The sequence below is a fragment of the Loxodonta africana genome, chromosome 7, assembly GCF_030014295.1.
Source record: "Loxodonta africana isolate mLoxAfr1 chromosome 7, mLoxAfr1.hap2, whole genome shotgun sequence".
NCBI classification, from domain to species: domain Eukaryota; kingdom Metazoa; phylum Chordata; class Mammalia; order Proboscidea; family Elephantidae; genus Loxodonta; species Loxodonta africana.
This window is the reverse complement of record NC_087348.1, coordinates 95,844,342-95,905,634: the sequence shown is the minus strand read 5'-3', so window position 1 is coordinate 95,905,634 and position 61,293 is coordinate 95,844,342. Positions and strand designations below refer to the sequence as shown.

General features: G+C 40.2%; 2 protein-coding genes across 7 annotated transcripts; both read left to right on the top strand.

The window, feature by feature from the left end:
- The first annotated feature begins 1,751 nt into the window (after positions 1 to 1,751).
- ALG8 (ALG8 alpha-1,3-glucosyltransferase) lies at positions 1,752 to 39,173 on the top strand. Of its 6 annotated transcripts, none has more exons than XM_064288747.1 (13): positions 1,753 to 1,893; positions 9,618 to 9,696; positions 14,544 to 14,737; positions 16,855 to 16,964; positions 17,930 to 17,997; positions 20,080 to 20,206; positions 20,477 to 20,580; positions 26,750 to 26,870; positions 30,581 to 30,679; positions 32,450 to 32,555; positions 35,256 to 35,353; positions 35,667 to 35,739; positions 36,485 to 39,164. In XM_064288747.1, the coding sequence occupies exons 1-13, from the start codon at positions 1,799 to 1,801 to the stop codon at positions 36,714 to 36,716; spliced, it is 1,506 nt and encodes a 501-aa protein (XP_064144817.1). In that variant the 5' UTR covers positions 1,753 to 1,798; the 3' UTR covers positions 36,717 to 39,164. The 6 variants fall into 6 exon arrangements, with proteins under 6 accessions (XP_064144815.1, XP_064144818.1, XP_064144817.1 ...); XM_023558507.2 differs by having other exon boundaries at positions 1,753 to 1,976; positions 30,540 to 30,679; positions 32,416 to 32,555; positions 36,485 to 39,151; XM_003418526.4 differs by having other exon boundaries at positions 1,755 to 1,893; positions 30,540 to 30,679; positions 32,416 to 32,555; positions 36,485 to 39,148.
- Positions 39,174 to 51,141: 11,968 nt separating this feature from the next.
- NDUFC2 (NADH:ubiquinone oxidoreductase subunit C2) lies at positions 51,142 to 59,071 on the top strand. The gene is made up of 3 exons (XM_003418523.4): positions 51,142 to 51,439; positions 56,738 to 56,881; positions 58,896 to 59,071. The coding sequence occupies exons 1-3, from the start codon at positions 51,271 to 51,273 to the stop codon at positions 58,943 to 58,945; spliced, it is 363 nt and encodes a 120-aa protein (XP_003418571.2). The 5' UTR covers positions 51,142 to 51,270; the 3' UTR covers positions 58,946 to 59,071.
- Positions 59,072 to 61,293: the final 2,222 nt, after the last annotated feature.

Below are 61,293 nucleotides of genomic sequence, written 5' to 3'. Positions count from 1 at the left end.
ACTCACCGTGGTAGCCGCCAGTTGCCATCCATCCCCTGGGGAGCATGTCTTCAGGCAGCCCAAGGAAAGGCCTATGTAACAAGGAATTGAGGCCTCCTGCTGATAGTCATGTCAGTGAATTATCTTGCAAGCAGATCCTTCAAGCCTTCAGTTGACTATATGAAATTTCTAGAATACGAAAATGCATAGAGACAAAAGTAGACTAGTGGTTGTTGTTAGGTGCCATCAAGTCGGTTCTGACTCATAGCAACCCTATGTATTGTGTGATTGTACATCATTTTGTCATCTGATGTGATTTTCCTATGTGTTGTAAATCATATCTCTCTGATGTTAATAAGGTGCAATTTACGGCAGTTACGTTAGTAAGGCAGGACGCAGTCTACAATATTACATCGTTCTTAAGTCAATCTCTTTTGAGACATAAAAGAGAGAAGTGAACAGAGAGACATGGGGGAAACTCATACCACCAAGAAAAAAGAGACAGGGGAATAGCATGTCTTTTGGGCCTGGAGTCCCTGCACTGAGAAGCTCCTTGACCAGGAAAGATTGATGACAAGGGTCTTCCCCCAGAGCTGACAGAGAAAGCCTTCTTCTGGAGCTGGGACCCCGAATTCAGGCTTACAGCCTCCTAGACCATAAGAGAATAAATTTCTCTTTGTTAAAGCCATCCACTTATGGTATTTCTGTTACAGCAGCACTATATGACTAAGACAATTGTATATTCGATATTCTTTGCCAACATCATAATTCAAAGGCATCAAATGTTCTTTGGTCTTCCTTACTCATTGTCCAGCTTTTGCATTCATATGAGGTGATTGAAAATATCATGGCTTGGGTCAGGCACACCTTAGACCTCAAAGTGACGCCTTTGCTTGTTAACACTTTAAAGAGGTCTTTTAGCAGCAGATTTGCCCAATGCAGTATGTCATTTGATTTCCTGACTGCTGCTTCCATGAGCGTTGATTGTGAATCCAAGTAAAATTAAATCCTTGACAACGTCAATCTTTTCTCCATTTATCACAGTGTTGCTTATTGACCAGGTAGCTGTCTTCCAAATTACTTGGCATAGATGAGTGAGCACCTCTAGTGCTGCATCCATTTGTCTTACATGGTCGTTTTGAGTCGGAATCAACTGGACAGCAACGGGTTTTTTATTTCTGTATCTTTTTTTAATACCCCAGTTCAGGCTTCCTCCTGAACCGAGGGTTAGGCGCCTCCGCAGTTCTCTCAAGTAATTTTAGCTATAGTAGCTCTCGGATTCCTATTCTGTCTCCTCCATTGGCTTGTGAACGTCTCTAGGGCAAGATACAGTTCTTTTTTGCCTAGGTATCCCTAACGCAAGGCAAGTGCAAACGCAAGGCAGACGTCCAGCCATTGAAGTATGAACTAGCAAAAGAAACTGAAAACCAAAAACCAAATCCACTGGACTCACAGCGACCCTACAGGACAGAGCAGAACCGCCCCGTAGAGTTCCGAAGGCTGTAAATCTTTCTCCCGCTGAGAAGGCTGGTTGGTTCGAACACTCAACCTTTTGCTTAGCAGCCCAGCGCTTTGACCACCGGCACCGGGTCTCAGGTCAAGAACCTGCGCAGGTGCAGCAAAGCCCTCCTAAACCGGGGAATGAGGCAGGGCAAGAAAGGACAGTGAGCGGGAGATTTAAATTGCCGAGCTCTTTCCCTGGCTGGCTCAGCAGCAGGGCGCACGCGCGCAGCTCAAGGGCCCGCCTCAGAGGCCCTTCCCCGCATGCGCGGGAGCCCGGATGTGACTCTTGGCTGGTTGAAAGCTCCGGTCTGCGGCAATGGCGGCCCTCGGGTTTGCGACAGGTGGTGGCAGTTGGTTTTCGGCTTTGGCGCTCGGAGTGACTCTCCTCAAATGCCTTCTCATCCCCACCTAGTAAGGGACCCGCACGACCAGGGGCTGGGCGGGGATGCCCCGCGGTCGGTTAAGGTGGGGGTGAGAACCTTGGATGCACCTGGGTAAGAAGAGGAGGGGGATTTCAAGCCGTGTGGCCGCCACCCCGTCTTTGCTAAGCTCCCCGCTCCACTGATTGTTTCTTCACCTAAGGACATAGTCCTGGTACCTGGTTTCAGGCCTGGCGCTGTCTGACTTAGGTCAAGTCGCATTAACGTTTCTGAGCCTCAGGATCCCCATCTTTAGCATGCACATTAAGAACACTCGCCTCCATCATTCATTCATTCTTTACCAACTGCCTACCGTATCAGGCGCTGTTCTTAGTCCGGGAGATAAAGTGGCGAGCAAGACGGCTCCGGTTCTTGCCCTCATGGCGTTGGTAGGGGCAGATAGGCAAACACGAGAGATTAAAATTGTGATAAGGACTGTAAAGGAAATAGTGGCTAATTAGCAGGGTTTTCTCCTCTCTTAGGAGGCGATGTTTGAGTTAAAATCTGAGGGATTGAAAAGAGTCAGATGGTGAAAAGCAGTTCAGGGAAGAAAAGAACAAGTTCAAAGTCCCTGTAGTAGGAAAGAACTCAGCATTCCAGGAACAGAAGGAGGCCATTGTGGCTGAAGAGCAGTAAGGAGTCATTGTTAGACTGCTGTAAGAAAAATGAATACAGAGCCAAGGCTGAAAGTATGGAAACTAGTTAGTAAGCAGCCACTCACTGCTGGAGGGTGTACAGTGGGTGCTGAATATTAATATTAGTTTCCGCCCTCCCTTCATCCTTCGTAACTCTTCTTCTTTCTTGAGCTTTCCTTTTTGTTCCCCATCCCTTTTTTCCCTCCTCACTCCAGTTTAGGGTTTGGCTTATTGGTGTCTTTTGATTCAAGCTCTTGGTGACCCTTGTTATGCATGAGAGTTGTATGTAAACAATGTATGTCGGTACTGATGTGTATGTTTAATTATATAAACAATGGAATGTGTATGTAGGCTCAGCAATATGATATGTGGGGACTTGAGAAAGGAAGAGGTTGGTCATTTTAACTTTCTGCATAACTGAAAGCAAATAGGAAATGTCCATTTTAAAAGCAAATTGGAAAATTCTAAAATGTAAAATTCCTTTCAATTTATAGTGAATGGGGAAAAAAAGATTTTTAACTAGGTCTTGCTTTAGTTACTTCAGCCTGAAAGTGTATTTTCAGGTTTATTTTTTTGGATACTCCCCTTGGTCCAGGGTTAAGAGTATAAAGTAGGTTGAATATAATGTTCTGCTTCCCAAAATGGAAACCCCTGTGATGTGAGAGTGAAGTTACAGGATAAATGTAAATTTATTCAACAAAATGTTTACTAGCTGCTTTATTATGTACCAAGCACTGTGGCTAGGCACTAGAGGAGAGGACAAAATGGATATGATCCCTAACCCTATGAAGTGTGAAATTTAATAATGATTTGTTAAGCAAATTGACACAAATGTATAATTAAGTAACTACAACTTGTGTAAAGTGTTATGAAGGAAAAGAACAGGCTTCTGTAAGGGGGACTAACAAGGAGGACTTTCTTTAGAGTGGGTGCCATGAAAGATCCCTGAGGAGCTGACACATAATTGGAGACCTGAAGAATGAATGAGAGTGGGCCAGTTGTGCAGTGTGTGTGGAATATAACTGAAAGTACTGTATGAGCCAAGGCCCCGTGGTAGGAAAAACCTGGCATATTTGGGCAACTAGAATGGGACAGTGTAGTTGGAATGTAATAAGAAACAGAGGGTAACATGCATAATGAACTTGGAAAGATAAGCAGCGACCAAATCATGCAGGAGCTCATAAAGCCAGGGTGAGAAGTTTGGATTTTATTCTTAAGTTCAGTGGCAATGGTTTGCATTTGTGAAATATTTTTCTGGCTGCTATATAAATGATTGGAGGAAGCAGAAGTAGAACCTAGGAGGCTATTGAAGAATCCAAGTGAGATGATGGTGACTTGGACTAGAGTGGTGGCAGTGGAGATAGAAAGTAGTAGACAGATCGAAGATGTGTTTTGGAGGTAGGTATCAGAATACTATCTTAAGGTCAGGAAGGATTTCCAGAGAAAATGACAGCTAAATAGTCACTTGGTAGCTTAAGATACGGCTCTGGAGTCAGAATAAACCTGCCGTGGAGTAGAACTGCCCCATAGGGTTTCCAAGGCTCTAAATCTTTATGGAAATAGTCTTCCACATCTTTCTCTCACAGAGTTGATGGGTCTGAACTGTTGACCATTTGGTTAGCAGCCAAGTGCTTTAACCACTTCACAGTCAGGGCTCTCTGGAGTCAGAATACGTGGGTTGAAATCTGGCTCTGCCACTTACTAGCTGTGCGATTTAGGGCAAGCTTCTTAACATCTCTGACCTTTACTTCTCATCCGTAAATGGTAAAAGTTACAGTACCACCTCTTAGTGTTCCAGGTAGAGGGAAAAGGATGGCTGGAGCATAGAAGGAGCCCTGGTGACACAATGGTTAAGCTATGGCTGCTAACCAAAAGGTCGGCAGTTCGAATCCACCAGCTGCACCTTGGAAACCCTTTGGGGCAGTTCTCCTCTGTCCTGTAGGGTCACTATGAGTCAAAATCCACTAGACTGCAGTGGGTTTGAAGCATAGAAGGCAAGGTGAGGTGGGAGGATAGTGAGAAGTGGCCTGGAAAGGTGAATGGGCAAGATGAAGAAGGATCTTGTAAGCTGTGTTAAGGAATTTGGATTTTATCCAGAGGGCTGAGGCCAGTTGAAAAGTTTTCCTAGGGGAATGTGACATCACATTTGTATTTTGGGAAGATTACTTTGACTGTGTACATAGATGGAGGGCAACAGTGTTAAAAGGGAGTTCAGCTAGGAAGCTATCATAGGACAGGTAAGAGATGATTTCTTTTTTTTTAATGCAATTTTTTTTAAAAAAGGAAACAGTTGATATTTGGCATTATGTTACTAGCCCTTCTCAGGTTTACACTTTTTCAAATACAGTTTTAGCAAGTTATTTTTACTCTTCTTAGTTAATTCAGTAATCAGAAAAAAAGAACTGCTGATACTACAAGGCCAAAATTCTTTCCCTTTGGTTTGGATTTTTGTAAATGTCATTATGAACACGTTTATAACACCTCATTTTTGTATCAGCATTGACAGAGGAAGTATTCTATAAGGAATACATCAGGTAATTTAAGCTTAAGGGATTTTAACCATTTTTCTAAACATCTTTCAAAATTTTGTTATAAACTTCCTTGCCTTAAACTATAGATTGAATGAAACTTAACCCTTTTTGGAGATGCTTGATGATTATTGTAAACCAGATGTCTTTTTAATCTAATACTAGGCTATCATTTTCTTCCTCGTACCACCTACTACCTTCTAGTCGTAGTGAAATACAAAGAGTGCCTCAAACCTTCTAAATGCTACCTTCAGAAAGTTTTTTTTTTTAAATATTGTATCCATAAAATAAGAACCAAACCAACCCAAAATAAATCCATTGCTGTCGAGTTGATTCTGACTTGTAGCAACCCTATACAGCTGCTATGAAAAAGAAACAATCAGAATAAAAATGGTACTTAAAAATAGAAAATGTAATTGCAAAAACTAAAAGGTGAAGTGAGTAAATCCTCCAAAAATAGTAAGAAAAAGGAGACAGAAAACATAGGTGAGGAGATTAACAAATAAATAATAAAATTTCACCAAGCTGAGGGACACTTCAGTGCCCAGACTAATGAATAAAAAAGACATAATTTGCTATGAAATTTCAGAGTAGGGATAAAAAGAAAAATAAACTTCCAGATAGGAGGGGAAAATCACAAAGGAATAAGACTTCTGAACGTAAACATTGTGTACTACAAACCAATGAGCAGCCCTTCAGAATTCTGAGGAAAGTAATTTTTAACCTGGAATTCTATACCCAGTCAAGTATAAGACATCAGAAGCACAAATCCTAAGTGTGCAGCTCAGTGAATTTTTACAAAGTGAATATATCTTTGTAACTAGCACCTATATCAATAAGCAGAATAGTATGAAATAATGCAGAGTACCAGAAGTTCCTCAAGCCTCCTTCCAGTCACTACCCACTCCCAAGGATAAAGTGACTTCTAACTCCATCAGATTAGTTTTGTCTATTTTAGTTTTACATAAATTGAATCGTGTAGCATGTTCTCTTTTGTGTTTGGCTTCCTTCATTCAACATTAAGTTTGTATGTTAGTGCACGTAATTATTATAATTACACTAATTGTCACTACGTAGCAGCAGTTCTCAAACTTTTTGGTTAGAATTTCCTTCTCTCTTAAAAATTAGTATATTCATAGAGGACACAGTTATAGATACTTCTCAGACAAAGCCAACCACTTTGTGAGCATGGTTTTCTGAGTTTGAAGGCTTAGGACCTTAGTCTCGTGGGACAGCTCAGTTGGCATCACAGAGTTCGTGTTCTGCATCCTAGTGAGGTGTTTAGCATCCGGGGTCTTAAAAGCTTGCAAGCAGCCATCAGAGATACAACTATTGGTCTCTGCTCATCAGGAACAAGAGAAAAGGAAACCAAAGTCTCAAAGAAGCTAGTATACAGGGCTAATAGACTGCATGAGCCACGGCCTTATCTACCTCAAGAGCCAAAGAACTAGATGCCGCCTGGCTACCACTACCAAACGGGAGAAAAATGAGGAACAGAACTCAAATTCTTTTTTTTTTTTTTTTTAATTTAGATGAAGGTTTATGGAACAAACTAGTTTCTCATCAAACAGTATACACATTGTTGTATGACACTGGTTAACAATCCCATGATATGTCAACATTCTCCCTTCTCAACCCTGGGTTCCCTATTATCAGCTTTCCTGTCTCTCCTGCCTTCCAGTCCCTGCCCCAGGGCCAGTGCGCCCTTTTAGTCTTGTTTTATCCCGTGGCCCTTTTCAGTCTTTGGCTGAGAGGTAAACGTCAAAAGTGACCTCATTATTGAGCTGAAAGGGTGTCCAGGGGCCACACTCTCAGGGTTTCTCCAGTCTCTGTCAGGCCAACAAGTCTGATCTTTCTTTTTGAGTTGGAATTTTGTTCTACATTTTTCTCAAGTTCCGTCCAGGACCCTCTATTGTGATCCCTGTCAGAGCAGTCAGTGGTGGTAGCCAGGCACCATCTGGTTGTACTGGACTCAGTCTGGTGGAGGCTGTGGTAGAAGTGGTCCATTAGCCCTTTGGACTAATCTTTCCCTTGTGTCTTTAGTTTTCTTCAATCTTCCTTGCTCCTGAAAGGATGAGACCAGTGGACTATCCTAGATGGCCACTAGTAGGCTTTTGAGACCCGAGACGCTACTCACCAAAGTAGAATGTAGAACATTTTCTTTATAAACCATGTTATGCCATTTGAGCTAGATAGATCTCAAATTCTTAAAAAGTCCAGACTTACTGGACTAGTTGAGACTAGAGGACTCCTGGAGGCATTCACCCTGAGATACTCTTTAAACCTTGATCTGAAACTATTCCCTGAGGTAATCTGCTAAATAACAAATTGAAACACAAAATAAAGGATGTTATCCGTGAGTACAGTGCTCCTTTAAAAAACCATCTATATGAGACCAAAAAGTCAACAATTACTTTAAAGCTGAGAAGATAAAGGAGCAGGAAAACGCTCCTTTAAAAAACCATCTATATGAGACCAAAAAGTCAACAATTACTTTAAAGCTGAGAAGATAAAGGAGCAGGAAAACTAGAGTACTGGAATGGTACAACAAGAATGCAATTAAAGAGAATGGTGACACATTGTGAAAAATGTAACTAATGTCACTGAACAATTTGTACAGAAGTTGTCAAATGAGAACTTAATTTGCTGTGTTAACTTTCACTGAAAACATTGTAAGATATTATTTAAAAAATATTTAGTGAGGACCCCAAAGAGCTATATGTTTATGTGCTACATATTTACCATTTTAGAAATTAAAAGTGAGAAATTGTTAAAGCACAAGAATACTGAAACACACATTCCATTAGTCATCAAAGTGATGACATCGTCACATGTGTAGCTTCTGGAAACACCACTGTATGCTGTCGAGAGAATGAGTGAAAAAAGGCAAATTACATTTTATTATTATAAAAATAGCTTTGGCCTCACAGACTCCTGCAAGAGTCTCCCTGGGAATCCCTGAATTATACTTGGAGAACTGCTGTCTTGTAGAATTTCTGTTGTATGAATATACCACTACTTAGCCATTCTACTATTGATACTTGGATTGCTTCCACTTTTTTTTTTTTCCAAATGATTTTTATTGTGCTTTAAGTGAAAGTTTACAAATCAAGTCAATCTCTTACACAAAAACTTATATATACCTTGCTACTTTACATACTCCCAATTACTCTCCTCTCCATGAGACAGCCCACTCCCTCCTCCACTCTCTCTTTTCGTGTCCATTTTGGATTGCTTCCACTTTTTGACTACATTTCAAAGAGTGCTGCTTTGAACGTACTTATACAGTACATGTCTTTAGTGAACGTGTATGTATTTTTGTTGGGTATATACCTAGAAATGGAATTGCTAGGTCATCAGTTCATTTTTGAATGGTGATTTAGAGGAATCTAGGAAACTCAGGTGAGACCATCAGCAGGCAGTTGAAAATATGTGTCACTGTTGCTGTTAGGTGCGGTGGAGTCTGTCTCAACTCATGGCAACCCTGTGTGACTGAGTAGAACCGCTCATAGGGTTTTTAGGCCCTAGTCTTTACAGGAGCAGATCACCAGGTCTTTCTCCTATGGAGCTGCTGGGTGAGCTTGAACCACCAACCTTTTGGTTAGCAGCCAGTTGCCTAACCATTGCACCACCAGGGCTCCTATGTCCCTAGAACTCAGGAAAGGGATCAAGATTGCATATTGAGACTTAGGAGTCATCGTTATACAGTTGATAGTAGAAGCAATAAGTGTGAACAGGATTGTCCAGAGCAGAGTAAGTTGCATTAAGAAGGGACCAAGAGCAGAGGCTAGGAGAACATCAGGGTTTACCTGATGAATATTGGAAGACAAAGCCATGAAAGAGCCTAAGAAAGGTTGGCTAGGAACTCAGGATAAAGTTGTCATTATGGAAAGGTCATGTAGTACTACATTTGAAGGTATAAATTTGGTTAGGCTAGGGAACTCGTTGCTGACTTTGGTGAGCGTAGTTAATTCGGTGAGAACGTATTGAGGCCATCCATGTGTCAGGTACTATTTTAGACACGGAGGGGAGGTACAGCAGTGGGCAAAGTTTTTACTAAAGATGGGAGATGCTTGAATATAGTAAAGGGAGGAAAACAGACACGGAGAATTTGGAGACATGGGAAACGCAGCACAGGGGCCTTTTTCCTGTTCTGTCTGGTGAACCCGCATGCTTCCTTGACGATCCAGCTTGTCTCTGAGGCCTCTTCTGGATAATGAATCCTGATAGAACTGTGTGTGAACAAGAGTAAGTCACCTCCGAGCAAAGGCCTGAGGCCCTCCCCCAAGAAAAAGCATGGGGTTTTTGTCAGCCCTTTGGATACTGCAAAGACCCTTTTCACTTATTTGTAGATCCCCGACAATTTTTCAGAAGGATCCCTGACCTGCAGTGAAGTGTGTTTCAGGATTATGTGATACCTGTTATGTGTCTTTATAAGACAGTGAGCTGTGACTGGTTAGGGGGCATGAGTCCATTTAAAAGTATAATTATGGAAATGTGAAATTGATAAATATTACAAAATCTCATTTTACTCACCTAATTGTTTTGGGTAGCCATTCCACAGATTTTGAAGTACACCGAAATTGGCTTGCTATCACTCACAGTTTGCCAGTATCACAGTGGTATTATGAGGTAAGTTTTAATTTTCACCTTTTTTTTTTTTTTTTTTTAGTGATATATAAAACCACACACATGTTACTGATAAAACGATTTTCCATGTAATCATAGAAAACTATTCTCTCTGCAGTACTGTACTCTGGCACTTTTAGGGAATTGCTTTACTTCAGAATAAGTTTCCTGGTTTGTAAATTGGAAATTATATTAATCTGCGATATCCTTTTTGAAAGGACACTGGACTGAGAGAAAAATTGGATTCCTCACCTGGCCCTGCCACAAACTAGTCATCTCTCTGGGCCATGGTTTCTCATCTAGTAGATAAGGATTTTGAGTAGATTATTTCTAAGATCTTGTCTGTCCCTCAATATTTTATGATTTTATGAGGAAAGAAACAACCAAGTGTGATGTATAGGTGTCAGGTAATGTACAAACCATTCTCTCCTATTATTTCTAAAAACCATATTTGTACTTTTCTCTGGCATGAATTACTGAATTACATGTGATACTTAATGAGAAACAAACATCAGCTGAGTAATGCCTTTATCCAAAGGAGAGCGCTCTGCTGTGAGGGAGGCTTTTTTTGAGGCATCAAGTAAAGTTTCTTGTTGCTTTTTTGAGATTTTTTTTTTTTGAAGAGGGACAGGTCGTAATAGTTCTTCCTACTGAAAAAGCTTAAAACAATTGACCTAAGTGACTGAGTTCTTTTTCACATTATAATACTAAAAGTATTTTACAGGAAAATTAATTACTTTAGTGTAAGGTATTTCAGTTTGCATGTATGCATTTCAGCTTGGGAAACGTTATGTGTAGTCAAGAGCTTGGGCTATAGTTTCAAACTGTCTGGGTTTGACTTTTCAGCTCTGCCACTTAATGACAGTGCTGGGTACCGCAAGCAAGGTGTTTGACCTCTCGAAACGCCAATGTCCCCAACGATTAAAGGATAATAATTGTTAGGATGAAATTAATATAACACACCTGAAGCACTTAGCACAGTGGTTGGAGCTAAAGTACTCAACATTATTAAGGGTCGTTAATAATTAGCATTGTTAATGTAATAACCCCAGCCTATAAATGAAAAGGCAGTCCTTTTGTCTTGCCATTCCTCCTTTTTCTCTGACCATTCTTTATCTGCACCCCCCTTAAAAGCTGATACTTTCTGGGATTCAATTCATGGCCCTTTTCTAATTCTGTAATTCTTTTTAGGTGTTCTATAACTTTTACTATTATTATTTTAGGACTTCTAAACTGTATTTAAGGAGTCCTGGTGGCGCAAATGGTTAAGCACTTGACTGGTAACTGGAAGGTTGAAAATTAGAACCCACCCAGCCATTCCACAGGAGAAAGACCTGGCGATCTACTTCCATAAAGATAACAGCCAAGAAAACCCTATGGGGCAGCTCGACCCTGTCATATAGGGTCGCTATGTGTTGAAAATGACTTGACGGCACCTAACAACAACAACAAATTAGTTAGGTCAGAGCTGTTTCTTAAGTCATTTTATTTTACATAGAAGAGGTTTATATAAAAGGGATTCTAGTAATGGTCAACTCCTGTGTTCTCCTGCCCTTCCCACCAATAGCACGAACAACAGTAGAAACCAACAAGGAGCAAAACTAAATCGTGTAGTGAGGCTTAACTATGCAGAAAGAGAAGACTCAGAGTAGGAGGTAAGGAGATGTGCAGTTAGGTCAGGAAGTCTTTAGGCAATACTAAAGAAAGTAGACTTACAAGGAGTGAGTTGCATTGCAGAGCCCCTTTAGCCGTGATTTCTAACCTGCCTTTCTATGGCTTCAAATTGGCTGGGAAAGGCTCCAAAAAGACCCTTAACAAATATTTATTGAATGAACACAATTGTTATGAATCTTCATATGTAGGGGTTGAATATTTCTATATTTGAAGAAATAGCCCTTTTATAGTTTCCTGAGTTAATGATTGAGAGTCCCAGCTCTACCACCTAACAGTTGCTGTCATTTAATAGTTGGGGACATTGGGGTTTTGAGAGGTCAAGCAGCTTGTCCATGGTCACCCAACATGGTCATTAAGTGACTTAACTGTTCACTTTGAGGGAAATCGCTTATAACTTCACAGCTTCCCAAAAGCTGCTGAGTAAGAAGATGGCCCCAGATGGAGATCCTTGAGGTCAAGAAGGCCTTTTGGGCCTGTCTTGGGATGTCTTTTGGAGGGAAGTATTTTTTTTTTTTATACATACAGTCTCTGGAGTGTGGGATTGGGGATAGCAAAAGAAGAACAAGGATGCTTTGTTTTGGAAAAATGACCATCTCTCAGGCAGCACCTGCCCCTCCACCCCCCAATTCTTTTAATGCTTCGTATTCCCTGTTTATAAACACATCAATAAAAAAAGTAGGAAAAACTTTTAGATTTCCAATAAAATAAATGTCTCTTTAAGGGTAGAGTGAGCTCTGGCATTGAAATCGGGAAACTACAGATGTTAATAAAGTCAAAATCTGTGTTGAATTTTTTGGAATTGCATGGAATAGGATCTCTGATCTCTTTTTTTAATTGTCTGTACCCTAGCAAGTTTCCTTGGAAACTCTATGGGGTAGTTCTACTCTGTCCTGTAGGGTCGCTATGAGTCGGAATCGACTCGACGGCACTGGGTTTTTTGTTTTTTTTTTTTACCCTAGCAAGAAAACAATTTGAGCATTCACCACCCAGTATGTGTTTATAAATTATAAAAATACTGTTATATTAATATATACAAAGTGAAAAAAGATGAGATAAAAAATAGAACTCTGATTCCACCTGTATAAAATATCTACAACAGGCAAGTCCGTAGTGACAGGTTTATCTGTAGGTACCCAGGGATGATGGGAGGAGACAATGAGGAATTATTGCTTATGGGGTACTGAGTTTCTGTTTGGGGTAATGAAAAGTTGTTAGACATGGATAGTGGTGACAGTTACACAGCATGGTGGTTGAAATGACAAATTTTTGTGATATATATTTTACCACAGTTTAAAACTTCTCACAGTTCAGTGTCTCATCTTGTTTACACCCACGTTGGAGACTAGGAATTGGAGAAGGAGCTTTTCATAAGGTAGAACTTATGGGTGGGTTCATAGCCTGAGTGCCCTAGACAAAGTGCCTCTGCGGTTGCCTCAGGCCTGAGGCTTCTGCGTTTTATACTTTTAAACCCAAAAAATCCAGTGCCATCGAGTTGATTCCGACTCATAGCGACCCTACAGGACAGAGTAGAACTGCCTGATAGAGTTTCCAAGGAGCGCCTGGTGGATTTGAACTGCCGACCCTTTGGTTAGCAGCTGTAGCACTTAACCACTATGCCACCAGGGTATAAAAAGACTGCTTCTAATGATCTACGGTTGTCTTTCATTCCCATCTTAAGCAGACAGCTAACACATAGTTTGTGTGAGCCTCTTTTGCCACGTTTTATACCACAGAGAGACCCTAAACAGTAGTCTCTTTGGACAGCCAGTTAGTACCCAGTGAACCTTTAGTGTACTTCCAGGTAGACAGGAGCTTTCCATTGAAAATAGCAACAAATGCAGAGAAGAGAAATTATTATTACTGTCTTAGCCCTCTAGGGTCAAGAGTCTAGGTTTAGTTAGTCTTCTGTTTGTCCTTCTCACCACCTGAAAAATGGGGGGACCCCAGTGGTGAGTGGTTAAGAGCTACGGTTGCTAACCAAAAGGTCGGCAGTTCAAATCCTCCAGGCACTCCTTGGAAACCCTGTGGGGCAGTTCTCCGGTGTCCTGTAGGGTCTCTATGAGTTGAAATCAACGGAGGTGGGTTTTGGTTAAGGTGATAATAAGAAGCTGTGGTGGCACAGTGGTTAAATGCTTGGCTGCTAACCAAAAGGTTGGCAGTTTGAACCCACCTGCTGCTCCACAGGAGAAAGATATGGCTGTCTCCTTGCGTAAGGGTTTACAGCCTTGAAAACCCTTTGCCCTACTTGGTCCTATAGGGTCGGTATAAGTCGGAATTTTTTCAATGGCAGCTTTTGTTTTTTTAAGGTGATGATGATAAAAAAAACTTTTAAATGATGATAATATTTATTGATACTTAGTTTGTGCCTGGTTCAATTCAATGCTGTGTGTGTATATATATATATATATAGTTATATATGCATGTATGTATACACACATGCACGTATCTGTATAGAGTGAATGTGTATAGTGTGTAATGCAGTAACCCACTTAAGGTAGGTACTACCATCCCTGTGTATATAGATACATGAGGAAACTGAGACTTAAAGAAATCTAACAAAATATAGTACCCTAAAGCTTGTATTTTTTTTGTAGATCTGTATTTTCTTTTACTTACTCATTGGTAAGTTTTCATCCATTTAACTAATGATTATTTAATGCTTAACAGTATGATAGGCACTTACTAAATGTTCAGGATACAGAAATGACAGTGGGTGGTTCCTGCTCTCAAGGACGTTATAACCTAGTAAAACAAAAGACAAGTAGCATTTGCGTAGCATTTTGTTGTTTATAAATATATTTCATATGTATTGTCTCATTCAGTCTTCACAGTGCCTTACTTTACAAAAGGGAAGATTGAGTCTCTGAGATAGAACTTGAACCGAAGCTAATGAATCATTTGTTACACCATAGCTCTCCCGGGTTCAGATGAATTTCCTGTGAAGCATAGCTCACTCTGTTTAAGGACATGGATGATCGCATTAATAGGGTAGAACATAGGTTTTAGTGTTCTGCTCAGTCTTTACATAGGAGTTGCTCTAATAATTTAGGGCACATTTTAAAGACAACTTCACTATGCTTTTTTAAAGACAAAAAAGATGAAGAGTTTAAAGTTTTCGCACCCTTTATTGTCCATGCATTGGCCTGGAATGTGTCTAACCTTTGGCTCTATGACAGGCAACTTCGGAGTGGACCTTGGATTACCCCCCGTTTTTTGCGTGGTTTGAGTATGTCCTGTCACATGTTGCCAAATATTTTGATCAAGAGATGCTGAATATCCATAACCTGAATTACTGCAGCTCAAGGACCTTACTTTTCCAGAGGTTTTCCGTCATCTTCACAGATGCCCTCTTTGTGTATGCCGTCCATGAGTAAGTCTGCGGAATGTCATTGTGTGCAGAGGTGCTGAGGAAATGTTAGGATGTTAAATGGTATTAACTTGTTCCTGATATGGGGGGAACTCAGTTCATATTATAGCAAATGCTAAAACAACCCAAAACTGTCTTATGCTTTAAACTGTACCGGGAGTAACTATAGTAAGCAGTCTTGCTAAATCTTATGGAAGAAAATTAGGATAAAGTGGGGTTACAAGGCAGAGGTAGGGCAAGAGATTGTGCATGCTGAGAAAAGAAGTAGTCCAAGCAGAGTTCTGGGGACACTTCTCCTGCCTTCCTTGCTGCAAGCGCCCGGTGGCCGCCATGACCTACCCTGTTCTTTGGGGTACACACGCCACATGAACCTTTGTGCACGTAAGCGTGTGCTAACCGCCAAAGTCGCTGGTTTTATGGAGCATACATTCTAGTAAGCTCAAGAAATCTTACTGAGTATGATTCCTTGTTTCTGAACTCTTTCCTTCATGAATCTCTTCGTTAATTTTAAGTTATGTTTATATTTTTTATTTTGCATCTTTTACTTATAAACTAATTTTAAATAATTGAATACATACATATCGCATCTCTTGCATGGTGACTTCCAAGTAGTAAGTTCTCAGTGGATGTTGATTTCCATTCTGTTCTAATCCTTAAGCCTGCTGGTGTGATCGTGACAGACAGTAACTGGTAATCTGTTCAGTGACCCTTGTCATCAGTGGATGTTTCTATTTGTGAGGTCCCTCCAGACTGAACCTTTGCCCCATTTGGGAAAGAGTCCTTTGGGAGTCTTTTAACCCTTGCTCATTCTCATTAAGTAACTGTTTGATGCCGTAATCTTCAGTTTGTTTTATAACCTGGCAAGATTTTGAAGGGAAAGTCATTCGTGATACACCCCTTTTAACCCAATTTTTTTTTTTTAATTCAAGCTTCCACCAGAGTATGTACCAACAGAAAGGGAGAGGGAGCAGAACCTTTTCCCATCTGCAATATAGAGGGAACAGTTAAGCAAGATATAAATTATTGAAAATCTATGGACCAGTTCCCAGAACCAGGCCCTATGTGTAGATTAGATTTTCAATTACTCTGTATGGTTGCTATCTCTTAAAGGAGAAACCAAGGCTGAGTTGGGGAGAAGCATGGTGCCTTTTGCTGCCCATAAAGCCCATTGCCATCAAGCTGATTCCGACTCATAGCGACCCTATAGGACAGAGTAAAACTTCCCCATAGGGTTTCCAGGGAGCAGCAGCTGATGGATTTGAACTGCTGACATTTTGGTTAGCAGCTGAGCCCTTAACCATTGTGGCACCAGTGCTCCACACCTTTTGCTAGTCCTCTTTAATTGCATCTTTATTGTGGCTATTATTTGTTTTAGATTTTCTTGTTTTCATAATTTGTTAGTATTCAGATGAAACATTTTTTTAAAAAATCTTTATAAAATGGTACATCCTCGTTGTCAGAATTTTGGAAAACATAGAAAAGCACACACCCACAAAAAGTAAAAATGACCGATACTGCCCCACCTATAGCTATGACGGTAAGCATTCTGGTGCATATGATTTTAGCCTTTTTTCAGTGTGTGTGAGAATATACTTTTTACAAAATAAAAGTGGTATCATATTGTTTTGTTACCTGCTATTGTCAATAATGTATTTTGACCTTTAAACGACATGCATTGCTACATAAGGATTTTTTCTGTTATTTGAACAGTAAGGAGCACAAATTCTCAATTCTTCTTAATCTGGCTGATATGATGGTATACACTTAAGAGCACTATGTCACCCTACGTTTTTCACTCCTCAGGACTGAAACAGTGCACAAGCTCTGAATTTTCAAAATTCTTCCTTTTTAATTTTCATTGGTTGTTTTTTAAGTTTTAGTTTTATTAAATGAAGACTTTTTTTGGAAATCAGTGTAGCTGAGAAAGAGAAGTAAGACTGGCCCTGAGGTCTTTGTTTCTGCTGCCTCCTTTTGAAGAACCCACATGTTTGGTCGATTGAGAATGGCATGGACGTTTGTTCAGGAATGGTGAATAAAATGTATCATAGTGTTCTCTGCAGAAGTATTGATCTAATGAAGAACAAAGTTGTTTCTGATTCTTTCCTGATGTTTTAATATAGGTGCTGTAAATGCATTGATGGAAAAAAATCCAGTAAAGAACTTACAGAGAAGCCAAAGTTTATTCTATCGGTGTTACTGCTGTGGAACTTTGGACTCTTAATTGTGGACCGTATCCTTGACATTTTATATACTTTTACCTTACTTCTTCTTCTGATAAAAAAAAAAAAAATTCTGATACATAACAAGTATAAGATTAATTGTTTCTATAATGATGATTGTGAAATGTGAGCTGCTTTTGAAAATGGGTAGAGGGTGGGATGATGGATTCTCAAAACCGTGGTCTCTACCCAGCTTTACTGGGCTCTGGTTGGTAGAGCACTTTGTCCTGGAAAATTAGTGGTGATATGTGTGAACCAGCTAAACTGTCAGTAAAGCAATATGTGGGGATTAATTTAATACATAGGCTGTACCTTATAGTAGTTTTATAACACCTTTTTATAGGAAAGGGTGTATCACAGTGTATCTTATGGAAACAAGCAGGCCTTCATGCTTTTTCACCATCTCAGCTTAGTGTATATTAACACGCAAAGATCTTAAATCCAGTGAGCCTGAATACAGCTAAAATCCTAATGATAGAAAGCTGATAGTTTTGGTTTTCATGGAGGCAGTTTGGTATGGGGGGAAACACTCAGAGTTTGGTTAAAGACTGACCTGGACTCAAATCTTAGTTACGTCACAGTAGCTTTAGGACTATGAGATTAATGTCCCTGAGCCCTAGTTTACTTATTTATAAAGCGAGGATGTTAATTCATTGTGAGGGCTAACATGGAGGGCTTTGAAAAAAAGCAGAAGACTTCTCGCCTTTTAAAAAAGGGCAAAATGCGTTATTTCTGGATCTTTAAGGTAGAAAAAAAAGGTTTTTTTTCTTCATAAACAGAATTTTTAATTAAAGAGTTTGTCCAGGATTTGACTCTGTTTATAGAAAACACATTTATGAGAAACTCAAATTGATAGTAATGTTTTTGTCTTTAATTTACCTATGAAGAAGGCATCTGTAATTTCTGTACTTGATCTGCTGGCACGGTTCACTGTGCATTTAGTGGCCTGCTTTCACTTTCCTTGACCTAAGTCCAGATATTCATTTCCAGTACAATGGCTTTTTATTTGGATTAATGCTGCTTTCCATTGCACGATTATTTCAGGTAAACACAAAATTGGTAAATTAGATTTTTTTCTCCCTTAAATGTGGTCTTTAGCTTGTAAAGGCAGCACTGTAATGGATAATGGATAAATTTCGTTGACCAACTATTTCAAGTTGCCAAGTGCTGTAGACACTTTTATTGGATATTTTTCACAAATTCCATCTTCTCTTTTGACAATTTTCTTCATTTTCCAGATGAGAAAATTATGCTCTAAAAACTGGTCATACTGAGAGAGGCTTGAATTAAACATGAGTTTTTATGTTTGGTCAGGGTCATTTATCCTGGTATGAACTCTCTGGCAGCTTTTACAAGGTAAAACTATGGTGGTGGTGCTTTACCATGAGAAGCATGTAGCATAGTGTAATACAAAGTATAGGATCTGGAATCAGAAGTCCTGGGTTCAAATCCTGGCTCTAACCCTAATGAGCTGTGTGCCTCGAGCAGTATTTACTCATATGCACGGGCAGCTTCCGATTAGGTACAGTACATGTATCTTACTGAGTAAACCTTACAACCATTGTGTGAGGTTGGTATTATTCCTTTTATAGAGGAGGAAATCAGAAATTCAGATTCTGGGCTTTCCCTCTCTATAGTGAATCAGAATCTCTGGGATTGGGGCCTAGAAATTCCCAGGGAATTTTGATACACAGTCAGGTTTGGGAACCATTAGCCCAAGGCAAATCATTTCACCCTCTCAGCCTGTTTTCTCATGAAAAGATTTTTACCCCGTGTTACATTTTTATTTGTAAAATGGTGCTATTTATCTCACAGGGACTTTGGAAAGATCAAATTTGATAATATATTTTAATGCTCTTTTAACCCAATGCTATCAACCTTAAATATCAGGATAAATTTTTTTCCTTTAATCATAAAAAGCCGCATAGTGCTTAGAACATAATTGGTGCTCAGTGAATGATTGTTGGATGGTTGTTAAACAAATGAACTGAAGTTTGGCTGTAGAATCAGCTATATAATCAGGCCATATCTGGATCTTAAATCAGTTATAAAATTGGTGAAGAGAGATATCTGGAAGCATCCCATTCTTTTTAATGAACCCAGCATATCCTAGACTGTCTGATGATGAGACAGCAAGAGAAGGCACCCTGGCCTTTCATGGTCTCTTTGGAAGTTTACGTTGTTGAATCCTAAGACCATTATCTCATTTGATCCTTCCAGAATTCCTGTGAGATAAGTAGAATTCAGAGTTAGTTATAGTCAATTCTGGTTTTTTTAATCAGAATTCCTTAATCTCCCGGACGGTTTGTTAGGATTAAGTGCTCTGCTTGGTGCCTTCAGCCTGGTAGTACTATATATTACCTAGGCTGCAACACAGGATTTAAATGGTTCTTCAGTAGCGTAGTATCATGTACATTCATTCATATCCCTATTTCTGGCTCCTCTTTGGAAATCAACTCTGGCTATTGTAAAAGGGTAAGGAAGTGGGAGTAATTGAATCCTCTAGGCTCTAGCTCCTTAGGGAGAATGTAATGTGTGTTGTTAGTGATGATATACCCTGCACCTCAGCATCAAACTTACCACTTAGTAAGTTCTTGTTGAAATATTGAATTTATGAACCCACTAAACTCAGTGTAAAAGCTAGCTGGAATCACTTGTCTGTTGCGTTCTCTTTATACTGCCTGTAGACTGTTTTCCCTGAATTTTTACAATGTTTTGTTATAGGAAATTTAAGTCATATACAAAGGTAGAGAAAACAGTGATTGCTGCACACACACATACACATACACAGGATTATTTTGAAACACATCCCAGACATCATATATATCATTCGTAAGTATTTCAGAATATATCTTAAAATATATGTATATATATATTTTGGGGGAATAATTTTAAATTTACAGAGAAATTGCAGGGATAGTGCAGAGTTCCTGTATACTCCCCATTTTCCCCTAATGTTAACATATAACATTTGTCAAGACTAAGAAACCAACATTGATATATTTGGATTTCACCAGTTTTCCACTTATGTCCTTTATCTATTCCAGGATCCAATCCAGAAGACTGCATTATTACATTTATTTCACCCTGAAAATGAAAGTGACATTTCTTTTTTAAATCTTCTAGAAAAGGCATCTGGAAGGAGCATTTCTTTTTGCTGTTCTCCTGCATTTCAAGCACATTTACCTCTACGTAGCACCGGCCTATGGTGTATATTTGCTCCGCTCTTACTGTTTCACTGCAAATAAACCAGGCAAGTTCTAGTGATAATAACACAACCTTTTTCATTTCTTTCCTTCGCTACTGTGTTGGCTTGGTGGTTTGCTTGGTGAAAGGGTTCTATGAGGTACAGCAGAGATGTCTCAGCTACGGATCCTGTAAACCCTTTACCCATTCTAACTGTTCTCTGCTCTTGCCACATCATAAAGGTTGTGGTACCCTCGGGGGTCCTTCTAGCTTTAGCACACGGCGTAAGTTAGGACTTCCCATTCTCTTGGTTAATGATAGTGTTCCTTTTCTGTAGATGGGTCCGTCCGGTGGAACAGTTTCAGCTTTGTCCGTGTCATTTCCCTGGGGCTGATTGCTTTCCTAGTTTCTGCGCTTTCATTGGGTCCTTTCCTAGCCTCGGTAAGTCCTTTTTTTCTTTTTTTAAATAAAGTAACATGTTTCGTTGTTGTTTAGAAAAAAATAATAAAGTCAGGAATATAAAAAATAAGAAGTTATTCCTTTCTTACGCCTCCTCCCCAAAATAACTCCCCCAAAATAGGATGGTATCCTTTCAGATATTTTTGTGCATGTTCAAATATGTTTATGTATGTGTGTATGTTTAACTTTATGTCACACACATACACATACTTTTTTCCTCAATTGCATTATAATTTGCTTTTTTTAGATTAAAAGTATATCATAACATTTGTCCATCTCAGTAGAGGAAGAGAAATCACTCTTTTTCCAGCTGCATAGTAGGCCATTGGATACTTAAAGACTGTATTGAAATCTGTTATCCCCCACTTTAAAAGGTATTCTACTCTAAAATCAAACCTGGTGGACTAGGACTCAGATATTTACATAGTTACATTAAGATTACTTATTTAATCAGTTCCCCGTTGATGGGCATTTAGGTTCTTTGCAGTTTTTTTAATAATAGTAACCAGTGCTGGAATGAAATCCATATATGTGTAGCTTTATGCAATTGGAGCCCTGGTGGCACAGTAGTTAAGAGCTACAGCTGCAAATCAAAAGGTTAGTGGCTTGAATCCACCAGCAGCTCCTTGGAAACCCTATGGGGCAGTTCTCCTTTGTCCTGTAGGGTCGCTAAGAATCGGAATTGACTTGACGACAATGAGTTTGGTTTTGATTTTTGGTTTGTGCATTTGGGTGAGCATATCTCTTGGGTAAATACCTAAAACGGAAATTTGTGAGTCAAAGGTATATACATTTTACATTTTACTAATCATTGCCAGATTTTCTTCCCAAAGGTTAGTAGGATCAGGAAGCTTCTTTCTAAATTTCACCCATCTTGCATATGACAGGTTTGATGTCAATTCCTTGGACTTTAAAATATTGAAGATTTTGTATGCTTGTGAGAGTTGTCAACTTGGTAAATTTCTAGCTTTACTAGGGTCGAAGAATAATAAACGCTGACTTTGTTAAAGTAAAGCAAGGAGATTTGTTGTAGGTTTGACAACAGTGTGGACTGGGGAAAACATCTGATTTTGTGGAGTGAACAAACACTTCCAAAATGGCGAAGCAGCAAAGACCTTTTAAAGGGTGAAAACAAAGTACTTGAGCTGTACCATTTTGATTAGACATTACAAACTTAGATTAATATAAGGCTGGTTACTAAAAGTGGGGATTAGGAGTAGGGGGAAGGTTACAGGACATTTCTGTCTTAGAAATAGCTTGCTTAAGTGAAATTTTTCTTATCAGTAGTTGCCTAGGGGAGCCCTGGTGGTGCAGTGGTTAAAAGCTTGGCTGCTAACCAAAAGGTCAGCAGGTCGAATTCAGCAGCTGCTCCTCGGAAACCTACGGGGCAATTCTACTCTGTTCTGTAGGATCACTATGAGACAGAATCGACTTGACAGCAACAGGATAGTTGCCTAGGAGACCTAGATAAATGTCGGCTTCAAGGTCTTCCTGAGACGCTGCTTCAGGAAGGGTCTTAGTAGCTCCTGTGAAACAGTTTGCTATTCTCTCAGTTTAACAACAGAGAAGAGGAAAAAACTTTCTTTAGTTTATAGTTAGTTATAGGCTTTAAAGAATAAATCAGGGGTTTGCATATATTAAAAGACAGGCAGGGCAGAGCAGGCCCCAAACTCTAGAGCATCCATTTTACTTTAGTCAGGTGCCTCAGTTTACTTGGTCTTACTAGCAGACATGTCAAACTTAAATATCTTAAATGTATTTGTAAATAACTTACCATTCCTGAACTGTGAAAATCTTTTAGCCTAACTCTGCCTCTATTCTCAATTTTGGGAATGAAGAGTTTGACATGGAACCTGAATTGAAACATCACCCACAGCTATCTGCAGAGAGTTGCGTGAGAATTTAAGGACACCGCTTAGTTTAACTCACAGTCCTTCCATTAGTTACATATGTCAGGCCAAAGCAGAAAGAGAGCTAAATCAAAGGGGTAAGTAAATAGCCTGCAGCTGCTTGGTATTGACTGCTGGTGGGACTCAGAGAAAAGTTTATCCCTGTACTTCTGCCCAATTACCTTCACTTGTCATTCTGACCTTCCTGAGATTTGGCCAACAGGAGCTAAAACCTTAGTTAATTTGTAGCCAGGGGGACCCTGGATCAATAGATTAGGGGAGAAGCAGTCACTTTTTTCTACTGTACCCAAAACACTTAAGGGAAAATAATCCTAAGTATAGATAGCACCTGAATCACTTTGCAACTGATGTCTTCCCTTAAACTATTGGTTCTCATATCATTTAGACTGAGGTACATCCTGAAATATTTATGGTTGAAGTGAAAACGTCTAAAATTTGCTTCAGAATAATACAGGAGGTGAGGATGTTAATGTTGGTATAGATGCAGTTAAAACAAGGTTGGCTATGAATTGCTAATTACTGAAATTGGGTAATGAGTACACAAACCCAAACCAGTTGCCATTAAGTCAATTCCGACTCATGGTGACCCTATGTGTACATAGGGCTCATTATACAGTTCTATTTTATGTATGTTTGAAATGTACACACACACCCCTCAGTTATCTCTTCGGAAGATTCTGATACCCAGCTATAGTTAAGAACCATTGCCTCAAAAGTAGCTAGCAGTATACTTAAAAACAACTTTATTGGAGTCTGTTATTTCTCACTTTAAAGGTATTCTCTAAAATCAAACCTGGTGGACTAGGACCCAGGTGTTCACAAAATTATATTTTTGTCCATCGAGTTTAGGAGTGAAAATATGCTAAAAATACGGTGATCAGATAGTTCTTCATAGGGCTAAGTTGTATCTTTTTATATGGAACATTTATTTTCAAGAAAGTAACCAATTTGTGAACATTTTTATATGAAGTTCATGAATTAACTTGCATTTCCACCTGCAGAAATTAAACAAGAAATAATAATTTAGAAATGAAGTAATTTATGTGAAGCTTTTGCTGCTCGGTTGTAGGAAGGTAACTAATACAAAAGGGCACTGAACTTGGACTGTCGTGCTACTTACTAGCAGAGCGAACAGGGCAAGACACTCACTCATCTGTCAGCCTTATTTTCCTCATCTGTAAAAGGGGATAAAGTCCCCAAAGGCCTATTATGTATATTGAGTGAGGTAGTTATCATATGGGGAAGTGATTTGTAAACTATGGTAGGCTTTACAAATACAATGTACCATTATTTTTAAAGTTAATTAGATGAAAATTTAATTCTCTTTGAATTAATTTATTCAACATCAATTTATTGCACACTTTACTTGTGTAAGGCTTGGTATGGGTATACAACTCTGAAAAACAGTACTTTCCTAACGTTGCAGAGCTTTAATTGTAGTAAGGAAAGCATTTAGCGAGTAACAGCTGTAAAGAGCAATATACTTTAATGTGATAGAAATAGAGGGTGCTATGGGAACACATGCAGCCGAGGGACCTAACTTAGCCTAGGAGCCAGGAAATGCCCCCTTGGAACAAAGGGACATTTAAACTAAGATTTGAATAGTGAATACTGGGGTTAAGTCGGTTGAGAAGAGAAGAGAGTTCCAGGCCAAGGAAGTGGTTCTGGGACGAAAAGGCAGGGAACTAAAAGGAGTTGAGTAACTTCAGGAAAGAAAGTGGTGAGACATGAGGCTGGAGGGTGATATGGGCCAGTTAGTGGCCGTGTTAGAGTTTTACGGGGACAGTGGGACTCCTGAGAGGAGTTAAACAGGGAAGAAGGATGAGTAGATTTGTGTTTTAGAAAGATCACTCTGTCTTCCCCTGTCTTGTTGCTCTTCCATGTGTAACCTGCATTCCCAAAGCCCCCTGTGCTCTACAGAGAATGGATTGGAGGGGGGCAAGAGTGAAAGTGAGGAGTTTGAAGGCTGCTGGAGAGGCATGAGGTGATGATGACCTGGATTAGGGAAGAGACAAAGGGCAAGGAGAGAGCGGATAATCCAAGAGAGATGTAGGGGGTAGACTCTGTAGAACCACAAAGGAGAAAAGGAGCAACCAGAGAAGTAGGAAGGATCAGGGTGTGGGGCATGAGCATAAAGGGAAGGGCATTCTGAAAATGAGGGCAGTCGACTCTCTCAGCTGTGCTGGAAGTTCCAGCAGGGTAAGACCTCAGTGACCTTGCTGACATGAAGGCCACTGGAGACCTTGTATGAGAGCAGTTTCGGTGGAGAGGTCAGGGCAGAAGTGAGATTGCAGCGAGGAGAAATGTGATTGAGAAATAAGGAAATGGAGCCAGGGAGTACAGACAACTCTGCAAGAAGCATGGCTTTCTTAAGAGGAGGGAGAGAAGAATAATTGAAGGAAGGGCTAAGGTTTCAGGAATTTGATGTTGTTTTCTTTGTCTCTCCATGGGGTTTGTGAAGACTAGATCAGATCTATTAACATGCTTTAAAAACTGGGGCTGCTGCTGTCAGTAGGAGTGGTTATGAGTTAGAGCTGTGCAGTCACACCTGAGGCTGAACTCCAGCACTGCTGCTTCATTGGCGTGTGAACTTGGGCAAGTCATTTAACATCTCTTTATGATTTGGTTTTCACATCTGTAAAACAGAGGTAAGAAGTCCTCTTAGGATTGTTGTGAGGATTAAGTAAAAAAATAGGTATATATCATTTATGATTCAGTTGGCTGCAGCTACAGAAAAACTCAAATAACAATAATTTAATTTAAACATAGAAAGTATTTATTCTCCCATGTAAAAGGGCTGCCACAGTATTCCATGATGTCAGGGACCTGGGTTCCCTGTCTTCTTGCTCTACCATGTGTAACCTCCATTACGAAAGTTACCTCATGGCCTGAGTTGGCTGCCCCAACTCTAACCATCATGTCCACGTTTTAAGCAGTAGGAAAAGAAATGGGGGAAGAGCATGCTTCTTCCTTTAAGGACAAATCTATCCTGAAAGCTGCCACACACCACCTCTGTTTACGTTCTGATCACCACAACTCCATCATATGGCTACCTAGCTTCAAGGGAGGCCGAGAAAGGTAGCTTTTATTCAGGGCAGCCATGATTAAAGATTATATTACCGAAGAAGAAAGAGGGAAGGGTTACTGAGGATCTGTTGGTGGTCTAGCAGTCTCTGCTTATCATGTACACATGGTAAATAATAAATAGTCCTAATTACTATTTTTATGTTATTTAAATAGTTTTTTACTATGCTGCTTTTCTCATCTACTGATACTTTTCTTATCATTTCACATTTTTTTGTCTGCATGCTGAACCGGAAAGTTGAGGATTGTGTCTTGTTTGGGGCGGCAGTGGGGGTGGAGGTTGTCCTTTGCCATCCCATCGCCCAGGTCTGATGTGTAGTGCTTTCCTGACAGTGGCTGCATGGGTCAGTGGAAATAGCATGAGCTTTCAAGTTAGATCCGGATTGAATTTTGGATTCTTCACTTCCTAGTTAGACAAACTATAGTTATCTCTCATTCTCCAACTTTGCTGTCTGAACTTAGAATCTCAATAATTTGCATAACGAGAGATACTTTTGTAATCAACTTTGAGTTTTCTTGTTTCAGGTAAAAGAGTAATGTTTCGGTGAGGACCAAGTGAACCAATGTATCTAAAGTCAACTTAGAAATCAACTAAGTAATTTTAATTCCCACTAAAATTGAAAAATTCCACATCTTTTGTTAAGTCTTCCCTACTCTCCCCTTCTCTCCAGTAGAGTTAGATAAGCTTCAGTCTGTGCTCTCCTTGCACCTTGTCAATAATTTCATTATTGTGTTTATCTCATAACAGTATTGGACTGGTATTCCAAGTACTTTCATGTGCTTTGTCCACTCGACAGATGAGCTTAGACAAGAGGTTCTGTAAACTGCGCAGGAGCGCATAAGTACTTATTTGAAGGAGCACAGACTGCAACTCAAACCTGATAACTTTCTACACAACTGTGCCATAGACAAAGAGCCCTGGTAGTGCAATAGTTAAAAGCTTGGCTTTCCAGAAGAAAAGACCTGGTGATCTGCTCCAATAAAGATTAACGCCTTGGAAACCCTATGGGGCAATTCTACTCTGTCTTGTAAGGTCACTATAAATGGGAATTGACATGACAGCACACAACAACATGCCATAGACAATTCCCTACTTCTCTTTTTAATTTGGAAAATATTGATCATTGTTTAATCTGTTTATTTTCTCTTTTGAACAGAACCAACTGCCTCAAGTCTTTTCACGACTCTTCCCTTTCAAGAGAGGGCTCTGCCATGCATATTGGGCTCCAAATTTCTGGGCTTTGTACAATGCTTTGGACAAAGTGCTGTCCATCATCGGTTAGTACCACTTTACTTAGACCATGGATATTGAAAGGACTGCTCACATCTAGAAATGGAAAAACCTGCTTTGTGTTTTGATTGTGGCTGAGCTGTTTGTTCTACGATCTGTCCTTTCAGTTTTCAAGATGAACAGGGGGAGCGGTTGGTTCTTGGGACTGAGATTTCAGTGCAGTTAACAGCACACTTAGCGCATTCCTTATAAAGGCTTTTTGCAGCAGTGAGGTTGTTGCTGCTTTCCTTGGGGAAAAAGGAAATATTTAAACATTTTTTAAGGCAATTTTTGCCATAATTAAAACAAATTCACCAGAGTTAACCCTGCTTTTAAACCTAACATGTAAAGAGGAAGAATGTATAAGTTGTGATTCTGGGTATTAAAACATTAAGGAAAATGATAGGTGTGCATTTTGCTGTGGTGGGAGAAATGGGGAACATAGGCAATGCTTTTAAATTTGGCTCGTGTTGAAAAATAATTTATGCCTTGAGCTGGTTCTGCTGATAATAACTCACTTTGGAATAACTCACAGTCTCTCATTAGTGAATCCAGCCTGACTTGATGTGAGATTAACATAGTCTAGAGCAGGAATCAACAAACATTTGCTGTGATGGACCAGAAAGTAAATATTTCAGACTCTGCAGGCCGCATACTGTGTTTTTGGGTTTTCGTTTTGTTTTATAACCCTTTAAAAATGTAAAAACCCTTTATAGCTTAGGGTTGTATGAAAACAGGCCACAGGCTGGATTTGGCCTGTGGGTTGTAGTTTGTGGACCCCTGATCTAGTATCTGATGACTTGGTTTGGAGGCCCGCCTGCATAAAATGCTGGTTGTGTGGCATTGAGCAAGTCATTTGATTCCTCGTGTTGCTTTCCTCATTTGTAATAGGGAAGCAGTAGTAATTAACAGCATGTCCTGAGGAACAAATACAAGAATAAAGTGCTAGGATATTGTAGCAGAGGCTTTAGAGCTAGACAGAAGCTCTACTGCCTGTTTCTTGTGTGACTGTGGGCAAATTATTCCATCTTTCCATGCCTCAGGGAGCTAAAAATAATGGCTGCGAAACCCGTGGTATATGGTGGATGCTTTAATGCGTGGTGGCTGCTGTTACTGTTTTTGATACATACTTGTAGGAAATCATAACTTGTTATCCCTCACCCGCTGTGGATACAGCCTTGATGTGCATGGCATTCCTACAAAGTAATTTCTTAGTATTTATATTTCAAAAAAGCTTTAAACAGCCAGTAAACTATCAGTACAAGGGTCAGTTGCCTTGCCTGAGTCGAGATTGTGCTATCCCTTATGTTGTATGTCTGTCTCCTCCAAAAATATGTTACTTGGAAAGTCACTGACAGGTTAGACAACTTTGTGTTTTGAGGACATAATTATTAGCTTTAAGAAAAAATCATCTGGAGAAGGAAAAGGCCGTACATAGTATGGAGGAAATCAGCACAACGTGATCAAGGTAAATGACGACACTGAGAGGTACTCAAGAATAAAGGACTGCTACAGTAAATGCTATAATATACACACTTCTGCCACAACAGCAGTAACAACCAAAATTTTGTGAGTAGTTACATAGGTAGATATGTATGCTATATAGATGTGGGAGGACATATGGGAGTACATGTGTGCGCATATACAGGTATAAAAAATCTGTTGCTGTCGAGTCAATTCCAACTCATAGTGACCCTATAAGACAGTAGAAGTGCCCCATGGAGTTTCCAAAGGAGCATCTGGTTGATTTAAACTACCGACCTTTTGGTTAGGAGCTGTAACACTTAACCACTATGTCACCAGGGTTTCCGTATATAGGTGTAGTTGTGAGCATTTGCATATACATATTTGTATGTACACATATATTCATATATGTAACAGAGCACATAGAGGGTACAGTTATGGAAACTTCCTAGACATATCAAAATATGTTGTGGGACTGAATTACTGGACTTGAAGGCTAAGGGTCATAGTCTTGGGGGACATCTAGGTCAGTTGGCATAACGTAGTTCATAAAGTTAATGTTCTACATCCTAGTTTGGTGAGTAGCATCCAGGGTCTTAAAACCTTGTGAGAAGCCATCTAAGATACAACTATTCTGTTCCTGTCTGGAACAAAGGAGAGTGAAGGAAACCAAAGACTTGAGGAAGCAATTAGTCCACAGGATTAATGGCCCACAGGAACCACAGCCTCCTCTACCGTGAGACTAGAAGAACTAGATGGTGCCCAGCTACCAATACTAACCACTCTGACCAGGGACACAATAGAAGATCCCAGTTAGAATGAGAGAAAATGTAGAACAAAAATCAAATTTATAAAAAAGACCAGACCAGTAAGACTGATAGAGACTGGAGAACCCCCGAGACTATTGCCCTAAGACGCCCTTTTACCCTGGAACTGAGGCCACTCCCAGAGGTCACCTTTCAGCCAAATAATAGATTGGCCTATAAAACAAACAATAACACCCATGAAGAATGTGCTCGTTAGAACTAGTAATTATACAAGATGAAATGGGCAACATTTGCCCAAAAGCAAAGATGAGAAGCCAAGGAGGGGGCAGGTGAACTGGAGGGATAGAAACGGGAAGGCAGAGTGGAAATGGGGAGAATGCTGACCCATTGCAGGGATAGCAGCCAGTGTCACAGAACAATTTGTGTATGAACTGTTGAATGGGGAACTAATTTGCTCTATAAACTTCTACATAAAACACAGTAAAACGTTAAAAAAAAAAAAAGGGAGAAATTCATAGGCTGTAGGGAAAAGGGAGAGTGGTGAACAAATAGAAAGTATTTTGGTAGTCTACACCTTTCGCACACATCACTAACTTCGGGTGGCATTAGACAGTGGGCAGCAAAGGTGCTTGTCCCTGACTATCTTTTTACCCGAGAGCATGCTTGGGATGAGGCTTACATCCTCATCCTCAGACTTGGTTCATTAAACAAGTATTTATTGAACTCCTATGTACTAGGGATAAGAATGAATTCATCATCCTTTCTGCATTTAAAGAACCCAGTTTAATACATACACAAATACAGTGTAGTGTGATGGACAGAACGTATACCTGGCACTTAAGAAAATCAGCTCTACTTCTTGATTTAGGAAGCTTTCCCATACAGGTGAATAAGGCGTTAACTTAGCAAAGTGAGGAGGTCATGCTAAGCAAAGGGGCAAAAAGTCTTGAGGGAGGTATGTTGAGGAGCTACAGTTACTTTGGTGTAGCTGCGCCATGTTTAACAAAGTGGAAGAGATGGTGCTATAGAGGTAGGAAGGGGCCAGATTACAGGAGACCACTGTATGCCATGCTTAGGACTATGGACTTTATCCTATAGTCAATGAAGGATTCAAAGCTGGGCTGTGAGATGGTCAGACCTGCATTTAGAAAGCTTGCTTCCTTTTAGAGGAGAGAGCAGATTGCTGTTCACACTGCCAGCAAGCTTCCTGCAGAGCTGCCCAGATTGCCGATTTCAATGCAAATAGCTGCTTTGTATGTAATATAATCTGAAGACCAGAGGTACTTTAGGTAGAATAGTGCAGAATTGAGTTCATGAAATCTTGACCTTTAAGCAGCAATAAGATTTAGTCATTTGTGGTGTTTTTTCCATCAAGGAATTGGTGTAATACGGTATGCTGTTGATAAAAATAAAACATAATAACAACATGTTCTACTTACTCAATAGGTTTACAGTTGAAACTTCTTGATCCCGAAAAGATTCCCAAGGTCTCCATGACAAGTGGTTTGGTTCAGCAGTTCCAACACACAGTCCTTCCGTCTGTGACTCCCTTGGCAACCTTCATCGGCACTCTGATTGCCATATTGGTAAGCAGTGAACAGATGGTGCTTATATCTTAAGTTCTCTCTGCTTTTTTTTATGTACCTGCTTGAATTTCAATTTTTAAGCATTTCAAACTGTAGGACAAATTCCACAGCTATAACCTTCTTCAGATTGAGATATTTCTCAGCAATTCTTAGAGTAATTTTTAACATTGTAAGGAAGGATTACTAGTAAAAGCCTCTGTAAGAGAACCCCTGAGGGAGCAGGAGAGCAGTGGGATGCAGATCCCAAATTCTCATAAGACCAGACTTAATGGTCTGACTGAGACTAGAAGGACCCCGGTGGTCATGGCCCCCAGACCTTCTGTTGCCCCAGGACAGGAACCATTCCCGAAGCTAACTCTTCAGACATGGATTGGACTGGACAGTGGGTTGGAGAGGGATGCTGGTGAGGAGTGAGCTTCTTGGATCAGGTGGACTCTTGAGACCATGTTGGCATCTCCTGCCTGGAGGGGAGATGAGAGGGTGGAGGGGGTTAGAAGCTGGCGAAATGGACACGAAAAGAGAGAGTGGAGGGAGAGAGCGGGCTGTCTCATTAGGGGGAGAGTAATTGGGAGTGCATAGCAAGATGTATATGGGTTTTTGTGTGAGAGACTGACTTGATATGTAAACTTTCACTTAAAGCACAATTTAAAAAAAGCCCCTGTAAGAGAGATTCTCTGCAGCGGCTATCAGGCCATCTGTTAATTCTGATGGAGGAAAAAAAGAAAAACCCATGGTTGAAGGGGCTTGGACCACCCAGTGTAGAAAGAATAAAATGTTTGTGGCAGGGACATCCAGGTTTGACTTTTTTTTTTCCCCTAGCCATAATTAAATAGTCAAAAATCCAAATGTGTCTCAGCTGCATGGATTTTTATGTTGCTGATGATAATGAAATGGGAGGGTCCACAATGAGTGTACCAGCATCAGATAAAATTCTCGTGAGTCAGCTGCTTTCAGAGGCTTCATTCATAGTTGTTTTCATTTACCAGGGATTCCTCCTGACATGATTTCAGTGAACTATATAAACAACTTAATAACTACACTCAGCTGTTACTTTGGTTTCAGAATAATACGAGCCTACTAGTAAGACATGTGATCCTATTTAATTATAAAAAAAAAAAAATTACGTGGCAGTAATGGTATGTGGGAGCCCTGGTGGCGCAGCGGTTAATCGTCTGTAGGGTCACTATGAGCACTAATTGATGCAACGGCAATGGGGTTTAATGGTATATGTAGGTTAATTAAGCTCTGCTGGCCTAATGAGTCATAGGTTCTAGCTGAGGTAAAAACCTTTTTTCCAAAACTCTGAGTGTTGTAAGCTGCTTATTGAAGGCTATAGTTTTATTGTGAATGATGTTGCAGCAGACAAAGCTAGGTATTTGTTTGTTAGTATTTTTTCTATTATTATTAGCCCAGATATATCTGTGAACTTTCATAATTGGACGTGACAGGTTCAGTGACTATTAGCTAGCTAATTTTGGAGATGTAATATGGGATTATACTGGATTTCCCAGAGCATAATTATTACTTATTATTAACTTTCAATAAGTAGAATTAGTTTTAATGAGTTAAACATGTATTTTTGAATGCCCTTTTTTTTAAGTTGTTGCCCAGTTCAGTGGAGAATTCTCTAAGATCTGCCGTTTTTCAGAGAATGCAAATTGTATTAACCTAATCAGTGTTTCTGTAAAGCCTATTTAAAATGATACTGAAGTTTTATCTTTGCCTGTTGTTCCTAGCCCTCTATTTTCTGTCTTTGGTTTAAACCCCAAGGGCCCAGAGGCTTTCTCCGATGTCTCATTCTTTGTGCCTTGAGCTCCTTCATGTTTGGGTGGCACGTCCATGAAAAAGCCATACTCCTAGCAGTTCTCCCAATGAGGTAAGCAGATAGCTCAGTCTGTCAGCATTACTGGCATGCTTCACAGTGATCCTTTTGTCTTCCATTTAATCTGTCCTTTCTTGGCATGGTCAGTGACATTGGCAGAGGCAAAGATGTACAGGAATAGATTTCCCAGTAGGACCGGGAAGGGATGCTTAACTTGGGATCCTTGGACCCACAGAGGCTCTGAGGTATACAAAATCGTGTATATTTTTTGGTAAGAGGAACTGGAGTGATTAAGAATCACAACACCAGCCCTTATCCTTTGCTGGTGGGAATGCAAAATGGTATAGCCGTTGTGGAAACAGTGTGTTGGTTCCTCAAAAAACGAAGAATAGAACTACTCTGTGACCCAGCAATTCCACTTCTAGGTATATACCCAAAAGACTTGAAAGCAGAGAATTAAAGAGAGACTTGTACATCAATGTCCATTGCAGCCCTATTCACGATAGCCGAAAGGTGAAAAAAATCTGAGTGCCCATCAGCAGACGAATGGGTAAACAAAATGTGCTACATACATACAATGGAATACTGCTCAGCCAGTAGGAGAAATGAAGTCTTGATACATGCTACAGTATGGATGGAGCTTGACGACATTGTGCTAAGCAAAATAAGCCAATCATAAAAGGACAAATATTGTATGACCTCACTCATATAAAAAGACAAGAAAGGGCAAATGTATAGAGATCAAAGTTTCTTAGTGGTTACCAGGGGCAGGAGGCAGCAGGGGAAGGCGGGGTTAACAATGATAGAAAATTTGCATTGATTAAGAGTATTGCACAGCCAGTTATTGTAATTGCTGTCAATAAGTTGTACACCTGTAAAAAGTTAATCGGCAAGGTTGTGTGATAGATATAATGACAAAAAGAAAAAGAGTAGCTGCTGAGGCTGCTTATGTACAAACACCTCATGAGATTTGGTTGCTTGATTTGGAGATTTAGGGTCATGGTTTCATGGGACATCCCAGTTAATTGGCCTAATAACATGTTTCGTCCTTCTGTTCTACCTCCTAGTTCGTAGGATAGTACCTCGGATCTTAAAGCTTGCAGGCAGCCGTCTAAGGCACAACAGTTGGCCTCTGTGCACCTGGAGCAACAGAGGAAGAAGGAGAATCAGAAATAGGAGGATATGGAAGGTGTAGCTAATAGCCTCCATGAACAACGGCCTCCTTTGCCATGAAACTGTAAAACCTGGGTGGTGCCTGGCTACCATTACTGAACATTTTGATCAAAGATTCTGTAGAAGAATCCTGATCAAAAAGGGGAAAACACAGAACAGAATTTCAAATTCTCATGATGGCATAGTGGTTAAGAGCTATAGCTGCTAACCAAAAGGTCGACAGTTCAAATCCTCCAGGTGCTCCTTGGAAACCCTATGGGGTGGTTCTACTCTGTCCTTTAGGGTCGCTATGAGTCGGAATCGACTCGATGGCAACGGGTTTTTCATGGACTCCAGACTTTCTGGAGCCATGGAGGGTGGAAGAATCACCATACCAGGCTACTAGGTCTGGATGTTGAGAGGCAGCATGGAATGGAAAAAGCATGGGGTTTGATGTCATCACACATCACAGCCGTTCCTTGTTAAATGTTGCTAGTCAAGGTAGAAAAGATAGAGTCCATTCTGGAATAATATCTAACATTTGTACAGCACTTTAGGTTTTCTGGAACTTTTTTTTTTCTTCATTCTTTCATTTGAGCCTCATAACAACCTTTAAAATAATTAGGTTAAGTGGATATCATCCCTGTCTTAACATCTTTAGAAACTGGTGCTCAGAAAGGCTAAATGACTTGTCCACACACAGCAAGGAGCACAGTTAGGACTTGAACCTGAATCTTAAGATGCCGGATCTTGTGATCTTTTCATTGTTGCATGCTTAAAAACCATTTTAAACCCGGTAGTGTCCACATAAGGGGCCCTGCTGGCACAGCGGTTAAGTTCTTGGCTGTTAACTGAAAGGTCAGCAGTTCAAACCCACCAGCCACTCCTTGGAAAAAAGATGTGGCAGTCTGCTTCTCTAAAGATTACAGCCTTGAAAACCCTAGGGGGCAGTTCTCCTTTGTCCTGTAGGGTTGCTATGATTTGGAATGGACACTATGGCAACGAATTTTAGTGTCCTCTTTATGCATAATTGAAACCCAGTAGGTGGATAGATGGTAATAGAATTAGACTTTTTTTCCATAAATCTTAAGAGAAATTATTTAAGCTCTGAAAGAACAGTGAGCAAATTTGCCAGATCAATATGTATGGCTTGTCTGGGTTCATTTAGCAACTTGAGAAAAAAAGTAAAAAGTAGAGCGAATGTTTTTAGTCAAAATTCATGCTGAGCACCAACAGGTATAGGACACCGTCCAGCGGAGGAACTGTGGAGTTAGAAATGAAACTCCAAGCCCTGTTCCCATGGCTACCACCACTAGGCAGCCCCCAGCCCCACAAAATCTCTTTCTTTGGAGAAGACAGTAACTCAGGGAAGCAATATTCTTTCTTGGATACTCCCCCATTCAGTTTGATCCATTCTTCTATCATTTCCTTGAAGTTTCCTTCTAAAAAATCAATATACTCAGTTGAATTGGATTTGTAACAAAGATCAGCATGTTCTTTTCTACTTAAGCCAGTTATAGAAGTAATAATGGGTATTCAGGCTATTTGCAAGTGTAAATTTTCATTGTTGTTTTAAGGAATTATAAGAATTTTTATTTTTAGCCTTCTGTCTGTGGGAAAAGCAGGAGACGCTTCGATTTTTCTGATTCTGACCACAACAGGACATTATTCCCTCTTCCCTCTGCTCTTCACTGCACCAGGTAAAGGAGCCTTTTCTTTTCGGAGATATATTTGACTGCCCTGACCTTTTAATCAGAGCCCAGAGATCTACACTATCTCATTCAAATAACCTTAAAGTCTCTTGGAAGGAGAAACCCTATCTGTTTTCTAAAATAAAACCTCCCGTTTTCCTCTAACCCTCAGTATCTTTAGATGTCACAAAAATGGATAGGTAACCTCAAAAGCATTACTAGGGCTATAAGGCTGTGTCAGTGTGATTATATTACCTTATGCATTATAAACCTTTCTCTTAATCAGCTAAATTATGATCTGGGTTTTTTATTCTTTTAACAGAACTCCCTGTTAAAATCTTGCTCATGTTACTGTTCACCATCTATAGTATTTCCTCACTGAAGACTCTATTCAGGTAATCCAGAAAGCACATTTAAAATTACATTTACTTTTCTGAAATGTAATACAACATTACCAAACAAATAATAAATAGAGGGAGAAATTACCCATAATCCCATCACTCTGACACAACAACATAGATTATATCTTTAGGTTGGGGAATATTTGAGGAGAGACTACCTGATTTAAATTAAAACTTTATATTAACCTACAAAATGGAATGTAAAATACATGCATTGTGAATGAAACCAAACAAATACATATGTACATGGAGAAAACTAAAAGATACTATATAAATATTCCTGTTATGGAATTATGGGTATAATTTTTTTCTCTTCTAAACTTTCTATAATGTTACCTCTATAATTTTTAAAAGCTTGCTCAGTGTTCATATCTGTGTGTCCATAAAAACTCCTGTACCCAATTATATTAAAACTCAGCTATGTATTGTTTACCGTGTTCTTATTCAGGTATCACAGTATCCAGCCCCCTTCCCTCTCCCAAATGCAGAGCTAGTTCTCTCTGAGCACCTTTAGCCAAGTGACAGCATAGGTAGATGATGATTAGGTAAATTTGGTTGTTGAGATAATGGTTTATGATTATCAGCTTTTCTAAACATGAAATTTAAAGTACTCTTGACTCTCTGGATTTGGCTGTCTTCCTCAGCAAGGCAGTGCAGGTGGGGAAGCTTCAGCTAGGAAACTTTTGGTAACCCAGAATGACTCATCTAAAGTCAGACTTTACTCTCCTTTTTTCTTCAGAAAAGAAAAACCTCTTTTTAATTGGATGGAAACTTTCTACCTCCTTGGCCTGGGGCCTCTGGAAGTCTGCTGTGAATTTATATTCCCTTTCACCTCCTGGAAGCTGAAGTACCCATTCATCCCTTTGTTACTGACCTCAGTGTATTGTGCAGTGGGCATCACATATGCTTGGTTCAAACTGTATATTTCAGTATTGACTGACCCTCTTGTCCTCAAGACAAAAAAGCAATGAATAAAGGAACTGTTTGAATATATTCCAAGCAATGATTTCATGGGAAATTAATCAGAAGTTGAAGAAAGTTGCTGGTGGCATGAGCCATTCGTTTCAATAGGTCTGTCCAGAAGACCGTTCTTCCAAATTTGGCCTTGCCCAGCCTAGCAACGTGATTGTCACCATGGTGAGAAGCCACTTCCTCCATAAGCAGTGAAATGCATCTGAAACAAATCTTGCCTTCCCCTGTTAAAATTGTTTGAGACTATTCAGCCTGCTCTACTTGCTCCAGGCAAACAGTTGAGTCTGATCAACAGCATAATTATTTGTAGCCTATGATAACCACTGTCAGATTATAAAGCATAATTAGGAACATATGCTAAGGGAAATGTGAATAAAATACCATTTTATATTTCTACACAAAGTTTTTTGGATCATTATCAGCTCCTTTGTTTCCTATTGGTGTTCTCACAAGCAAATGGTGTTCTGTTCCCGTTCTGTACACCTTGTTCCTGGAGATTTTTTTTCATTGAAATTATACAATGACAGTACTCAAAAAGCCAGTGGGAGTATTTAATGAACTGGTTTGGCCAGGCAGCAGAGACTACAAATTACAGCTACTCTTATAGTAAGTTAGGGACATCTTGTACAATTCATTTGTTTTAACACCAAACACTGCAATTTTGATTAGCCTACCACTTTCCTGACCTTTGCTCATGGCTTCAAAACCAAGTGAAGTGATGCAAGTGGTATTTGCAGTTTGATCTTTTCTTCTCCCTTATTTAAGGGTACTCATTACATACTTTTTATCCGGGATTCCCATTTCCCTAATATCTGCTCCCGCTGTGCCAGTGATCTACTTCTACCATTAACAGCTGCTCTACTTGATTATCTCTTTTCCCCAGAAGACTTCAAAATTTCAAAGCAGAGACCCTACTTGTCTTGATAGCCCCAGTGTTGGGCACAGTTGAATGCATGAAGCGTGCTGCAGTGGCCATGATTAAAATCTAAATGTTTACTAGTACAAGCATTAGCACAAGTGACCGCATGTAGTTCGTTACATCTTTACCAGTGTACAATCCAAAAAACAAAATAGAGAAATTAGAAAATGAATTTGGATGCATCTCAACAAGACCAAACTAATTACACTTTGTAGGTTGTCATTGTGAAAGTGATGTGATGTCAGAACTGAAGGAGTGTCATAGATTGAATTATGTCCCCCCCAAAACGTGTTATCGGTTTGGCTGGGCCATGATTCCCAGTATTGTATGATTTTCCTATATGTTGTAAATCCTGCCTCTATGATGTTAATGAGGGAGGATGGGCAGCAGTTGTGTTAGTGAGGCAGGACTCAATCTACAAGATTAGATTGTGTCTTGAGGCAGTCTCCTGAGATATAAAAAAAGAAGCGAGCAGAAAGACAGGGAGACCTCATACCACCAAGAAAGTGCCGGGAGCAGAGCGCATCCTTTGGACCTAAGGTTCCTGCACTAAGATGCTCCCAGACCAGGTGAAGACTGATGCATCACAAGGACCTTCCTCCAGAGCCAACAGAGAGAGAAAGCCTTCCCCTGGAGCCAGCGCCCTGAATTTGGACTTCTAGCTTCCTAAACTGTGAGAGAATAAACTTCTCTTTGTTAAAGCCATCCATTTGTCTTGTTTCTGTTATAGCAGCACTAGATGACTAAGACAAGGAGCTCATCTAGTGCAGAGATTTCCAGAATATTCTGTAGAGCCCAAGGAGTTCCTTAGCGTTGCCTCAGAGGCTCTGGGCCCTGTCCCATCTTCCACCAAAGCAAATATGCTGTGATTTGTGTCATATATTAACTTTCTGTCATAAGTTTATAAGTTTTTGTTAGACTTAAAAGTTCAAAGTCCGAATATAGTCTTAAAACCTCCAATGACTATACCTTGTGTTCACGTTTTTAAACTTTACAGACGTGGGTAGTTTTCAACAACAGATGTATACAAATTTATTTACTAAATAAATAGAAGTGCTGCCTCAAATGTTTTAAAATGTAAAATTAAACAAAGCCTAGAAGAACAAGCTAAGATTACTGTGGTGTCAACTTGGCTGGGCCATGATTTTCAGTGGTTTGGCAATTATGATATAGTTTGGTACCTATGTAATGATGTAATCACCCCCATGATGAGATCTGTTACAAGCAGCCAGTCAGTTGAAAGGGAGTTTCCTTGGAGTGTGTGGCCTGCTTCCAGTATAGCTAGACTCTCTGGCAAAGCTTAGCATTTGCTCACTCTGAATCCTGCAGCTGGCTCCTGTTCATCTGACCTCCAGTTCTTGGAACTTGAGCTAGCAGCTTACCTGCCCATCTTGGAATTCGTCAGCCTCCACAACCTGTGAGCCAGAGTACTGCTGTCTGATCTGCCAGTCTTGAATTTGCCATCTCCTACAGCTATGTGGGAAACCCTGGTGGCATAGCGATTAAGTGCCATGGCTGCTAACCAAAGGGTCGGCAGTTTGAATCTGCCAGGCGCTCCTTGGAAACTCTCTGGGGCAGTTCTACTCTGTCCTATAGGATCGCTATAAGCCAGAATTGACTCAAGAGCCCTGGGTTTGGTTTTTTTTTTTTTTTTTTTTGTACAGCTATGTGAATCAGGAGAAGCCTCCAGCCTGACCCACAGACTTGGAACTTTCCAGCCCGTACAACCACGTAAGCCAATTCCTTGATGTAAACATATATATATATATATATACACACACACTAGTTTTGCTTTTCTAGAGAACCCAACCTAAGACAGTTACTATCAAATTTTAAAAAAGATACAAAGAGCTCATTTCTCATGTGCTATCTAACTTATATGCAGTATACCAAAATGTAACAAGAGAAATATGGAAGGATAGAGCCAAAACTAGGAAGGAAAAGACCAGACTTACTGGCCTGACAGTCTGTAGAAACCCCAAGAGTATTGCCCCCAGACACCCTTTTAGCTCAGTAATGAAGTCAGTCCTGAGGTTCACCCTTCAGCCAAAGATTAGACAGGCCCATAAAATAAAATGAGACTAAAGGAGCATACTAGCCCTGGGGCAAGGACTAGAAGGCAGGAGGGAACAGGAAAGCTGGTAATAGGGAACCCAAGGTCAAGAAGAGAGAGTGTTGATAACGTCTTGGGGTTGTTAACCAATGTCATAAAACAATATGTGTACTAACTGTTTAATGAAAAGCTAGTTCTGTAAACTTTCATCTAAAGTACAATAAAAAAAAAAAATACAGAACTGGGAAGGGAATACTAAGAAGATGCACTGTCTTTATAACCCCTCATTGGTATACTTTTCTTTGTTAATGATATCCACCTGGAAACCACTCTGGTGGAGGAAGCATTTCTGTGTCAGAGGAATTATTCCTGTGCGCAGTCCATGTGGCTTCTGTTGCAGTTAATGAGAGGAAAAACATTACAACAAAATATAACCTTTGAAAAAGATGTTTTGCTCTTTAGGAGTTTGATTGTGGTACGAAAATCTTTTGACCCATCTACTCTTTGTGCTCTAAAGAGAATGAGCTACTGTGCTGAGATAGGATTATAACCCTCAAAAACTTGAATCAGTAAAGTCATTATTTTCTCACAGTGAAGCCCTATATTCAACACCCCCATTTATTTTTTCTTCTGCAGTGTTTTTTTGTTCTGTTTTTAATTTTTTATTGTACTTTAGATGAAGGTTTACAAAACAAACTGGTTTCTCATTAAACAGTCAGTATATACATTGTTCTATGACATTCGTTAACAATCCCACGACGTGAACATTCTCTCTTTTCAACCTTGGGTTCCCTATTACCAGCTTTCCTGTTCCCTCCTGCCTCCTAGTCCCTGCCCCTTGGCTGGTGTGCCCCTTTAGTCTTGTTTTATGGGCCTGTCCAATCTTTGGCTGAAGGGTGAACCTCAGGAGTGACTTCATTACTGAGCTGAAAGGTTGGAGGCCATACTCTCATGGTTTCTCCAGTCTCTGTCGGGCCAACAAGTCTTTCTTTTTGAGTTAGAATTTTGTTCTACCTTTTTTTCCAGCTCCGTCCAGGATCCTCTATTGTGATCCTTATCGGGCCAGTCAGTGGTGGTAGCCGGGCATGTAAATGTACTGGACTCAGTCAGATGGAGGCTGTGGTAGATGTGATCTATTAGTTCTTTGGACTAATCTTTCCTTTTTATGTTTAGTTTTCTTCATTCTTCCTTGCTCCCGAAGGAGTGAGACCAGTGGAGAATCCTAGATGGCCACTCATAGGCTTTTAAGACCCGAGACGCTACTCACTGAAGTAGAATGTAGAACATTTTCTTCGTAAGCTGTTACGCCACTTGAGCTAGATGTTCCCCAAGACCATAGTCCCCACAGCCCTCAGCCCAGCAGTTCAGTCCCTTGGGGAGTTTGGATATGTCTATGAGCTTCCATGACCTTGCCTTGTATAAGATGTGCTGGCTTCCCCAGTATTGTATACTGTCTTACCCATCACCAAAGTTACCACTTACCTATTGTCTAGTTAGTGTTTTTCCATACCCACCCATCCCCTCCCTCATAACCATCAAAGATTGTTTCTTTTTGTATGTAAACCTTCTCATGAATTTTGACAGTACCAGTCTCATACAGTGTTTGTCCTTTTGTAATTGACTTATTTCATGCATAAATGTCCTCCAGATTCATCCATGTTATGAGCTGCTTCACAGATTCATCGTTCTTTATTATTGCATAATAACTCCATTGTGTGTATGTACCACAGTTTGATTATCCGTTCATATGTTGATGGGCATCTAGGTTGTTTCCATCTTTTTGCTATTGTGAACAATGCTGCAGTGAACTTGGATATGTCTATTCATGTGATAGCTCTTATTTCTCTAGGATATATTCCTAGGAGTGGGATTGCTGGATCGTATGCTATTTCCATTTCTAGCTTTCTAAGGAAGCGCCATATCATTTTCCAAAATGGTTGTATCATTTTGCATTCCCACCAGCAGTGCATAAGAGTTCTGATCTCCCCACAGCCTCTTCAACATTTTTTATTCCCTGTTTTTTTGATTCATGCCAGTAATGTGGGGTAAGATGGTATCTCATTGTGGTTTTGATTTGCATTTCTCTAAGGGTTAGTGATCGCAAGCATTTTCTCATGTGTCTGTTGGCTGTTTTACTATCTTCTTTGGTGAAGTGGGAAACCTTGGTGGTGTAGTGGTTAAGTGCTACGGCTGCTAACCAAGAGGTTGACAATTCGAATCCACCGGGCGCTCCTTGGAAACTCTATGGGGCAGTTCTACTCTGTCCTATAGGGTTGCTATGAGTCGGAATCGACTCGATGGCAGTGGGTTTGGTTTTGGGTTTGTTGGTGAAGTGTCAGTTCATTTCCTTTGCCCATTTTTTAATTGCATTATTTGTCTTTTTGTTGTAGAGGTGTTGGATTTTCTTGTAGATTTTAGAGATTAGACATTTGTCTGATTTGTAATGGCCAAAATTTTTTCCCCAGTCTATAGCTTCTCTCTTTACTCTTTTGATGAGGTCTTTTGATGAGCTTAAGTGTTTATTTTTAGAAGATCCCACTTAACTAGCTTATCTTCTGGAGTTTGCATGTTGTTGGTTGTGGTTTGTATCCTGTTAATGCTGTGTATTAGGGCCTCTAGTGTTGGTCCTATTTTTTCTTCTATGAACTTCATAATTTTTGGCTTTATATTTAAGTCTTTGATCCATTTTCAGTTAGTTTTTGTGTATGGTGTGAGATATGGGTCCGGTTTTATTTTTCTGCAGATGGACACCCAGTTTTGCGAGCACAATTTGTTAAAAAGATTGTCTTTTCCCCATTTGATGGACTTTTGGCCCTTGTCGAAGATCAGGTGACCATAGATGGATGGATTTACATCTGGGTTTTCAATTCTGTTCCATTGTACCAATACCAGGCTGTTCTGACTACTGTGGCTGTATAGTAGGTTCTGAGGTCAGGTAGCGTGAGTCTTCCTACCTTATACTTCTTCTTTGGTAGTGCTTTACTTATCCGGGGCTTCTTCCCTTTCCATATAAAGTTAATGGTAATTTTTTCCATCTCTTTGTTGGCATTTGGATCAGGATTGCTTTGTATTTGTAAATCGCTTTGGGTAGAATTGTCATTTTCACAATGTTGAGTCTACCTATGCATGAGCATGGTATGTTTTTCCATTTATGTAGATCTCTTTTGGTTTCCTGCAGTAGTGTTTTATAGTTTTCTTTGTATAGGTCTTTTACATCCCTGGTTAGATTTATTCCTAAGTGTTTTATTTTTTTATGGGCTATGCGCTATTATAAATGGTATTGTTTTCCTAATTTCCTTTTCATCGTTCTCTCTATTGGTGTAAAGGAATCATCAACACCCCCATTTTTTTTTTATAATTTATTTTCGTTGTTGAGAATATACACAGCAGATACACCAATTTGACAATTTGTACATGTACAGTTCAATGACATTGATTATATATTCTTCAAGTTGTACAACCACTTTCACCCTCCTTTTCCAAGCTGTTCCTCCACCATTAACATAAACTTAGTGCCCCCTAAGTTTCCTATCTAATCTTTCAAGCTGTTGCTGTCAGTTTGATTCCATAGAGATAGACCTTAAAAGACTACAATGCTCAAGGCAGACATTCTTTACTACTTGAGCTAAACTATTGTTTGGTTTAAAGAAACCTTCAGGGAATATTTTTGGTTTAAGGTTTAAAGATTATTTCAGGGCGGTAGTTTCAGAGGTTCATCCAGCCTCCATGTTTCCAGAAAGCCTGGAGTCCATGAGAATTTGAAATTCAGTTCTGTATTTTCCACCTCTTGATCAGGATTCTTCTATAGAATCTTTGATCAAAATCAACATCCCCATTTTATAGAAAGGTCAGTAAAGGTACTAATTGTGTTCAGACCAAAGAATCAGAAATAAAAACCATGTACTTAGTCTTGTGCATATGAAAAGGGCAGGATCTATAATATACTTAATACAGTGCTCTGAAGAAAATGAGACTGTTTGTAATTATAGGAATCATAGAGTCCTAAAAGGGCTCCCAAAAGAACACTCAGGGCAGATTTACTTTTTAGTTTCCTTGACAGAAATCACACTGCTGATTAAGCAGTATGGTATGTTCACCACCTCACCAAGCAGCTGTTTGTTAGGACATTCTTAGTGCTGAATTAATGTTCATCTTCCTCCACCTTTCACCTGTTAGTCTCCAAAGCAAAACAAAATGAGATCCTCCTCCCATTGTACATGACAACTCTTTAAGGGATACACAAAGTACTTACTATGTGCCATGTTCTGTGCTAGGCATTACCTCACTTAATCCTCTCTAAAACTCTGCAAATCAGGTTCATTATTCCTTCAAAAAATATGTAATGAACACCTATTGAATGTTATGCACTGTGCTAGGTGTTGTAGATCAAAAGGTGAATGAGAAAAATATATGCCTGTTCTCAAAGGACATATATTCTAGTGGCTAGAGAGTAGTAGCAGGAAACCCTGGTGGCATAATGGTTAAGTGCTACGGCTGCTAACCAAAGCGTTGGTGGTTCAAATCCTCCAGACGCTCTTTAGAAACTCTTTGGGGGCAGTTCTACTCTGTCCAATAGGGTCACTATGAGTCGGAATTGACTTGACGGCAATGAGTTTAGTTTTTGGTTTAGAGAGTAGTAAGAGCCAGGAAGAGTGGTACAAGTTGAAATTGAAGAAGTAGACAAAGCCCAGATTATGCATGGTCTTTTAGGCCATAGTAAGGAATTAGATTTTATTGTAAGTGAAATGGGAACGAAAGGATTTTAAAGTTTCTGAGTTAAGATTTTTTGACAACACACATGGTGCAAAATTCAAAAAGCTCCAAACCACTCAGCTCCCCTACCAAGGGGCAATCATTGTGGCCAATTTCTTATGTGTCATTCCAGAGATATTCTACGCATTAAAAAAAAAAAAGTTGCTTTCAAGTTCATTCCAATTCATAGCAACCCTATAGGGCTGAGTGGAACTGCTCCATATGATTTCCACGGAGCAGCTGGTGGGTTCAAACTGCCAATCTTTTGGTTAGCAGCCAAGCTTTTAGCCACTGCGCCACCATGGCTCCAATTCTATGCACAGACACAAATGGTAACATTTTGTGCACTGCTGATCATGAGTTTTTTAGTGTATTTTGGAGTTTATTCTATATCAGCACATATAAAATTGCATCTTTCTTTTAATAGCAGTGTAATATCTATGGAAACCCTGGTGGCATAGCAGTCAAGTGCTGTGGCTGCTAACCCAAAGGTTGGCAGTTCGATTCCACCAGGCACTCCTTGGAAACTCTATGGAGCAGTTCTATCCTGTCCAATAGGGTCGCTATGAGTCCGAATCAACTCAACGGCAATGGGTTTGGTTGTTGCTGTTGTTGTTGTTGTTTTGGTGTAATATCTGTATTATCTATTGCTGTGTGATGCTTTGTGGTTTACAACAATGCATAATTATTATCTCACAGTTGCTGTGTGTTGGAAGTACAGATTCAGCTTATCTGGGTTTTCTGCTTCAAGATCTCTCACAAGGCTGCAATCAAGGCATCACCTGGAGCTGTGGTCTCATCTCAAGGCCCAGCTAGGGAAGGACCTGCTTCTGAGCTCACAGGATTGTTGGCAGAATTCAGTTCTGTATGGGCAGAAGGACTGAGGGCCTCAGTTTCTTTCTGGCTGTTGGGTGGAGGCCATCCTCAATTCCTTGCCATGTGGATTTCTCCACAGGCAGCTCACAACATAGCAGTTGGCCTCATCAAAGCCAGCAGGGGAAAGCCTGATAGTAAGACAGATGTTACAATCTTATGTAATATAATTATGGAAGTGACATCCTGTCATCTTTGCTGCATTCTATTGTTAGAAGCAAGTCACAGGTCTCACCCACATTGAGGGGGAGGGCGTTACACAAAGAGTGAGTACCAGGAGGCAGAAATCACTGGGGGCCATCTCAGAGTCTGTCCATCACAGTATCCATTGCATTAAAAAAAAATTTTAAAAGAAGCCTTTGCTGTCAAGTCAATTCAGATTCATAGAGACCCTATAGGACACAATAGGACTGTCCAAGGAGCAGCTGGTGGATTCAAACTGCTGACCTTTTGGTTAGCAGCCATAGTTCTTAACCACTGCATCATCAAGGCTCCATCATGTAGATGGGCAATAATTTATTTAGCAAGTCCTCTCTTAATGGACATTTGTTTCCATTTTTTGCCAGCAAATAAATAATTCTACAGTGAATATTTTGCACATATGCTAGAATTGTACATGTTGTAGGATTAAATTTTTAGAAGTGGAATCTCTGGGTTGAGGGCCATGTGCATTTATAATTCTGCTAAAAGCTGCCAAATTGGCCGTAGAAGTTGCACCAGTCTTTGTTGCACAAGCAATGTATGAAGATGCCTGTTTCTTCACACAATTGCCAACTTAGTGTGTCATCAATCTTTTAGCTCTTCACCAATGATATCTCAGAGTAGTTTTCGTTTGCTTTTCTCTTAGACCCTTTTAATATGTTTAAGAGCCATTTGTATTTCATTATCTGTAAACCGGGTTTATATTCTTTGCTCACTTTTGCTTTTAGATGTTTGGTCTTATTGACATGCAAGTTGGTACATATTTTTAAAACCTCACTCCAGCTACTCTGTGGAAAATTACCTGGGTGCAAGATTATGGAGTTTTGAAGAACAGTGGTGGCAGTGTGATGGAGAAGTGGAAGGATTTGGAGGCGGAATCGGGAGGAGTTGGGGATGGATTGGCTGTGGTGAATGAGGGTAAAGGAAGAATCAGAGATGATGCTGACATTTCAGGTGTTGAATCTGGATGGACGGTGGCTCCGTTTACGACGATGAGAAAACTTTAGGGGAAACAAGTAGAGTATAGAGGGGTAGTAATAAAGAGTTTTGTTTTGGAAATTGTAAAAGTTTTCAAAGAAAACTTAGGACCTTTGTTTAAAAAGATTGAAAAAAAAGTAAACAAAAAAATTGATAAATTTTACTACATCAGAATTTTAACTTTTATATGCTAGAAGACAAAGTTAAATGCCATAAAACAGGTTGGGGAGAGTATTTTGCAGCACATCCAGAACAAAGAATTCATGTAACCACACAAAATAAATTCCTAGAAATCATTAAGAAAAAAGACAACGCTGGAGAAAATAAGCGAAGTGTACAAATAGCCAATCAACAGAAGGAAACCCAAATGGCAAATAACTATATAGAGACTAATTTTTACTGGATAATAGGGAAATGCAAATTAAAACACCAATGAAATACCATATTTCAGCATCAAATCAGCAAAAACTATAGTCTGCCAAAAAAAATACTGCTTTTACTTACATATACATACACTGAAAATGGGAGTGGAAAGTGGATCAGTCTCTTAGAAAGGAATTTGATGGTGTCCAGTAAAATTGAAAATCTACATATTCTGTAACTTAGCAGTTCCAATTCTAAGTACATACACTAGAGAAGTTCTTGGACACATACTTAAGGAGGTAGTATGTACAGAAGGGGTAAAATCTTAAAAATCATATACCCCCAAAAAGCCGTATGTTTTATGTTGCTAATGAGTTTGTCTATAAATGTAAATATTAAAAATGGACACTAAGATACATATGGAATTTATGATAATGGTTACCTCTAGGGAGGAAAGAAGGAGAACAGACCTGAGAGCTGAGTCAAGAGGAGTTTTAGCACTGTATTATTTTACTTAACGTATTTTTAAAGGAGGATATTATATACATATGGGGTGTGTGTGTATTTTAAGTGTATACATCAGAGGAATAAAAACTTGAAGCAAATACAACAGGTTACAGTTAACTTTAGGTGTAAATATGGGTGTCTCATGTTATTCCTTATGCTTTTTCATATTGCTTAATTTTCTCAAGGTGAAAAGGAGTCTTATTTTGAGCCTATTTAATTTGAGATATTTATGAGGTATCCTGGTGAAGATGTCACTTAGGCGATCAGATATACCTCTTGAGCTCGGTAGAGAGTTTGGACTAGAGTTATTACATGATAATCAAAGCCAAGGGAGTAGACAGTAAAGAGAAGAGAGCCCAGGACAAGTCTGAGGAATTCTAACATTTATAGGCTGAGAAGAGAAACTGATAAAGAGAAGGCAATAACCAAGAGAAAAATTAGGAGTGTGTAGAACACTGGGTGCTGAGGGCAGAGAGTGTTAACTGAAAGGAAGAAAGGATGACTATGTCAGATGCTATTGTGATGTTGAGTAAAATGGATATCATTGGATGTGGAGGTCACTGGTGTTCCCTAGAAGGACAGCTTAAGAGTGAGAACAGAAGACATTGTAATGGGCAAACAAGGTTTTCTAGTCAAGGCTCAAAAAGCACAGTTCGTAAAGGAAAAAATTAGATAAATCTGACTGCATAAAAATAGTACATTTCACTGGTGTTGAGAATATGTATGAAATTCCTACAAATTACCAAGGAAAAAATATAATACAAAGAAAAATGGGCAAAAGATGAACAGTCAATTCATTTACAGAGGAGGAAACTGGAATGGTCAATACATGTGAAAATATACTCAACTACACTAGTAATCAAGGAAAGTCAAGTTGGAAACAATAATGAAAAAATATTTTCCACCAATGGATTGGCAAAAATCAAAGTTTGAAAGTGGCAAGGGACAAGGGTTGCCAAGGATGTAGAGAAACCCAAGAGAATCAGTTGAAAAAGTATTGGGAGAATTTAGAAAAATTGATGGATAAAAGAGCAACATTCTAGTTAACCAATTAGAAAATGTAGTAGCATATTGTCATTCACAATAGCAACAGAAACTATTAGTGCCTAGGGACAAACTATAAAAAATACACAAGAATTTTATGGAGAAAATTATAAAATTTTATTGAAGGATATAAAAGGAATGTATGACCTCACTCACATAAAAAGACAAGAAAAGGCAAATGTATAGAGACCAAAGTTTCTTAGTGTTTACCAGGGGTGGGAAGGAGGAGGAAAAGGGGGGGGGTTATTGCTATGGACCATGGAGTTTTGGTTTACGGTGATGGAAAAATTGCATTGATTAAGCGTAGGGTTGCACACCTGATGATTGTAAGTACTATCAATAAGATGTACACCTGTAAAAAGCTGAATTGGCAAAAGTTGCATGATATATTTATAAATGATGACAAAAAAAATAGCTGCTGAGGCTGCTAATGTACAACCAAATACCTCATGAGATTTGGTTCCTTGGTTTGGAGGTTTAGGGTCATGATTTCATGGGACATCCAGTTAACTGGCCTAATAACGTGTTTAGTGCTCTGTTCTACCTCCTAGTTTGTTGCTTTGTGCCTGGGATCTTAAAAGCTTGCAAGCTGCCATCCAAGGCACAACAATTGGTCTCTATTCGCCTGAAGCAACAGAGGAAGGAGGAGAGTCAGGAATAGGAGGAGGTTTATGGAAGGTGTGGCTAATGGCCTCTGTGAACAACTACCTCCTTTGCCATGAAACCAAAAGAACTGGATGGTACCTGCCTACCATTACCGAACATTTTGATCAAAGATTCTATAAAACAATCTTTGATCAAAATGGAGAAAATGCAGAACAGAACTTAAAATTTCATGGAATCCAGATTTTCTGGAGCCATAGAGGCTGGATAAACCCCTGAAACTATTGTCCTGAGATAATCTTTAAACCTTAATCCAAAAATATCACCTGATATCATCTTAAAACCAAACAATAGTTTAACTTCACTAGTAAAAAAAAAAAAGGCCTGCCTTGAGCACTATGCTCTTTTAAGAACTATCCATATGAGATCAAATTGACAACAGCAATTCAAAAGATTAGATAAGCAACTTAGGGGGCAGTGAGTTTATGTTAATGGCAGAGGAACAACTCAGAAAAAGAAGGTGAGAATGATTGCACAACTCAAAGAATATAATCAATGTCACTAAATTGTACACGTAGAAACTGTTGGATTCGTGTGCGTTTTGCTCTGCATATTCTCAACAACAACAAAATGAAATTAAAAAAAGAAACCCCTATGGAGCACAGTGTGACCCTGACACACAGAGAGTCGCCATGAATTGGAGTCCACACAGATGGCAGCTGGTTACACAGGGCTAGTTTCTTTGTAGAAGCTGAGCCTCGGCTGCTCCAGTCAGTACACATAAGCACTTCATCATGTTATATCAGAATCTTTTGTAAACATCTAGATATTTAAGTATTTGGCTAATAATCTATCTGGTATTCAGAGTTTACATAATCCTACTGTGGGACATTTTTGGAGGTTTTAATTAATTTGGTATCATTTTAAAAGAAATTGGTTGTAAGAAAACTTTGTACAAAAAAGATTTTTCATAGTTTTTATTATTTCCGTGGGACAGATTCCCAGAAGTATAATTACTGGGTCAAAGGATGTGAACATCTGAAACATTTGCTGCCTTCCAGGAAAGTGTTCCAATACACACTCCTTTGGAAAATCCTACCTCGAAATACTACAGATCAGGGAGTGCTTTTTTTACAGGTATAAAAGGTCCCTCCTTTATTTACTCACTCTTTTTAACTGTACTTGGAAACCCTGGTAGTGTAGTGATTACGTACTACAGCTGCTAATCCAGAGGTCGGCAGTTCGAATCTGCCAGGCGCTGCTTGGAAACTCTAGGCGGCAGTTCTGTTTTGTCCTGTGGGGTCCCTATGAGTCAGAATCGACTGACGGTAATGGGTTCGGTTTTTTTGGTTTTTAACGGCATTTAATCCTTCCACTTCCCAGATGTATGTGCCTTTGCACTAATCCCTGGTTTAAGTGGCATTCACCTAGGTAAAATTTTGATCCCACTAATGAGCGGACAGGATAGGAAGGACTTTCTAATGACAAAGCTGTTCAAAGACGGAGACTCCCCAGTTTTATAGGTAGGTAAACCGAAATTGGACAGTTACTTGGCAGCATGTTATAGATTCGTTTTTTTCTTTCATTCCTCAAACCATTTGGGAGCATTTCCTCTCTCAGCCCTGGGCAAGGACTTAAAGACCCCAGGGTGCTGCCACCCACCCTAAATTGCGAGAATTGACTAAATGATCCCTTCCAGGGTTTTCCAAATTCTTTGTTGCAAGCCAGAGTCCAGCCTTAATTCTACATTTTGAAAAGAGTGCCTGTGCGAAGGAACGACTGGAAACCCAGAAAATGAACACTAACTTTTATGAGATTTCAGTTGTTAACGTTTCTCAAAACTATTCGCGTCCACTTGGGGGTGTTGGGTGTAAAGATGAATCTTTGCTATAGGGACATCTCGGGGCGGGGGAAGGACGGGCAATTCAGGGTAGGAGAGACTGGGAGAAAAATTTAGTGTCTCCTAGCCTTCGCCCAGTTTGGCTCGTTTGATATACTCTTCGATCCCGTAATACCAGGCCTCGGACCACCCATTCCCATCAGCGGGCGGGCGAGTAGGGGTAGGCCATTTAGTAGCCGGAACCTCGCATGCGGAGTTCGGGCGGTGGCGCGCGCGGGGAGAGGTTTGGGCGCTGCACCGCCGTGCGCCATGCCCTTCAGCCCGGTGCTCGGAGGGGAAGGTCTGTGGCTCAGGCCCCGGAGGTGGTCTTCCTTGGAGCTGGCGGCGTGAGGCCAGGCCTCCGGTGGGAACGGCGTAACCATGATGAGCGGACGGCCGGGCCGAGTGCCCTTACGGTTCCTGCCGGACGAGGCCCGGAGCCTGCCCCCGCCCAAGCTGACCGACGCGCGGCTCGTCTATTTTGGCTTCATGGGCTACTGCGCCGGCCTGGTTGATAACGCGATCCACCGGAGGCCGGTGATCGTGGCGGGTGAGGGCTGCCAGGGCGGGCTCGGCGGGGAGAAGGGGGGCTCGCGGGGCGAAGCGCAGGCTCCGCCTCCGCTGGTCCGGGGTCTTTTCGCCTCCCTGGCCCGGCCTCGCCTCCGGGGGCGTTTGACAGCGTTAGCTCTCCTGAATCGATCGGGGCCACAGTGTCATTTGTCACTTCAGGGGAGCAGGTGTAGCAAAGTAGGGCCATTTCCACGACCCCGCAGAGAGTCTGAAGGACCCGGCACTGGATCCTCTGCTCCTCTCGGTTTTGCTAAGCGCTGTGCTGTGTGCAGTGATGAGCCTTCGCTTCTTGCCGTGTAGTGCTGACTCTCCCCGGGCATTAATAGCGTTTAATCTTCAAGTACCTTAGGGGGAGGTATTATCCATAAATGAGAAAACTGAGCCTTAGAGGTTAAAGCAGCTTGCTCAAGGTCATATGGTTAGTAAGTAGCAGAGCCTGTTTTAGACTTGACTCGATGGCAATTTTTTTTTTTTAGTATGTTGGAAACCAGGGCTTCTCAAACAATATGCATAGGAATAACCAGGATTTTGCTAAAATGGGGATTCTGATTCAGTAGGTTCGGGAAGGGGCCTGATATTCTGCGTCGCTGACCAGCTCCCACGTGCTCCTGATCTGGGAATGGCACTTTGAGTAGAAAGGCCCTAAACCACTGGGGTGTATTGCCTAGTAATATATCAGTGGCCTACTGGTAGACTGATAATCCTGATAATAACTGACACAAATGCTGTACTAAGGACCGGATTTCCAAAGGGAGAATGGAAGAGATGTCTTTGAACTTAGCTTTGATATATCAGGTAGATACTGGGAGCTTCCAGGGGAAACAAATGGAGGTGGTAAAGCCAAGACCCATTGCCATCCAGTCGATTTCAACTCATAGTAACTGCATAGGGCAGAGTAGAACTGCCCCATAGGGTTTCCAGAGCTGTAAATCTTTATGAAAGTAGACTGCCACATCTTCCTCCCGCAGGTGGCTGGTGGGCTCAAACCACTGACCTTCCAGTGAGCACCTAATCGCTACACCACCAGGGCTCCTTGAAGAAGATAACCCAAAGAACCCACTGCCCTTGAGTGGATTCTGAATCATAGTGACCCTATAGGAGAGAATAGAACTGCCCCATAGGGTTTCCAAGGCTGTAGATTTTTACAGAAGCCAACTGTCACATCTTTCTCCCATGGAGCAGCCGGTGGGTTTGAACTGCTGACCTTTTGGTTAGCAGCTGAGCACTTTAACCCGTGTGCCACAGAGGAGATAGAGGCCTCTGTAAATGGGGCCAGTTTAATGATTGTGCTCTAGGCGGGCAGATTTTGAAAGCTGAGGGAGTACAATTATCAGACTTTTGTTGTAAAAGTTCAACTTTATCAGCAATGTCAACATGCTTTGGAGCCAAGGAGCCCAATTGGGAGGTCCCTAAAGGATGGTGGTTCAAACCCACCCATCAGCACTGCAGAAGAAAGATACAGACATCTGCTTCCATAGATTACAGCCAAGAAAACCCTATGGAGCAGCTCTACTCTGTAACGCATGGGATCGCCATGAGCTGGAATTGACTTGAAGGCAATGGGTATGGGTAGCTCAGTTGGAAGAAAGCTAATGCAATGGTTAGGCAACCAGGAATCACCCCACATGTGCCTTTTTAGCCTTCTAGCTCCTTGTCATGTCTGGAGGTTGGCTCCACCTCATGCCCATGAAATCCCAGCACTTTAGTGCTCGGATAGTACTAAAATCCCATCTCCCTTGGACATGGCCCCTCACCACAGAAAGGAATGATCTATGTCCGTTTCTCCCTCTAAAGACACGGGGTTTTCTTCCTTTTGATCCTATTCCACATTTCCCTAAGCCTATCTCTTGGTATAATGAAAAGACTACCATACTTTGGAACTAAATGTCCCTGTTCCTCTGCTTCCAGCTATGTCACCCTGGGCAAGTTGGTCAAGCCTCTCATAGCCAGACTTTCCCCATCTATAAAATGAGACTAATCTTTACATGTTTGTTGTGAGAATTAAGCGAGATTCTATATAGGTAAAGTGTCTAACAGAGAAAACGCTCCACAAAGTTCCCTTTCCTTAGCTATTGTTACCCAAACTTTTACCATATATTTGTTTGTTCAGTGTTTACTGAGCTCTTTGTCTGTGCCAGGCGCTGTGTTACATGCTACAGATGGGAAGGAGACTTTCCAGAGAAGTAAAGGTTGGCTGAAACATGATATGTGTACTACTTAATATTGCTTCATTGTTATCAAACTCATTATTTAGCAGTTGTTTTTTTTTTAATGGTTCTGGGAAACAGAAGAATATAGTGGTTAAGAGCACTTTACTAGCTTTTGATTCTGGGGAAATTACCACTGTGAACTTGTTTCCTCATCTTTAAAAGAGATAATACCTACCTCTGTGTGGCTCCAAGGACCGAATGAGATGATGTACGTAAAGCACTTAGCATAGGGCTAGGGATCAGGATTCCAGAGTTCCTTGGACTTCCCTAAGTTGCTCTGGAAAATTTATGTCTTGAGGATTTTATCGAAATGGTTATTCTCGGCAGCATTTATTGAATGTATGTTGTGCTTGTCTAGGTCAGTTCCTTGCATATCGTACTCAAATAAATATTCATTGAATTAATGAACATGTATAAACTGTAGTCATTAAAAAAGACAAATTATGATACAAGTTTATGGACTTAAGGTAACTGGTGTTAACATTGTAAATGATGTTTCTAAGAATTGGAGGAGTGGGGAAGGAGACAGATGTAGTGGACATTCAAACTACAGCCCTGGAGAGTACCTATGTATTCTGTGGGTAGGATTGGAGTATTCTGTCAGTGAAATCAAATTGTGCAGGTCTTTTTTAAGTTAGCAGAAAATATTAATATAATTTTTTTCTTCCATCATCTGTTTTTAAACTGTTGTTGCAGTTGTCACTTACCTACCCCAAATTTAGAGTGAGTGGGTATCTAATTATAGTCCACAACATTAAATATTTATTGATTTCTAGTTCCATGTGTCAGTATTTTATGATGTTCTGCAAAGAGCATGATAGCTTCCAGGTTCAGATGAACTGAGTAAAGGAAAGAAGGGAGAAATAATTGTGGAGGGGATTGTGCATGTGGTAGGGGGAAGACCACCACTTAGAGAGGAGAGCTCAGGGAAATGGGGGCTTGGGAAGAGGCCACGCCATGGCTTTAAAGCTGGGACTGGGACATTATCACCTAAAACATTTATAGAGTCTTTTTCTGTGAGGGATATAGGTCAGCTTAGAGAGCCCGGGTGTTTGTATCTTTGTAGCCCAGTGACACCTGGAAGAACTCAGCACTCTCTGGTTCAGTGTATTGTAGGTGGCCCATTAGGGGAAGCAGTGGCTGGAGCGAAGGAGGACGCAAAAGAGCCTCAGCCCAGCTCAGTCCCAGACTCTAAGAATATTTTACATTTTTATTAGTTTACACATTTTTCAAAACACTTACACACCTTTTCTTTTTCTTTGGCGTAGTGGTTAAAATTTCTGCTGTTAACCAAAAGGTCAGCAGTTGGAATCTACTAGGTGCTTGTTGGAAACCTTATGGGGCAGTTCAACTCTGTCCTGTAGGGTTGATTCAAGGGCAGCGGGTTTGTTTTTGTTTTTTTCTTTTTGTTTATGTAATACTACTACTGTGAGAAAGATAGGGTAGATATCATCCGTTTTAGTGGTAGTAAATTAGCTTGCCCAAGGTCATTCACTCATTTATTAAATATTTACTAAGTGGTGGTATTCAAAGATGTACCGAACATTGGCCTTGCCTGGTAGCAGAGACAGGAATAAATTATTACAGCAACTTAAGTATTAGTAGAGATGAGTTCACCCTTTTAACTCCAGGAGAGGTCTGGGAAGACTTCTTAGAGGAGGTGATGTCTGAGTTGAGTCTAGAAGGATGAAGAGGTCGCTAGGCAGAGAAATAACCAGTGATAGTATTTAGAAGCACGAATAGCATGGTTTGTGTGGGGAGACAGAACGAGCTCAGTGTTGCTGGAGGATAGTATGCATATCAGGGAGTGTCAGAAGATAAAGGTGGAAGTCAGCTGGTGAAGGGCCATGTAGGTCATATTAAGGAGTTTAGACTACTGCTGGGCATAACTGAAGGATGGAAGATTCCGACAAGATAGGTTTGCATTTTAGTAAGATTTCTCTTGTGACAGGATAAAAGCTGGGCTCACAGTGGAGCGGAAAAATGAGATGAGAAGAAGGCCAGTTAGTGCAAATGAGAGATACGTTCCCTAGAGTGAGGAAAGGAAATATTGACAAAGTAGAATTGACGGGACTCAATGACTAGATGGCAGGGAAGAGGATAGAAAAAAGGATCGTGATGTGGGCTCCTGGGTAAGTGATCTTGCCGTTCTCTGTGATAGAAGTAGGCATGAACAGGAAGGAAATGTGTTCAATTTGGGATACTCAGGTGGACATATCCGCCAAAGATTGGTTAGGTGTGTTATTCAGCTTGGGTGTCTGGGTTAGGCATACTGCTGGGGCATCAGCGCATGCGTAATAGATAAATCTACAGGAGTAAATAAGCTTCCCAAAGGAATGGCTGAGGGATAAGAAAAGTGTTGGGGATGGAATTCTAGAGTACTGCCAGCAAACCAAGGTAGCAGTTAACCTTTTGCAAAAAATGTTTCCATATATAAAATTCTCACCTCTGGATCTCTCCTTTAGACTTTAAATTTTAGCTGTCCCTCGATTGTATGATTTGGTCTTCTCCAGTGTCTGATTATTTTCAAAACAACGTTTTTGAATAGGTAATACACGCAAATGATACAAAATTCAGAATGTACAAAAGAATACAGTAAAGAGATTTCTTGATGAGATAAATTTGTATTTTAGCTTACTATTTTAGTAACCAGTAAAAAAAAAAAAAGTAGATTCCCGCTAAAAAAAAAAAACCACTGCCGTCGAGTCGATTAGCAAATATAAATCAGGGTATGGAGACAAACCAAATTGCTTTTAGACCGTTCATAAGAGGACTTTACCTCTCTCCATTAAAGCCGGAATAAAAATATATTGGGATCTATTGATAGTTGTGTTCGTAGACTGAGTGTAACTTTTCATAATTGTCAGGCTTCTTTAGGAGGATTCTGGTATCTGATGGTCAAGGCTGTTTTTTAAGACATAGCCATGTAGAAAAGCTTTATTTATTAATTTTTTTAAGGATGTTGGAAGATCCATAATAATAAATTATATATCTGAAATGTACAAACGTAACTCTTAATACACATTAACTGATTTTTGCTTTCTTTGGGAATTGTGTTTGAATTTCAGGTTTGCATCGTCAGCTTCTATATGTTACTTCCTTTTTTTTTGTTGGATATTATTTTTTAAAACGACAAAACTATATATATGCTGTGAGGGACCGTGATATGTTTGCATATGTAGAATCACATCCGGAGGATTTTCCTGAAAAAGGTATTTCCAAGTTAACTGAGAAAATCTTTCTTAACTCTGTACTATACTCCCTGGTTAATCTTATTCATGTCTATGGCTTCAGGTACCTTTTATATTCTGAGGACACACACATCTTGTCCGTAGACCAGAATTTTTTTGAACTCATATATCCAGTTTCTGGCTGAGGACCTCTGTGTCCCTCAGTGACAGCAAACAAACTGTTTGCCCCCTCTGCCTTCCCAAACCTCCTGCTGCTCTGTGTGCAGCCTCAGTGAGTGGCACTACTCTCCACCTGGATCTCAAGCCAGAAGCCTAAGAATCATCTTCAGTCTTTGTCTTTCACTTCCCCGTAGTCATCAAGTCTTACCAGTTCTACTTCATAAATATTTCTCAACTTTGAACTCTTTTCTCTCCCAGTGCCGCTACCCTAGCTCAGGCCCTGATAATCTCTTGCTTAGACTGTTGCACGTGCCTCCAGCCTGCCTCTGCCTTCACTCTTATTTCTCCTGAAAGTAAATCTGATCACATCTGTCTGCTTAAAATTGGAAAACAAAAACAAAAACATTGCCTCCAAGATAAAATACACACTGCTTAGGATGGCTCATTTCCTCAGGCTAGCCCAATTGCCTGTATACTGGTAGAAACACCCTGCCCTTTTCTTTGACCCATTATATCCACATATCTGTGTCCCTCACTGAACTATAGTTTCCCCAGCCTCTAGCACAGATCCTACACACATAATAGGCACTTAATAAATATTAGCTGACCTCACCTACTCAGAACGCTGCAAGACTGGCCCCTGCCTGGCTCTCCAGCCTTATCTCCCATCACTCCACTCCTGCCTTGTGAAATGCTTTGTACTGAGCCTCTCCTGTATCATTTTGTATATGCTGTGCCCCCTTCCTGATATGTTCTTCCTCCTCTTGCCCCTATTCCCACCCTGTCCACCTAGCAAATTCTCACTCAAGATTCATCACCTCAGTGAAGCCTTAATCCAGCCACAAACAGGAACTCCCTCAGCACGCTCTACCTATCTCTGTTCATCTGTGAATATAATTGTAATTAATTGTTTTTGTGTCTGTATTTACATACATGCGCATACCACAGACGTGGTCAGCTCTTTGTAGGCTGGGAGCTTAACTTCATAGGATATTTATTTTTTATCTCTCCTGGGCCTGCACAGTGTTTATTGAATGAATGAATATAGGAAAATTTTGAACTTACATAGCTTTTCCTATCCATGTGAATATGTAATATAAAACATTTAAATTTCATGAGAGTGAATGATCACTAAGGGTGTATCTAACTCTAAAATTTTGTTACTCTATTTAATGTTCTCATGGCCTTCAATCACATATGTGATGTTTATGGTTGAACCAAAAAGGTACAGTTCTTTTGTTGATGGAGAATTGAAAGACTAGCACAAAGCCACGAATAATGGTTGTATTAGGGAATGGGGAATACTCAGAACCATTGGTTGTTAGAGCTGGAAGGAATCTTGGAAATACTGATTCCCAAGATGAGATCCAGTGACTGAGCCAGTCTTTAGTCCTGGACTTTCTGGTTCTTTGCCTAGAGAGATTTCTAAGTTCCCTTTGTCTATAGGAGCGTACCTTACCACACAGGTTCATTCCGTCTCTGAGCAGCAGATTACCAGCAGCTGTGCCAGAAGCCACAGGCACTGGAAGCAGGGACATGGAGAGCTTGAACACATCAGCTTCTGGCCCCTCCTAGCCGACCTCTGCCTCACCCTGTTCGTTCTGTTCATCACGCCTTCAGCCAGAATACCTCTGGCGGCACCTTGGCCCTCCTGGCAGCCATCTGGATGTCACCACAGATTCCTCCAAAGTTATTCTTTATTTAGTGAAACAAATGTCTCAGTGATTACCAAGGCATGGTTGAGGTCCAGAAAATAGGGAAATTCTTGGGGGCTTCTAGCCATAAGAATATTGAGTGTTAATTTTTCTTTAGGAAATACGACTTTTTAAAAATATAACTTACATAAGTCATACTGTTGTGATCTTTCCTCTTATAGATAAGAAAACTTACGCTGAAATTCTTGAAGAATTCCATCCAATACGCTGAATTCTCCAGAATGCTCCAGTTTCACCAAAATCTGTTATTTTGCATTTTTTGGAACATGTTTTCGTGACATACAAAGTTTGTGTTAATTTGTATGTCAACACCTTGTAATTAAAATGGTCATCGTGAGTGCGCTCTTTTCTGTCTTAAGAAAAATAGTTCATCATCAGTTACCATTCCCTCAGTTTTAAGAAGACATCTAACAAATTTAAAAATGAAGTTTAGTGCTACCTAAGAGGTCAGCAAACTATAGCCCACAGGCCAAATCTCATCCATAAAAAAAGGTTTTTTTTTTTGTATTATTATATACTTATTTATCAAATAGTATGTATACATATACACATATGTATATATAACTTAGTCATTACTCATATTAAGCCAAAAAAAGATGTCCCCATGACACCATAGAGACATGATAATTCCAGTGATCTTTTTTTTAATTGTGCTTTAAGTGAAAGTTTACAAATCAAATCAGTCTCTCATATAAAAATTTATATACCCTTGCTGTGTACTCCTAGTTGCTCTCCCCCTAATGAGACAGCACACTTCTCTCTGCCCTGTATTTCCATGTCATTCAGCCAGCTTCTGTCCCCCTCGGCCTTCTCATCTTCGCTCCAGACAGGTGCTGCCCACATAGTCCCATGTGCATAAGAAAAGTTTTATTGGAATAGAGCCATGCTCATCTGTTTACATGTCACTTATGGCTGTCGTGGTACAACAGCAGACTTGAGTAGTGGTGACAGAGACCTTAAGGCCTGCAGAGCCTGAAATAGTCAATATTTGGCCCTTTGTGGAAAAAGTTTGCCTGCTCTTGCCCTAGTCTGTGAGTACGAAGTTACCCAGATTATAAAGAGCTTTGTGAATAATGCAGAATAATCATGATTTATTCTTACAGGGATTGCAAAGCCATTAAATGGGCTTTGTTTTAAATGGGAATGACATGGTCAGGTTTCTTATTTCTGAGCTCTCTGCAGCAATATGGAGGATGGAAAGAGGAGACTCAAGGTGGAACAGAAGTCTGATACTGCAAAAGGGTCTTAGATGGATAATCCTAGGAAAAGTAGACTCAGTAACATCTGCAGTGGAGCTTGCTGTAAAAAATATCCCACCTAACTGAATGAGGTTGCACTTTATGATTTACCAAATCTAAATACCTGACCAGAAATTTTTGTTTCCAAGCTCAGATTTTATAATCAGATTACAAGTTGGAGATTAATAGTTTTGTTTTTTTTTCATTTGTATGTGATTTCAAATTAAGCGGCAGCATGAATCTCAGCAGATGGTTCCTGGGCAAAATTAAATGAGTTTGGTTTCTATTCTCTTGAACACCACTTGTGAAAAAATGAAATCATATTGGAGAAAGTGCTTTAGAAATGATGGAAGATACACAAATACAAGGTATTATTTTTTATTGCTACTGCAATACAGGTTTATAGTTCACCTGTGGTTGGCCTCATCAGTGGTTAGCAGGTACACGAGGGTAAACTGCTCATCCCCAGGTACTCTTAGTTCTAGAGAGTAAAAAGCAAGGGCTAGAAAAGATACATAGGTGGGGATGGGAGAAGAAAAATCAGCCTATAGTAATAGCTCTTACATGCTAGGTGCTTTTTATTCACCATCGTGTTTAATTTTCACAACAACTTTGTGAGGTAGGTAATGATATCCTTATTTTGTAGATGGGAAAATTGAGACTCCAACAGGTTAAGTAACTTGTCCAAGATCACACAGCAGATAACTGCCAAGAGGAGGGAGGTGACCTTTGGTCAGATGTTAACCCTCTGCCCTTTCTACCTTATCACACCAAACATGTAGCTTTGGTCCCTCATGAACCACTGGCCACAACCCCAAGCTGGTAAGAGGAGTGAGGGGAGTTGTGAATAGCAACAAGCATCCTAAAAGGGAGCCAGTGACCGGAGTCCACGAAGTGCTCAGAGGGAGGTGGGGAAGCATCCCAGAGAACCGAGTCGCCTTCATGTCCAGCTGCAGGTTCAGGCCTTTCTGGTCTCATCAGCAACCTTGAGCTGCCCGGTGTTCTTGTCACAGATTCTGCCTTCTGTCCTGTAAAGTGATCTGTGGAGTGCAGGTTTTTTAAAAAAGCCAGGTCAGTGTAAATCCAAACAACTAAGGTACTGTTACAAGCCTGTTGAAGTAGGAGAAAGAAAAAAATTCAGTGGTGATGTTGCTGCAGGGAAGCTGGCAGTGCACGGCCCTGGAAGGATCAGGATATCAGAGCTGGCATAACTTCTCTGATTCCGCCTCTACTTTTTACTGACAGGGAAACTGAGGCAGAATGGTGCAGGAAGTTGTCTGGGGTCATACAGAGGTCAATAGCAGAGCCAGGACAAGAGCCC

Coding starts and splice junctions, on each gene's coding strand:
- ALG8 (XM_023558507.2), top strand. CDS start 1,873: ATGCCTTCTCATCCCCACCTAGTAAGGGACCCGCACGACCAGGGGCTG. Junction 9,697..14,543: donor TATCACAGTGGTATTATGAG/GTAAGTTTTAAT, acceptor GCTCTATGACAG/GCAACTTCGGAGTGGACCTT. Junction 30,680..32,415: donor GCACTCTGATTGCCATATTG/GTAAGCAGTGAA, acceptor TGTTGTTCCTAG/CCCTCTATTTTCTGTCTTTG.
- NDUFC2 (XM_003418523.4), top strand. CDS start 51,271: ATGATGAGCGGACGGCCGGGCCGAGTGCCCTTACGGTTCCTGCCGGAC. Junction 51,440..56,737: donor GAGGCCGGTGATCGTGGCGG/GTGAGGGCTGCC, acceptor TTTGAATTTCAG/GTTTGCATCGTCAGCTTCTA. Junction 56,882..58,895: donor GGAGGATTTTCCTGAAAAAG/GTATTTCCAAGT, acceptor TTCCTCTTATAG/ATAAGAAAACTTACGCTGAA.